This window comes from Cyprinodon tularosa, unplaced genomic scaffold, assembly GCF_016077235.1.
Source record: "Cyprinodon tularosa strain WSP-4 unplaced genomic scaffold, ASM1607723v1 ctg819, whole genome shotgun sequence".
Classification (NCBI taxonomy): Eukaryota; Metazoa; Chordata; class Actinopteri; order Cyprinodontiformes; family Cyprinodontidae; genus Cyprinodon; species Cyprinodon tularosa.
In genome coordinates, this window is record NW_024039584.1 from 303,177 (window position 1) to 375,265 (window position 72,089).

At 40.2% G+C, this 72,089-nt stretch overlaps 1 protein-coding gene across 1 annotated transcript; it reads right to left on the reverse strand.

Annotated features, from left to right (window-relative positions):
* Nucleotides 1–2,288: 2,288 nt before the first annotated feature.
* pif1 (PIF1 5'-to-3' DNA helicase homolog (S. cerevisiae)) lies at nucleotides 2,289–23,126 on the reverse strand. The gene is made up of 13 exons (XM_038272109.1): nucleotides 23,008–23,126; nucleotides 22,364–22,926; nucleotides 21,313–21,436; nucleotides 20,921–21,046; nucleotides 17,490–17,643; nucleotides 16,621–16,735; nucleotides 16,312–16,418; nucleotides 13,198–13,337; nucleotides 10,835–10,941; nucleotides 10,653–10,740; nucleotides 7,128–7,273; nucleotides 2,583–2,774; nucleotides 2,289–2,501 (listed from the first exon to the last, which is right to left on the reverse strand). The coding sequence occupies exons 2-13, from the start codon at nucleotides 22,913–22,915 to the stop codon at nucleotides 2,454–2,456; spliced, it is 1,899 nt and encodes a 632-aa protein (XP_038128037.1). The 5' UTR covers nucleotides 22,916–22,926; nucleotides 23,008–23,126; the 3' UTR covers nucleotides 2,289–2,453.
* Between the last annotated feature and the right edge of the window lie 48,963 nt (nucleotides 23,127–72,089).

The following is a 72,089-nucleotide window of genomic DNA, read 5'->3' on the forward strand; positions in this document are numbered from 1 at the left end:
GGGTGATAAAGTTCTTAATGCAGGGGTGGGATGGTCCCAATGGAGAGTGTTGGGATTTGTGTAAACGTGTGTGATGGGCTTTCCCCAGTCAGAGCTTTTCTCTAACGTCTAAGGACGTAAAATAAATTTGAATTTCCTCTAGCAAGAGTCTCAGTTTCTCCACAACTTCACAAGCTAAATAAGTCATTTAGAGCCACAAACATCACCCGACATTTAATTAAAACTTCATTCTGAAATCTGATACAGGAAACGTGTTGCCACTGAAAAAAAAAATGTTTGGAGGCTGGGTCCGAACCCAGGTCGCTCGCGTCGAGGACTAAGGCCTCCATCCATGGGTCCAGTGCAGTTTAAAGGCAAAGTGTGGATTTCTTTCTATAGAACATTATTTGTGGAAAAGGTGCCTTCAAAGCAAATAACATTACTGGTTCTTTTAAGGTGATTCAGTATAAAAATCGGGCTGTTAAACAAAAGTTAGCCTCTCATTTTTATATACACTACTTAAAAAAATGAAAGGAACACTTTGTAATCAGAGTATAGCATCAAGTTAATTAAACTTCTGGGATATTGATTTGGTCAGGTCAGTAGCAGAGGGGGTTGTTAATCAGTTTCAGCTGCTTTGGTGTTAATGAAATGAACAACAGGTGAACTAGAGGGGCAACAACCATCATAACAGGAATGGTTTTACAGGTGGAGGTCACTGTCACTACTGTTAGCATGAGGCGCTACCTGGACCCTACAGAGGTTGCACAGGCAGTCCAACTCCTCCAGGATGGCGCATCAATACGTGTCATTGCCAGAAGGTTTGCTGTGTCTCCCAGCACAATCTCAGGAGCATGGAGGAGATTCCAGGAGACAGGCAGTGACTCCAGGAGAGCTGGACAGGGCCGTAGAAGGTCTACAACCCATCAGCAGGACTGCTATCTGCTCCTTTGTGCAAGGAGGAGCACTGCCAGAGCCCTACAAAATGACCCCCAGCAGGCCACTGGTGTGAATGACTCTGACCAAACAATCAGAAACAGACTCCACGAGGGTGGCCTGAGGGCCCCACGTCCTCTAGTGGGTCCTGTGCTCACTACCCGGCACCGTGGAGCTCCATTGGCATTTGCCACAGAACACCGGAATTGGCAAGTCGGCCACTGGCGCCCTGTGCTTTTCACAGATGAGAGCAGGTTGACCCTGAACACATGTGACAGACGTGAAAGGGTCTGGAGAAGCCGTGGAGAACGTTATGCTGCCTGTAACATCGTTCAGCATGACCAGTTTGGTGGTGGGTCAGTGATGGTTTGGGGAGGCATATCCATGGAGGGACGCACAGACCTATACAGGCTAGACAACGGCACACTGCCATTAGGTATCGGGATGAAATCCTTGCACCCATTGTCAGCCCCTATGCTGGTGCAGTGGGTCCTGGGTTCCTCCTGGTGCACGATAATGCCCGGCCTCATGTGGCGAGAGTATGCAGGCAGTTCCTGGAGGATGAAGGAATTGATGCCATTGATTGGCCCCCCAACGCTCGCCTGACCTAAATCCAATAGAACACCTCTGGGTCATTATGTTTCCATCCATCCGACGCCGCCAGGTTGCACATAAGATTGTCCAGGATGCCATCCGTCGTCTCATTAGGAGCATGCCCCAACGTTGTCCGGCATGCATACACGCACGAGGCGGCCATAAAAATTACCAAATTTGAGTTGCTGCAATGAAATTTCAGCAGAATGGACGAGCCTGCTGCATCTTTTCACTGTAATTTTAGGGGTGTCTTTGTATTCAGGCCTCTGTAGATTGATCATTTTCATCAAATGATGTGGCATCCTTTTGTTCCAAACACATCACCCAGTCCATATCAGTAGAAATAAACAGCATGATCCCCCCCCCCCCCATTGAAATCTGATGTGTTTTCAAAGTGTTCCTTTAATTCTTTTGAGTACACACTTCAAGAGGCCTGGGAGTTTGAGGGTTCTGCGCAGTATCTTTGCTATTCCTAGAACTGCACTCTTCTGGACCGAAGTTTGTGTTTTCACAAAATAATTAAAAGATAAATAAATGATGTAAAAAGTCTCACTTGTTGGGTTGGAGCTACTCCGGTTAAAATGTTTAGCATTCCAGTGAACAAACTGGTCCAAGAGTCTCCATTAAACTAAAGCAGCTGAAATAAGCAATATTTATTGATACTTTACAGATGATTATTTTTAAATTCACTGATGGAGTAGATTTTAATTTTACCATAAATATATAAAAGACTTTGATAGAGCTGGAGCTTTTATTTCAGTATAAAAAAAAACAAAAACAATAAATTACACATGGTTTCCTAGTTAAAAACATAAAAAGTCTTAAGTTCAAAGAAAAAGTGAAGTTGCTGAAATGACCAGCAGGTGGCAGTGCAGTCCAGCCAGTCCCATGGTAATTATTGTCTTGCACACAGTGCATACAGGTTCAGGGGAAGCCGATGTTCCTCATGGGAAATTTTCTTTGTCATTGGAGATAAAATGATCCATGGAGGCCTGAAGGGGAAGCAAACTCCATCAGTTTGGAGACATCAACCCAAAAGCAGCTCAATAACCAAGGATGAGCTCTGCACCCACCTGCATGAGCAACCTCTCCTTCCTCAGTTTCCTATAGAAGAGGAGAACGTCTGGGTCTGCCCGGACCACGTGTGGGTCAAAGTCCATGACCCTCAGACCCTCCAGGCTCCGGGCTCGGGACAGGGCCACGTACGCCTGGCCGCTCTCAAACACCCGAGCCAGAGAGATCTCCACACAGTCCAGAGTCATTCCCTGTAGAAGCAGAAGCCATTAAAGCTTTCCTGGTTTCCAACGTCTGCAGCAGAGCGAGAGCGGAGGACTTTACTGTCTCAGCTGGATTTTCAAATGCGAAGAAATTCATTTTGGTTGATTTGTGCTTTTCTTGTGAACGAGGGGCCAGATTTACTGGCAGCTCCCTGCTTAAAGACTGACAACAGAGTCCTGCTTTCTTACAGAAAAATCACCCGATTAAAGGAAGCAATAAAAAATCCAGACAGTTCATTAATTCATTACAGAAAACGGTTAATAACCTGATGAAACAAATTCATTTTCAATTACTAGAACTGAAGTATTTTGTATATTTACATACTTTGACGTCATTTTTTAACTAATAAGCCATGACTCTGTCCCTTTGGTAAATAAATATGAGACAAATGTTCATGTGTTTTCCCACAGGAGCTCCACCCATCCTACTAGAACACTGCAGGTAAAGGTCAGAGCAACACAATGTAGCCACCGGGGGCGCTTGACCTAAAAACCAAAAATCAATATAAGAAAAAGTGAAATTATAGATGGAGCAGGAAAAAATATATAATAAACAGCAAGTTACAATACTAATTTATTTGCATTAATAAACGCTAAAGTGTTTATTGAAAAATCTTCAGTCGTATTTCAGGGAAATTTCTGTTGAGCGTTTTCTGGTTTAATTAGCTACGCTTTTAATTTACGGAAGCAGAGGGTTGCCAACACACTGCAAACCGTACCGCAAGCAAAAAAAACGGCGACACTCACAAAATTAAAAAGGGACAAACAATGTAAAAAAATAAATAAATGCTGAATTCACAAAAAATAAAAAATATGGAGTGAAATTTGATTCAATTATCGTCGGAAGCAAAAAAAAAAAAACCCTTTGTAAGTTTGAAGAAAATGCAATTGGAAAAAATAAAAACAGCAGAGCTATTCTTAAAAAAAAAAAAAAAAAAAAAAAAAAGAGTTTTTAAAATTTATTCTTATTTCTGATTCAGATTGAGTTTTGTTTTTTTAAATCAAGATCATTCTTTTCAAATTACGTTTACGAGATCACATTTTCTTCACTTCAAGCTCAACAACAACACCATCTCTTGACCAATAAATATTTAGTTACCGAAGTCCAGTAGACAAACAGAAGTGCTTTTTTTCTCCTCAATCCCTAAAATAAAGAGAATGTCATCTGGAAAACACAATTTGAAAATAATGCAATTGTAAAAGAAAAGAAAATATGAATAAAAAGTTTAAAAATAAATAATTTTTTTAATCTAATTTGAATAAAATGCATTATGAAAAAGTAAAATAAAAAAAATGTGATTATCACATATCATTTGTATATTTAATTTTGTTTAACCATTAACAAAAAATTTTTTTTTCAACAATAATGGAACAAAATTAACTCCATATAAGCTCAGAGTTTGGATTCTGGCCATGAGGCTGCTGCCAGAAAAATGAGTTTATTGGAAAAGTTTACTACACCCGTTTAGCAGGGTCATCTAGGAACAAAGTGTCCGGGTCCAGATGTAGATCCACTTCTCCTCACTCCAAAGGTCTGGCTGTTTTATACGACGGAGTACTAGGGCCGGGCTAGAGATGATTTTTTTTCCTTCCATTTCAAGAATAAAGTTGTAATATTACGGCAATGAAGTAATTATACCGCAACCCGTTTCAGAAATAAAGCTTGGAGCTCCGCCCAGCAGATGACGGCCGACCAGCTCCACCAATCAGCAACCAGAGTCCACTTTGACATCCTGCCCAGTTTGATGCTGCTGCTAAAAGATTTCCTGATTTGTCAAACCGAAGCTAAAGTAGAACTTCACATGATGCTCCACATTCCTCATTTTAGGGAAGGAAGTGCTTCTTTTAAGAGTTGTCATAAAATACAAATTGTTTCTTGTAATTTTAGGACTTTATTCTCGAAATAAAATAAAATAAAAAACCTCTAGCCTGGCCCTGATACTCCGTCTTAGTTTTAGCCTCACTGCAGCTATTGTATCATTTCACTCTAATTTGCCTGACATAGCAGACCAGGACCTAAATGGCTCGTTGGGTCAAAAAGGGGTGAAATTCTGATAAAGAATGGTCTCATATTTGCCGTAGATCAGACCCTGCCCCCCCACCACACACACAATCAATGAAGCCAATTACCCAGAGGGCCGTCTTCCCCCTTCCTCAGCCAATTATTGAGTCTGGGGTCAGGATGTAGCAGCAGCGGCGGCGGTGGCTGCAGGGGTGAAGCTGCAGAGAGTCATTTCCTCTCCAAATAAGAGCTGTTGCCACTAATCTCCCCTTAGCCGACTCCTTCAGCTAGAAATACTTTCTAGAAAAGGTCCGCAGGAACACCGAAGGCTTCCATTTGCAAACTGAGGAGCAACAGGAAATCAAGGAGAGGAGAGCGGCTGTGCCGCCTTTAAAAATAAAAAAAGAAAATCCTCATTTTGGTCGGTGTAAATCAGAGCTGGGATCAAACCTATCTTCATCTTTAAAACTGGTTCAAATGGCTGAAAAATGTATGGAGTCAAATTAGTTCCATTATCGTTGGGGGAAATAATAAAACCGGTTTTGTAAATAAAGATTTGAGGGGGAAAAAAAGAGCAATGGAGAAATTTATTTTTTCAATCAATAAAGGCCTAAAAAAAAACAGATTTAGTGGCATCATTTACAGGAGATCTCTAAGAAAAAATAAATCTAATATACAGAGAATAACTATTTAGCTCCTATTAAGTTCCTCTTCCTCCTGTGCATCACCTTCTTTCTCTTTTACTCTAAAATCTCATCTTCATCACTAACTCGTAATATTTTCCTCATCCTCACTCATTTGTTCTAGCCTGATCTACGCCGTGGACACGGCTTATTAGTCTAGATCAGGGGTCACCAATTAAAAACCAGCAGGGTCCCAATAAATAAAAACCAGTAAAGGTCCGGAGACATTTTTAATTATAATCTGTTACTTTAAACAGAATTTAACACTGAAATAAAATGAGTTTTTTATGCTTCCATGTTGTACATTGAATTTTTAAATAAAAATAAAAAAAAATTCCATTTTAAAATCTAAAGTGTTTTTTGAAGTAGAGAACAAAAATCGTTCAGTTTGGTATTTAGACAATTTCCTGAGTGACATATTTTATAAAACACCTGAACTGACCGTTTGTTTTCCTTTTCCTGTGTGCTTTATATTCATTATCGCAGAACTTTTTCCACCAGCTACTTGTTTTTTCCCCCCATTCCTCCCTATATTTCTGCATCCTTTTTTTTTGTCGAAGGAGGAGCATCGCTATGCGAAGGTGCACCCCCCCCAAAAGCAGCGTCAGCATTTAAATTACTCCGTTCGTCCCTCATAAGGCTCTGTTGTCTCCCGCTATCTTCTCCGTGAGCAACACTTGGCTCGGCCAATGGGATGAGGGGATTCTGGATCGATACATATATGCTGTCACCTCATTGGTCACAGCCCAGGACAGGGCCCGGGAACAAGTTTACTGTAAGTTTTGTATCTAACGTGCCCTTGTTCTTTATTTTCCATCAGCTTTTTATTGACTTTTTTTTTTTTTTTACTCTCGCAGTAATACGGGACAAAGTGCGTTCATTTTCCACTAAATACAGGACAGGTACTTTTATTTCTAAATACGGAATGATTGAGTTTTTCCAGGGACGGTTGGCCACCCTAGTCCGGATTAGCCTGCGAATCCGTGACCTCTGCTCTAGATGGAAGCGGGTAGATTCTGATTTCTAAGGCCAGACTAACAGTCACCAGAAACAGGTTAGAACCAATCTGATAATTTTGGATGTTATGCACATCCATAATGAAAATTGCTAGTATATAATGAGCTCTTTGGGGTCACAAAGAACCTAAGAAAACCTGGTAATATTTCTACTTTTCAATTTCCTTTTCATTGTGATCTGCATTTTGTAAAAGCAGGAAGATCTGGAAAGTTTAGTCAACTTATTAAGAAAGACGTCAATAGAAATATAAAACCAGAAATACATTTAATGCAAGCAGTTCCATTTAGAAATATTGTTCTCATTGCAGCCACTTCTTTTTTATGTTACATGAGGATATATATTATGTTATGCATTATATATTTCAGTAACATAATGCTTAATCTAATTACAAGTATTTTAATGATATAAAGTAGGCGGAGGTAAAGAATGAGGACTCATTGAGGAAGGAAGAGAATGGATTAATAAAGGTATTTAATGGACAGATGCAGATAGGAGGGAAATTAGTGTCATTAATGAAGCATTGTTTTTATTTTTACATAACAAAAAATAAAGCTGCACACTGTACAGTAGGTGGCAGTATGCACCTATAAGTTGTTTGCAATCCACCAATCAAATGAAAGAAGAAGGTTGAGGACTCACCTGACTCTTGTGGATGGAGATGGCCCAGGCTAGTTTCAGGGGCAGCTGCTGTCGGCTTAGGTGGGTCCCTCCAGCAGATTTGAACACCCAGCGCTCCGGTCTCAGCACCTCGGTGGCCCCACACAGGAAGCGGACACATGGGAAACCTGGGGGCCACGAATGGGAGAGAAACAAAAAAACAGTGGAAAGGGTTCTTGATAGGAAACGACATCACAGGACAGCGACAGTAATTTGACTTGCGTAGAAACTGAGAAGCTATACGAAACCAACCATGGTTTTATAGAGGATAAAAAGTGCCAAAATTAAATAAATACAGCATTAAATAAATAATTAAATGTGTCAATAATTAATTAAATGTGGAATTAAATAAATAAATGTGTCATTCATTAATTAAAACCACGTCACTAATATAAAGTGCCACAATTAAATAAATAAATACAGTGATAAACAATTAATCAAATGTATAATTCATTAAATAAATAAGGAATTAAATATATAAACGTGTCATTAATTTAATAAAATACATCTTCATTTTATAAAAAAAATCTATATAATTATTTCAGTGTGCATTTAATTATTTCATGGTCCTGTGTCGCAGTGCATCGAAACCATTAAAAGAATCTGTCAAACTCACCCATCAAAGTTAGGGGGCGGGGTTAACGCGAATCAAGTCTCTGTAATCGATTTGCTTCGCCTTAATGTGCAGGGTGACCAATCAGGTGTTAGATAACCGCCCCCTAACTTTGATTGGTGAGTTTGACAGATTCTTTTAATGGTTTCGATGCACTGCGACACAGGACCATGAAATAATTAAATGCACACTGAAATAATTACAGGTGCTGGTCATAAAATTAGAATATCATGAAAAAGTAGATTGATTTCAGTAATTCCATTTAAAAAGTGAAACTTGTATATTATATTCATACATTACATACAAACTCATATATTTCAGATGTTTATTTTGTTTAATTTTGATGATTACAAATGACAACAAATGAAAATCTCAAATTCATCATATCAGAAAATTAGAATATTACTGAAGACCAATAAAAACAAAGGATTTATAGAAATGTTGGCCAACTGAAAAGTATGAACATGAAAAGTATGAGCATGTACAGCACTCAGTATTTAGTTGGGCCTCCTTTGGCCTGTATTACTGCAGCAATGCGGCGTGGCATGGAGTCGATCAGTCTGTGGCACTGCTCAGGTGTTATGATAGCCCAGGTTGCTCTAATAGTGGCTTTTAGCTCTTCTGAATTGTTGGGTCTGGTGTATTGCATCTTCTTCTTCACAATACCCCATAGATTTTCTATGGGGTTAAGGTCAGGAGAGTTTGCTGGCCAATTAAGAACAGGGATACCATGGTCCTTCAACCAGGTACTGGTAGCTTTGGCACTGTGTGCAGGTGCCAAGTCCTGTTGGAAAATGAAATCTGCATCTCCAAAAAGTTGGTCAGCTGCAGGAAGCATGAAGTGCTCTAAAACTTCCTGGTATGTGGCTGCGTTGACCCTGGACCTCAGAAAACACAATGGACCAACACCAGCAGATGACATGGCACCCCAAACCATCACTGACTGTGGAAACTTTACACTGGACTTCAAGCAACGTGGATGAAGTGCCTCTCTTCTTTTCCTCCAGACTCTGGGACCTTGATTTCCAAAGGAAATGCAAAATTTACTTTCATCAGAGAACATGACTTTGGACCACTCACCAGCAGTCCAGTCCTGTTTCTCTTTAGCCCAGGCAAGACGCTTCTGACGCTGTCTGTGGTTCAAGAGTGGCTTGACACAAGGAATGCGACAGCAGAAACCCATGTCTTTCATACGTCTGTGTGTGGTGGTTCTTGAAGCACTCACTCCAGCTGCAGTCCACTCTTTGTGAATCTCCACCACATTTTTGAAGGGGTTTTGTTTCACAATCCTCTCCAGGGTGCGGTTATCTCTCTTGCTTGTACACTTTTTTCGACCACATCTTTTCCTTCCCTTCGCCTCTCTATTAATGTGCTTGGACACTGAGCTCTGTGAACAGCCAGCCTCTTTAGCGATGACCTTTTGTGTCTTGCCCTCCTTGTGCAAGGTGTCGATGGTCGTCTTTTGGACAACTGTCAAGTCAGCAGTCTTCCCCATGATTGTGTAGCCTATAGAACTAGACTGAAAGACCATTTAAAGGCTTTTGCAGGTGGTTTGAGTTAATTAGCTGATTAGAGTGTGGCACCAGGGGCCATCAATTTTGAACCTTTTCACAATATTCTAATTTTCTGATATGATGAATTTGAGATTTTCATTTGTTGTAATTTGTAATCATCAAAATTAAACAAAATAAACATCTGAAATATATGAGTTTGTATGTAATGTATGAATATAATATACAAGTTTCACTTTTTAAATGGAATTACTGAAATCAATCTACTTTTTCATGATATTCTAATTTTATGACCAGCACCTGTATATATATATTTTTTTAATAAAATGAAGATTTATTTTATTAAATTAATGGCACCTTTATATATTTAATTCCTTATTTATTTAATGAATTGCACATTTAATTAATTGTTTATTGCTGTATTTATTTATTTAATTGTGGCACTTTATATTAGTGACGTGGTTTTAATTAATGAATGACACATTTATTTATTTAATTCCACATTTAATTAGTTATTTAATGCTGTATTTATTTATTTAATTGTGGCACTTTTTATCCTCCATATGGTTTAACCAATAGACTAATTATATATACATATACACCTGTGTAAATATGTCTATTTAGCAATAACAAAAATATAAAAATGTATGAGTGGCTGTGCTTTGCAGCAAGCATACATCCTAACAGAATATTACTCTTAACCCCACTAAGAATATTTAAATACACTGAAACATTTGTTTGTTTTCAGTGAAAAAAAATAATAATACAACAATGAAAATGAGTTAATATTCAGTAAATTAAAGGTGAATAAAATAGATTCTATGCCTGCTCAACACATTACTGTCGACCGCCTCAAGATGGCGCCAATGTGGGTTCTACTCTTATGTCTATGGTCCCTCCTCCGGGGGCTATATGTAGAGCTCCCCCTACAGGTTTGGTGGGAGACAGTTCAGTAGATAGCAGCAGCGTATGAATGGACGTTTTATAAAAAACACTTTGTGGGTGCAGCTTATTACGGAAGAGGATTAGGGCCACTGAAAAAAAAAATGTTAACTGTTTTTTTATTTTTTTATTTCAGTATAGTATGGGAAAAATCTCAGAATTCTGAGTTTTTTTCTCAGAATTCTGAGAAAAAAAAGTCAGAATTCTGAGGGGAAAAAAAGTCAGAATTCTGAGGAAAAAAGTCAGAATTCTGACTTTTTTTCCCCCACGTTAAACTGAAATAAAATTTAAAAATCAGTTAACTTTTTTTTTCCTTTTCTCTCCAGTGGCCCTAATCCTCTTCCGTAGCTTATAGTGATGTGTGCTCTGTAACCTGGAAAATGTGCTACTTTTGGCTTCTAGGTTCATGCTTTGCAGCAAAAGAAGAAAACTGATGCAAACCTTGTTTCCCCGAGTCAAAAGCGACCACTACTCCCCGAGCTCCGTTCACCAAACCTCGAGCAACATCCAGATTTTTGGTGAGCATGACCTTTGGAATATAAATAATAGAAAAATAAAAGTTTATATCCAAACAAAGGAGATCTTTTCACATAATAGCAGGAGAAACCTGGAGCTGAACCTACCTGAGCTCCAACTTTCAGCTGGATCAGCCTGCTGACTGGGCTGTGAGCATCGATGGTCTTCACCTGTTCTGGGTCGCTATCTAGAGCCTCAAAGGTCCTCAAAGTTCCTAAAAGACAAAAAAAAAAAAAAACACTCAGGCTTCCAGCTAAAGTGACATGTCTGTCTTTTATTCATTTAATTTTCCTTTTGGATAGTGGTATTTAGAGAAACAAATGAAAATTAAAAAAAATAAAAAAAATACAAAAAAAAGGTGCCGTTTGATTTTCCTTTAATACTAAAACTAGATATTTAATATAAAGCATAACTTTTTCTTTCTCACTTCAAAATAGATTCAAACTACTTTTTACCCACTGATCACAGCAAATTTTAACCTGACTCCGCCAGATGGATTTGCTCCGCATATCCATCTGGAAACCTTCCGTTGAAGTAATTTTGGGAAGGGGCGAAAATACTGGTTAGCTGATTGGCCTATGGTGGTGATAGACGGGCCAAATAAACCAATCAGATCAACAAGCATATGACGTACTAACAGACAGACGATGAAAACACAACCATGAGCCAGGCTACTCTTGCCGAAACCAGTCGGGAGAAGAGCAAAAACATCTTTTCCTCTGAGAAAAGCCTCCAGAGCAGTGTTTTGCTCTTCTTTCAGTGAAGAAATACTCTGTAATTCCGATAAAACTTGCTCGATAGCCACGCTAACGCTAGTTTCATCGACCGAAGCCGCAATGTTCTTTAGAATGAACTGTCGCGCTTCTGGTTGCGTCACACCTCAACCCGCCTCAAAGCCAACGCTGATTGGACGTTCGTTTGGTGAACGGCTCCAAATTTTCTTTAATGGAGAGTCTCCAGACTGATTAGCGAGTGAAACCTTGAAAGCTCGCGAGATCAGGATGGTCTCACGAGGCTACGCAAATATAGCTGCCATTGTTCCAGGCAGAGAAAGGATAGGGTAGCTCCGCCCACCACGCATCAGACCCACTTTTCCACTGTGCAGCTAGAGCAGAAAGATCCTTCAGCCGGGCGTCAGAACTAATTTTGTATAAACATAAAAAATTAAGCAGCACGCGCGTTTTTGCTGCTCCTGCTGCGTGCGATCTGAACGTAGCACAACGCTCCATTCAGACCAATATCGGTAGATTTCCCACAGCATCTCTCTGCAAACGGCGTGGGGGAGAGGCCAGTGGTGAATCCCATGCTGAGTTGTCAAACAGCGGCGCCGCATGGCGAGAGCGGAGCAGCGATCGATGCAGTTACAATCAGGGACACCGACTTAGGGAGACGAAGCTTTTATTCCCCCAAGTTAAAAAGGAAATAATAAAAAGGATGAAATAAGCAACACTCTGGAGGGGCATTTTTTTTTTTTTTTTTGCTTTTAAATACAAGATTTGTGTCTGGAATGATGGATTTACAATTTAGATATGTAATATTGTGCATAACTTCAGGTACTTGTAAATGTGTGTTCAAAAAAGAAATACAGTGAAATTATAAATAAAAAAATAAGACAAAAATGTGATAATTACAAAACTAAACCATTAAATTAATTCAAAAGAATCATAAGAAGCACACAGACTAAACGAAAGCTAAAGCTAGCTAAGCTAAGACACGCCCCCACGCAGAAATGCAGACAGAAATGTAAAAACAGGCAGAAATAAACAGCATGGAAGAACTAAATACGGTAAAAAAAATACAAAGGAAGAATAAAATAGACAAAAATATTATAACATGCACATAAATAATTCATACATAAAATTGAAGATAATGGACAATAAATAAGGTAATTATTACAAAGGCGAATAAAGAAGCTATTTAAGAGGGATTCATACATTTATGTCTCGCTGTATAATTTAATTTCTACCTACATTTATTTGTTTATTTTATTTTCGGGGGCATTTAATTGTACGCTTGTTTATTGAGCATTTATTTATTTCTGCATTTAATTTTAAACGTGGTAGAGCTGGTCCTCCATATCCAGAGAGCTACCAGATTACTGTCTGCATGGTGCGTTTAAATGCTGTCAGAAAGCTGGGTCATCTGAGCTTTGTTTTGAGTTTAGCTTTTTAGTTTTTTGTGTTTTTCCACTGAACTTATTTCACTTTATATGCTACTTGAGCAAAAAGTGGCAAAGACGTTTTTCTGAGGCAAACGGGAGAGTTGGTTATAGAGCTACTACACCGAACAGGAAGCATTTCTCAGAAGCTGAAAACTGCATCCTGTGGAGACGAAATAAACCAAAACACCTTCAGGTGGAAGCCGATTAATTGGTTTACTGTTCAGTTTAGGCTCAGGGAGCAGAACTCCAGCGGCGTCCGGTTGGTCCTGCATCAGTGTGAGGAAGGGAAATAAGGGAGGATATTCAGACCTGGCAGCTGCTGGAGTTTGTTCTGGTTGGTGAGCTCTACGTCATCCTTGTGCGTACACAGCCTGGTGGCCAGGATCCCGTCCCGCTCTATCTGATGGTAGGCGCTCTTCAGCAGCTTGGCTGTGACTTCCTCCGTCACCCTGAGTTATTGAGAGAGAGAGACATTTCCTTTAGAAAAAAAAAAAAAAAAAAAAAAACCTCACATTTTTAACACCAATATGGCGTACTGATGGAAGTACGCCTTCTGTAAACCAATAGACGTACATTTCTGAAGAACTTTTAACCCTGTAATGCCAAATGTATCGTATTTGATACATACGGTTTCTGAAATGTTTTGCGTCTGACACCTTTTGCATAATTTAATGGTAAAAACTTTGCTCAAAATCCTATTGTACACAATCAGATATACCTGATAACAGCCAGTAGAAGACGACACAAAAAATACTCTTGACTTATCGCATAGTAATAAATTATTAATATCAAAAATGTCTGTTTTTTCTTTTTACATATTTTGTTAAAAGGCCAAATAAGGAATTCAAACCAAAAAAAAAAAAAAAGTAATTTTCTGTTTTGATTTATTCCTGGATCGGGCTTTAAAGGGTTAACATTGCTTTGCTATCATACAAAATAAACTGAACCATCTTAGTGAAATAAAAGTATGCACCGAGGGAAAAACTAAACAAAAAGGAAAAATAAACCATATAACCAAAACAATGAATAAAACTGATTAGAAATCATGTAAAACCTTCAAAAAGTATTAAAAACTATTATCTATTAAGAACAATAGAGCTGAACCGATTAGTTTTACAAACAAATCTAAATCTCTTTGTGTTGCAGGAGCAGCTAAGATGGGATACTCAGGAGGATGCAGTAAATTAATATTTATGATGGAAAACAAAAAAAAAATATTTTTTGTTTTCCTCCATTTTAAAACCTGAATATGAGGTTTGTTTGTTTTTTTTCCCCACACTCGTATTTCCTCAGGCTGCTCAGCACTGGCGTGCACAGACATATTTAGGGGGCAGGTGCTCACAGGTTGGAAAAAGGGCACCTTATACGTCGCATGGAGGCGCCGTCTGATGCTGACGTTTAACGATCTTTCGCAGTCCATAGGAAGCAACGCTACATCGGTGTCTTGATTTGAGTGGGGTTAGGATGGTTATCATTGATGTTGTGAGTTTAGTACACCTTAATATTAGCTGCCTGTTGAGTGTCAGAACTGATGTTTTCCTCAGTAGTTTATCTGATGTGGCCAGTTCCTCTGTATACACAGTTATAATCTATATTCTGTAGGGAAGCGGCTGTTGCACTTGTTGCATTTCCGAATCCTCCCGAATGGTGCACGACTTTACATGAGTGAATAAAGTGAATGTGATTGGTCGTTTATCAAGGGGGCGGGATTGTTTTGGCAGGAGGTTCACAAGCAGGTTTGGTTGTGTCCGGTTTGTCGGAAGCATCGTTGCTAACCAGTAAGCAACTTAGTGCTAGTAGGTTCCCAATTGGAAATTCCATTGGGACCAAGTTCTTGAGATTGACAGCTTTCCCAGCATGCACTGCGGCAGCAGCAGCCTTCTATGGAGCGCTCACAGAGCTCAGAGTATTAAGTTAAAAGTTCCCTTTTCTGTTGTTCAATAAAAGTAAGTTTTAAGATCATTGGAGGCAAGAATATTATAAAGCCTTTAAAGCGTCACTATATGGTCCATTTACCAATTTAATGCGTAATACATTTTTTTTTTTTTTATTCAGAAGTTGAGAACCGTGGCAACCAGCGGAGCTCCGAGGCTAACGACATTCAGGGCTAACCGTAGCCCATCTGCAGCAGCCTTCTCTCTGCATAGCCGTGTGGGAAGGACCGCTGGCTCTGATGGAGGGTTTTTTTTGTTTGTGTTCATTATTATTCACCCACTAAATGAAAAAAAAGAAGAAAAATCATAATTTATTAATATCTAGAGACTATTAATAACAGGGGGTGAAATGCAGCTCCAGACGATACAAGTGTGTGGTGATGTCATCAATTCGCTTCTGTTCCAGTTGACCCATATTTATGCTCCGTGCTCCCGTTCTTCCCAAGTCCAGGCTTTCCTGGGTACTTCTGAAGAACAGACTTGGCGAGAACACGAGTCCGTACTCGCCTTCTAGTGAATTTAGAAACAGCTATAGACAGGTATTGGTAGCCTCGTGAGACCATCCTGATCTCGCGAGCTTTCAAGGTTTCACTCGCAGATCAGTCTGGAGACTCTCCGTTAAAGAAAATTTGGAGCCGTTCACCAAACGAACGTCCAATCAGCGTTGGCTTTGAGGCGGGTTGAGGTGTGACGCAACGAGAAGCGCGACAGTTCAGTCTAAAGAACATGGCGGCTTCAGCCGATGAAACTAGCGTTAGCGTGGCTATCGAGCAAGTTTTATCGGAATTACAGAGTATTTCTTCACTGAAAGAAGAGCAAAACACTGCTCTGGAGGCTTTTCTCAGAGGAAAAGATGTTTTTGCTCTTCTCCCGACTGGTTTTGCCAAGAGTAGCCTGGCTTGTGGTTGTGTTTTCGTCGTCGCTCTGTTAGTACGTCATATGCTTCGTTGATCTGATTGGTTTATTTGGCCCGTCTATCACCAACATAGGCCAATCAGCTAACCAGTATTTTCGCCCCTTCCCAAAATTACTTCAAGGGAAGGTTTCCAGATGGATATGTGGAGCAAATCCATCTGACAGAGTCAGGTTAAGGTATTGGTATTTCAGGCTAACAAAGAAACAAAACGACCCCCATTCCAAAGGGGTGGACCCGGTCATCAGGTTCTATTTGCATGTTTTCTAAACAAAAACAAGGCTTTGTTTTTGGTCCACTCTATAAAGCCTGGAACTCAACACTATTCCTGACATATTGAATTGAAAAAGCTTCCTGGATGGGAAGAGAAACATCTTCAAACTTGGAAACAAAGTCCAGTGGATTGTTTTTTTTTTTTTTTTTTTATGAACTGGATGAATGAAAATCTTATCAGAATATTGTAGAACAGACCTTTTTTTACCCCTTCACCCAGTAGAACACAATATTTACTTCTCGTCAACAGTCTATTGTTTAAAGGAAAGAAGAGAATGAAGCGAACGCTTCCCGTTTTTTTACCTGCCCACCCTCACTGCCTGCAGGACGGAGATGAAGCTCTGGTCCGTTTGCCTCCTTACTTCTGTCAACTCCATGTTGACCTGGATGACCTTCCGCCAACTCCTGGCCTGAAAATTAGAAAAGTTTCCCTTCAAGCCCAGAATGTCCGCAGAAGACGAGCAAAGACTGTAGGAGAGGCTGCTGCTGCAAACTTTTCATATAATGAAGAAATCAGGAAAAAACAATGTTTGAAAACCACTTAATGAGCAGTTTAGTTTTAAACCCAATTAAACATTTATTGGTTTGAAGAGAAACTACAGACACGCGAACCTGGAAGCAGAAGCTGGCCTTTTCCTTCCCTTTAGAAACTGGAGGAAGCTGAAGGAAGTCCCCACAGACGATCAGCTGGATGCCTCCGAACGGCTCCGTGGACCTCCTCACCGACCTGTTCCAGAAAGAGAAAGGACTCGTTCATCACAGACATCATTAGCGAATTTGAATTATAGATCTGATTGTTCCTTATGTTCCTAACAGAGCACTTCGCTCTCAATCTGCAGGTTTACTAGTGGTTCCTAGAATTTCAAAAAGTAGAATGGGAGGCAGATCTTTTAGTTATCAGGCTCCTCTCCTGTGGAACCAACTACCAGTTTTAGTCTGTGAGGCAGACACCATGTCTACTTTTAAGGCTAGGCTTAAAACTTTCCTTTTTGATAAAGCTTCTAGTTAGAGTGGCTCAGGTTATCCTGAGCTATCTCTATAGTTCTGCTGCTATAGGCTTAGACTGCTGGAGGACATAGGGACCCCTTTTTCATCATTCTATCTCTATTCTCCCACTCTGCAGAATCTGTTAGTTCAATCTCTAACGTTCTGCTCTCTCTGCTTTTTCTCATAGTAGCTTCATCTGGTCTGTTCCTGTTTGGCTGTGACTCCATCCTGGAGAGAAATATCAGCTGTGCTGCTGCCATCAACACCTTTGTTTAGAGAGTACTTGGTGTTCAAGGTTTTTTTTTTTTTTTTTTTTATAGAAATTTTCTAACTTTTGGGACAATATGATCTAATAAAAAGTACATTTATATACATGTTTAAGCCAGAATTATTTGAAATTTAAATATGATTTTACTATTTAATTTTTAGAAGCTTTGCTGGTTTAATTCCCATTTCAAACTACGCTGATGTTCATATTTAGGCTTTAATCCAACCTGGCAACGGACTCAAGTTTGTCAAAGAACTGGGCCTCCACCATGGAGACCTCATCGATGATGAGGTGTCGACAGCTGGTCCAGTGCTGCAGCACACCGGGCCTCTGAGCCAGCTCGATGCACTGCTCAAGGGGGGCGGAGCCTGAGCCAATACCTGGAATAAAGAGTGGAAATGGAACAAAATGTTAATGGAACATCTAACACCCCTTTCTGAAGTGTTAATTATAAGAAATACTGAGTCATGCAGCACAAATCGTTCAAAGACTGATTCAGCCTCAAAACTGTCAGAAAGAAAGAGGTTCAAGCTTTACTGGTTCAGGTTCAATGTCAGCCTGGACAACAAAAAATAATAAAAAAAAAAAAAAAAAAAAAAAAAGGAAGAGGGTGTATATTGATTTTATTAAAACCAAAAATAAAATCAATTTGAAATTATTTATGATCCTTTGCATTTCAAAATCTGAACATTGGACAATGATTTCAGCTTCTATCAACATAGATGAAGCTAAGATGAACTCTTCTCATCCCATTTCTACGGTGGCCCTGAAGTGCAAACTGCAACTACAAATCTAAAAGCGCAACTACATTAAGGAAAACAAAATTACATGAACCTACCGGAAAAGGTAGGTACCAGTGGGAAACATGAGACATCGCTGATTGGACGACGGCGCCGTTTGACCCTTGAACCGGAAGTTGCGTCGTCTGAACAGTCCAGCTTCTTTTAAGTGTGTCTTCAGTGTACGCAAACTAACTGAAATTTGGTGATTAGTCTTGAGCATATCCAGTATCACCTCGTACGTATGTCCTGATTCAAAATATTCCCGGATAATGGCAGCTATGTTTGGGGTGCCGACAATATCCATGTTTTCAAAAGCCGCAGCAGGCAGAATGACTTCCGGTTCAAGGGTCAAACGGCGCCGTCGTCCAATCAGCGATGTCTCATGTTTCCCACTGGTACCTACCTTTTCCTGTAGGTTAATGTAATTGTGTTTTCCTTAATGTAGTTGTGCTTTTAGATTTGTAGTTTGCAGTTTGGACTTCAGGGCCACCGTACATTTCTCAACCATAAGCTTATTTAAAATGAAAAAAGTCATGTGAGGTTCCCTGTGGAGTTTTGTCCCATTATTATAAAAAAAAAGAAAACGTGTTTCATAAACAGAAATTCCAAGAAAGAAAATGCAAATAAAAACTTCTTGGTCAAAAAAAAAAAAAAAAAAAAAATTTGTAGAACTTTCCTGCTATGTACATCCAATATTCCCTGAGGGACTCAGTACGGGGACATACACTTGAATAAATGTATTAATGAAAGCAGCGGCTGGTGGAGTTTTCTCCAGGGGGCGCTATAAATTCAAAATAGATGTATACCAAAAACCAATCAAACATATACCAAGTTATCACACCAGCATATTTATATGAATTCCAACACAGAAATCATTATAAAAACTCTTCATAAAAGCAAACAAACTATGTAAAGGTTTACTTTTTGTACATAACTGTTGCCCTTCTGAGGCTGTGAAGGTAAATCTGTGTATCTGTGTTCTGCATGGTCCAATATGGCGTCACTGACCTAAAAAAAAAAATCTACCAGTTTAATAATTAAGAAGCTTTATATTTGTTTAGTATATAAAAAGTATGTTCTGATAATGTTTATTTAAGAGCAACTATACAAATTAAGAAACGTCTAGAAAAAGTAACTATATTCTATTATTTTCCATGTGAATCCCAGATTGGTCATTTTCTTTGCCTTTTCTAAAAAAAAAAGTGATTTAAATCAGTCATAGCTGTCTTTATCCATGCTGGATCAGATCCTGATGATTGAAAAAGCAGGCAGGGAAAGCAGGATAAAGCTTTAGCCTGACTGCATGCAGTTAGCCTAGCCTTGGAGCTAAAGCAGGTCCTGGAAAAGAACGTTTCTTGCACCATTTCTCTCTCGCCAATGTGTCTCCATTCCAGAGACTCGACCTGTCAGTCACCCGCAAAAGGTCTGCATTGTTGCGGGAGGTGCTGAGCAAAAACACTTCCTATCACCTCAGGGCACAGCTCTCCTGCGTCCAGAGCTATGCTATGCATGTTTATTGCAGAGGAGCTACTGCGCATCTACAACCTTTAGAGTCGTAGAGAAACGGCCGTTCCAACCATTGCATTTCCCAACGGTTCCATTGGGACCAAGTAGCACTAAATTGGTGACTTAGAAACGACGCTGTCAAGGAACGCTATGGACAGTGGAAACATGCAAGAGGAGGAGAGTTTAGTGTCGGAGGTCGTGGATGAGTCTCCTCCGTCATCCATTTTTTATTTAGAGGAGGAAAGCGGGGACGAAGATGTTGTGGAAGAGGACGCCAGGGCGGCAGAAGCTTGGTTTGGTGTAGAAGGCTTCCAGCCGTACATGTTTGAGCCCTTGCCTCGCAACGCTGCCAGTTCTGTTAGCTCTACGCCTGCCGAAGACACAGACGTCCATCCCCGTGAACACTGGGACGCAACTCAATGGGAAAGGAAAGGATTCTGGTTTCAACCGTTGCGTATATTAGCTGCGACATATGAATCAAGATGCTATGACCGAAAACATTTGATTTGACAGATGACCGTTGATATATGATTGGCCGAATTTAGGTGTTCAGGCTGACGTAGAACTAACTGGCCTGCAGAAGATAACGGAAAAAAAAACAACACAGATTTTAAGACAGGATATATTTTTTTCTTAAATAGAAATTTAAATAAAATATATTTAAATATGATTTCCCTACAACTTTAATGTGCACAAATAAGTGATAGCTGTGTTAACCATACATGTAAACAGTTTTATGGGGGCTCACCAAACCAGCCTCTCATCCATACGAAGCCGGCGTTTCGGGGGTCTGTAAACGATCTTTTTTATATTCAGCCTTCAGAGTGGGAAGATTTTGAAACACTGTTTTCGTGTTTCCATCTTTAAGCTCTAACCGCTTTTTTTTTTTCTTACACGCATGCGTCATAGCGTCGCCTCTAAACACGCATGCGCGACACGGTATCACAACAACAATGGCGCTGTACTGTGTTGAATGGTTGCTGCTCATGCTACTCACCCTGCTGTCGGGCTTACAACAGAATCTTCTTCTTCTGGAATATCTCCAGGAAGAACAGAGCAATATCGACCACATAGTTCAGCACCTGAATTTGACTGAACCACCAAAATGGACCCGCAGGGCAACCATGTATAAATATTAGTGCGCATGCCCAACATTTCGTCGCCTATTTTTGCTTTGGCACCACAGCGCCACTTACAGGCCTGGCATACATTTTGCAGCGTTTTCATGTATTCGTGTGGTCGATAACATTTATTTTACGTCTCCGTCTTTACGACAAATGTTCTGGAAAATATTAGCGTTTCGTGTTCGTTTTGACTTCGTGTGGACGGGGCCTAATATTAACCCCCCCCCCCTGGCTGGATGACAGACCTGCGAAGCTGTGCAGTGTGGTTCCTCCAATGTGACAGGCTGCTACTCCTGTACTGGCTGTTGCAAAGGTGCTCTTTGGGGGGAGAGATCCGATGATTCTCTTCAGCAGGAAGGATTTTCCTGTACCTGGAATCAATAATTTAAGGCAGTGATTTGTATTAAAAACAAATAAAAAAGGTTAGAACTGTAAATGTACAGTCATATATTGATATAACAGTTATTTTTTATATATTTATTAATGCTTTTCAAGGCTGCACTTGCACCGTCTTGAGACGTTTTAAACTAAATTTCTTTTTGTTTACATTTGTGTATAAAAAAAAATGACAAAACAAATTTGTCAAAGTCTAATAGATCATAAAATGTCGAGGTGGATTTTTAATTCAACGTTTTACCTGCACTTCCAGTGAAGAAGACGTTCTTGCCACTCAGCACGGCACTGAGAACAGCCGTCTGCTCTCTGCTGAGCCTCCGAACAGGAAGAGATAACAAGGCTCTCTTACTGGGGTTGCCCTTCACCTGAAACAGCCACCAAAAACCTCAGTGCATTTCAGGAACACAGGCTGGTTAAAGTTGGAGGCAGATTTAGAAAGCAGAGTAAATAGACAGGGGGGGGGGGGGGGGGGGTTAGGGCCCTAACCTAGTGATAAAAAAAACCAACAACAAATCAGATGTGATCACAGTTGCTGAGTTCTTCCCCCCCATTCTATGGTGTGCATTATTCATGCTTCCAGTGTCCACCATATTAGATCAGTCAATTTGCTGCACATGTTCAGAAAGGTCCAATCAGACAGCAGCAAACCATTTGAAAACAAACCAAGCAAAGAGCAGTGTTGCCAACTTAGCGCTTTAGTCGCTATATTTAGCCACTTTTCAGACCCCTCTAGCACTTTGATTTCTAAAAAGCCCCTAGCGCCAAATCTAGAGACTTTTTTCTGCTACTGGAGACTTTGGAGACAACATCTAAAAGCAGCGAACTCTGCTCTCCAGAGCGAGTAGATTGGTAACCCCGCCTCCTGCTCTCCTCTATCTTGTCTGCTGTCATGATTCATGCAGCTATTATTTCATCCAAATGAAAAATGGAGAACAGATAAGCAGATCATGGCTTGTCTACAGTGAAAAGAAGGACTGGGTTATTTACTTTGGCCTTTTTGGAAACACAGGAAGGAGCAATCAGCTAAGTGAGCTTAGTGCTTGGAAAAAATCTTTCATTCCTTTAGAGACAGCATGAAAAGTCAGCTGAGTACAAAACATAGAGAGGAAAACAAGAAGAAAAGTGACAAGAAGAGAGGGACACAACCTAGAACAGATAATGGATGTCTATTCTAGTAACATTTCTCTATCTGTAGAATGAGTCTGTTTTATGTCTTCTTCTCAATTCCCCCTGCCTGTTTTTGCCTAGGGCCCCACATTTCCTAAATCCGGCCCTGTTGCGCAGGGACTCACCGGGCTGCAGCCAGCGTCGCTCCGGGGCCGTTTGCCCTGCTGGCCTGGCCCCGCAGCGGGGCCCCTGTTGCTGCGGTCAGTCAGCCCCGCAGCAGGCATCCTGCTCCGCACCTCATTCGCCTTCTGGAGGTCCTTCTGCTGCAGCGGGCTGATGGCCTCGAAGCTGCGGGGCAGGCCGGCTTTCAGCTTCTCTCGGGCGGTCAGAGGCTTGCTGCTCTGCCAGGCCTGGTGCTTGATGCTGAGGGTTTGCAGGAACAGCTTCAGGCCGTCAGGAGGACAGTTGGAGATCAGCAGCTGGAGGTTTTCAGGCAGCAGCTTCACGGTGCACTTCCCGTCCCTGGCGAACTTGGTGAAGAGCTTGAAGTCTTTCAGCGGGTAGCTGTGAGCCGTTTTCCCGTCGTGCACTCGGAGGAGGATCTCCTGGAACTCGTTGCGCCCCAGAATAACGGAGGCTTTGCGGATGATCTGTCTGCGGGTGGCCTGGCCGCAGCTGTTCAGCTGCTCCACCGTCACACAGCACTGCAGCTGGCCTCCGTCCTCTGCGGCCAACATCCTTCTGCCGGCTGTTCTCACAAAGCGACGCTTTCATTACTAATAAACCTCATTTATCGATGCAGATAAAGCTTTTTTTATTGGGTTCTTACCTTTAATCTGAAAGCAGATCTTCCAGGTTGCGTGTTTCTGTCACGGTGGAGCAGCTGTTCAGACTCACAATCAGCTTTCCATTTTTAAATTTCCACCAACTGAAATCAGCCAATCAGACGCCGAAGCATTGGGCCAATCAACGAGAGGATATTTAAATCCACAACCAATGTAAAAACGAGATGAGACGCCCATTCCCACTGACCAATCAGCAGCTCTATGCGTGCTGACGTGATACAAAATAAATTTGAACCGGAAATAACGGCAACAACAAAGAGCTTTGTTTCCTCCGCTTTCTTTTTTCTTTAATTATACATATTTATGTGTATTTAGAGATAAAAAAACAAAACATATGCGGACTTTTATGGGGCTCCGTTTGTAAAGTTAAGCAGTCAAAAATTAGGAGCATTATTTATGGTTCTTTAGCGTGTTTTAAGAGAAAAATAAGAGGGGTTCTTTTTTTTCCAACTCATTTTTTCTTTATGTCATTCCTTAATTAATAAAAAAAATCTTACTTTATTAAATAAACATTTAGTTTGGAGCTAAATATTTAGTTTGCAGATTAAATATTATTTCTGATAAATAAAGACTTACTTTGAAAATAAAATATTAAGTCTGTTAAAAAAAACATGCAGCTCCAAACTAAATATTTAGTTTGGCGGGGATGTATAAACGAGACTTGGACAGTTTCTTCCCTCCAGCAGAGAATTAAAGCAGTCGTTGCTATGGCAACACAGTGACGCCCCATGGGCTGTAGCTCTGTGGCGCAGGTTAACAGAACATTAAACATTTGCTCATTTTTTAAAACAAACATATATGGTCAAATAATAGTATTTCAAAGAGGACCTTCCATTTTGGAATTAATTACGTTTTTTTTTCTTCATAAACTCAACGATTTTCTGTCAGTGTGACGAAGATGACGTAGGAGTTGTAGAGAGATTCCCAGGCTTTTACTTTGGTAGTTCACTTCCGCTTTTTGGCAAGGGAATTTCCATATTCGCTAAATATTTAGCTAGCGTGGTGCTAGAATCATGTTTAATTGTTAAACTTTTACTTGGAGCTAGATGTTTATTTAACAAACTAAATATTTAGTTTGGAGCTAAATATGTATCTGATAAACTAAATATCTAGTTTCAAGCTAAATATGTATGTAATAAACTAAATATTTAGTTTGAAGCTAAATATGTATGTAATAAACTAAATATTTAGTTTGGAGCTAAATATGTATCTAATAAACTAAATATTTAGTTTGAAGCTAAATATGTATGTAATAAACTAAATATTTAGTTTGAAGCTAAATATGTATGTAATAAACTAAATATTTAGTTTGGAGCTAAATATGTATCTAATAAACTAAATATTTAGTTTGAAGCTAAATATGTATGTAATAAACTAAATATTTAGTTTGAAGCTAAATATGTATGTAATAAACTAAATATTTAGTTTGGAGCTAAATATGTATCTAATAAACTAAATATTTAGTTTGGAGCTAAATATGTATCTAATAAACTAAATATTTAGTTTGAAGCTAAATATGTATTTAATAAACTAAATATTTAGTTTGGAGCTAAATATGTATCTAATAAACTAAATATTTAGTTTGAAGCTAAATATGTATTTAATAAACTAAATATTTAGTTTGGAGCTAAATATGTATCGAATAAACTAAATATTTAGTTTGAAGCTAAATATGTATCTAATAAACTAAATATTTAGTTTGGAGCTAAATATGTATCGAATAAACTAAATATTTAGTTTGGAGCTAAATATGTATCGAATAAACTAAATATTTAGTTTGCAGCTAAATATGTATCTAATAAACTAAATATTTAGTTTGGAGCTACATATTCATTTAACAAACTTAATTATTTTGGAGCTAAATATTTATTTAACAAAGTAATCTCTTTTTTAAGGTATAAATGTGTGTATTGAGGTTGCCTCAGTCAGAGATATCTCTCTCCGTCTGAGGACATTAAATAAAGTTGAACCTTTTTTCTTGCAAGAAATACCTGTGTCTCAGCTTCCTAACTCCACAATATTTTCATTTGTTGCAGGCAGCTTCAGCTCAAACTGTACGATGAAACCACAGGGTTTAAAAGTTCACAGCTGACCATGTATGTTCTTAGACTGTACGACCTGATGTTCTGATGCGATCTACCTGCTAACACTACGTCTAAAAACTAAACATCAGACTCGGCACCGAGAAATGCCGGTGGTCGGACTCATCAATCAGGAAGAAAAAGAACTCCCTTATTTGCACATGTGCAGTGCTCCAGGTTCTAGTGAATCGGCTCATAGCTCTGCTTCAACTGTAGGATTTGTCCACGACCACCTTACGACGACCGACTGAATTTCAAACATGTTTAATTTCTTAAGAACTTACGATTCCTGATCGGCAGGTGGTAACGAGAAGCTGGTCGCCCATCGTTTCCCCCTGAGGTGTCAAAAGTATGAATGTTTATTACTGCAGTAGAAGTATAAATCCTGCCGTTTAAAAACGTTTAGGATTTTTGCTCAAGTACAAGTGTAAAAGAACAACTTTTAAAACTACTTAAAACATAAAAGTAATGCAGAATTGGACAGAAACTTTACGGAACTCCCAAAATAAAAGAACATTTTTCTACAATTCTGGATGATTCCTCTGATGAACTTCCTTAGCCTTCATGTTATTATTTTTTTCATTAATGGTAAAATTGTCACATTTAACTTTGCATCATCTTAAAAAAAACTATTCAGTTTGAAATGTGATGAACAACAAGTTGGGGCAGCACCGAGTCCAACCACAAAGAAATTAATAAAACGGTTATTTTGATATTTTTTGTTGTGGTTTTTTTTAAATACCAAAAGGCCATAATGAAAATGAGCTTAAATGAAACAAAACTAACGAGTCTATTTTTAAAATGTGAAAGTTTAAAAGTGAAAAATAATTACTCAGAAAGACCTTTCCGACCCAAGAAATTCTGTCTGAAGTGGTTTGTTATGAATATAAATGTAGCTGTTATGACCTTTTCCTTCAGGCAAAAATGTTAATCAGTGGTTTTATATTATAAGCCTCAACTTTAAAATTTCAAGTGGAATCCGGATGTGCAGACTTGAACAAAATTACCCTTTGGTGCATTGAGTTGTCCATTAATCTTTTAAATTATTAATAAAGATAGCTGTGAAATTGAACCCTTTCCACATGAGCGCACGTTGTTAACCTATAACGATGTAATCTAAGGTGATCCTGTGCGGGACATACAGGCTTTCTTGAGCTGGATGTACTGACGGTACATTTATAGTAAACACTGGCCTCTGATCTAGCCTCAGACACTTGTGTGTTGTGCTCATATTAACACACATAACACTCCTCTCTGGGTTTTAATGCTTTGTTTTTCTGTTAAACCGAGAACAAGCTGCAACACCAATGCTTTTTAGAGCAGCAGATGAAAATGCATTTAATACTCATAAAATATGCTCATTTTAAGAGCTTTAAGTAAAAAGTTCACAGTGTTCTTTTTTCGGGTGCATTTGGAGCTAACAGGACTACTCTTATTCATCAGCGCATGCATTATGAGCACATTTTCATTAAAGCTGATAGCGGGGGTACGGCCAGTTTTCATGTTTGCTATCTTAGCTTGCCCTTAAACATCCACCGAATGCTGAATGATGCATCTCATCAATTTCTGTAACACAGATTTATGGAAAACATTTTGATATAACATTAGGAGCCAAATAAAAGTGCCTCACAAGATAAATCTGTCCCCTCATACTGCGTATCGTAAGAGCAGATATTGTTTTGCAGAGATAACTTCCCCCCATGGCAAGAACTGACAGCGCCATGGAATCATGTCTGTTGTTTTCCCTTTGTGTTTTTTTTATTTTTGCAGGATTATGCAAAACACACATAGTGATTACTTATAAAAACCTGTTGGAGCGCATGAAATGGCCCGAGGGGGAGACCATGAAAATCTGGTGTTTATAAAGAACACAGCTTTCAAACCACCTGACAAAACGCTGGCATTGGGTCAGGATGTGCTCTCCCCATGGCCGGCTAGATTTCAAATTTGTTTCATGCAAAGCAAGATTAATTTTGTATGGTGATTGGTAATTCTGTGGGGTAATCTAAAATGAAGCAATTTATGTCTTGTGTCTAAAAACAAAAGGAAACTGCTATAATTCAATTCAGTTTATCTATAATGAGCCCGTATGGTTGCCACAAAAGTCACGCTTTTATATACTGTAGGATCTTTAGTTTGTTTAGTTTAGTATGTTTAGTGTGACGCAACTCAATGGGAAAGGAAAGGATTCTGATTTCAACCGTTGCGTTTATTAGCTGCGACATATGAATCAAGATGCTATGACCGAAAACATTTGATTGACAGATGACCGGCCTGCAGAAGATAATGAAAAAAGACACAGATTTTAAGACAAGATTTTTTTTTTTTATCGAAATTTTCTAATATTTCGGAAAACATGGTCTGATAAAGATTTCATTTATATACATGTTTAAGCCAGAATGATTTGACATTTAAATATGAATTCCCTACGACCTTAAGCACAGAGGCTTTACCTCACTACCCTATTAAAGGAATATTTTTCTACAATTCTAGATGATAACTTCCTTAGACTTCATTTTCTTTGTTTTATAACTAATGGTAACAGTGTCAAATTTAACTTTGCATCATCTTGAAAAACTATCTATTTTGGTATGTGAGCAACAAGTTCGGGCAGCACCGAGTCCAACCACACAGAAATTAATTGTCTGGATGAAACTCATTATTTTGATGGTTTTTATTGTTTTTAAATACCAACAGGCCTTAATGAAATTTAGCTTCAATGAAACAAAACTAGCAACTCGGTTTTTAAAATGTAAGGAGTAGAAATAAAAAGTTGTCTAAAAATAATTACTCCAGCAAAGTATAGATAGCAAACATTTCTACTTAAGTAAGGTAACAACGTATTTGTGCTTTGTTACTTGACACCTCTGCTAGAAATACTTCCCCATAAAGTTGCAAGATTATCGTCACTGCCGTAGCACTATGGTCAAAAGGTTTGAACTTTAAAAAAAATAAAAACAAAGCAGCACAAACAAAAATGTTCACTGCACAAATGTAGCACAAACATTTGACATTTACTTTATTTGATTTGGATGGCTCTCAGGAGCTATTCAACATATTCTCATTATCAGTTCGTATGAAATCGTACGAAAAGTTATGCACAGTATTTGGTACATTTTTGACGTTTTTCCTCGAAAAAACACATCAATTCGCATGCACAACCAGACAGACGAAAAAAGCAGATCAGCGGACGGACGTAAAACTGGGAAAAACAGTGAAATGATTACTTCTTCATGTCTGTAACTACGTTGCTTGCTGTTTTGTATCTTAGAGTCAGGGTTAGGGTTAATTGTATGTTAAATTCTATGTTATTCAATGGTGCATAAGATGCGCATGCGCAAGGATATCGTCTCGAGGCAAGATGTAAAAATACGACGAAATACCACGAAAAAAAGGTCTAAAACGTACGAAATTACGGTGCATAACTTTTCGCGCGAGTTCATACGAACTGATGCTGAGAATACGCTGAGCTATTAGAATCCAACATACAGACGGACACTGTTCAGTTTTCTGGTGGCTTTAAGGGACACTAAACCTAAAGGGTTCAACTGTACAAAAGAAAAGATAATTAATTATCTGTAAATGTTACCTTTTACTTTCGTAAATATTTTTAAAACTATGAATTGCTTTCCTTTTACTTCACAACATTGTCTTTGTGCACCATTGGCCAAAATTATAGGATTTAAAAGACATAGAAGCCTTTTTCTAATTAAGGGCAAAATGATTATATTGCTAATTGCTTCATTATTTTATTCTGCAAATTAATATAAAAATATGCAGAATTCTATTAACAGGAAGAAGAAAATAATGAAGAACTCCTCAGCTTTAAGTGTGACTAACGGCAAACTCCTCCTACCCAGATGCACTACAGAGCGCCACAGGAAATCATTCCTACCTGTGGTCATCAACCTCTATAACGCCTCCCTCAAGTGATTTGGTTCGCCCCCCCCCCCGCCCTTAAATGACATTTATGCACTACTTTTGCACGCCACGTATCACTTTACTTGGATTTATCACTGTGCTTGGATTTTCACTTTATTTGGTATTTAGTTTTATACCTACAGATATATATATAGAAGGGCTATATGCGTATATATTTTATCTCTTTTATTCTAATTTTTTTTTTATCTTTATTATATTGTATAGTTGGATGTGTGTATATATTGTATAAAACTGTAACTGGAGCGTGTAACAAAAGCAATTTCCCTCTGGGATTATTAAAGTATTTCTGATTCTGAAGAGTCTCAGATATTTGATTAAATAAAAAAAATAGGTGCACATTTTGTAATTTTAGGGCCACCCACAATTACTCCATGGGGCCATTTGTGGCCCCTAGAGCACTCTTTGGACACACCTGACTGAGGATGGATGTATACCTAGTATGGTATGCTTAATATACAGAAAATGAACAGGCTGATTCTTTTTAAATTTGTTTCAAAATAACTTGAGCTTCCGGCTATAACCCCGACTGAACTTTTACATTGAAAAAGTGACTCATTATTTGAGAATAGGAGCAGGGTGACTCATAAGTCAACTTTTTAATAACAAAATACGCAAATCCACACTGTGACACCAAGCCTTGTTCATAATAAAGCCATTCCTTAGTTATACCGAGGAATATCGGCAGCAATTAGATCCTTTGAGGAAAGGAAAGGCATGGGGAGGAAGAAAGGTGGTTAAATTAGGATGGATGGAGGTAAACAGGATGAAAAGCCCACAGAGAATAGCAGTGGCTCCCAGCTGCTTCATTACAAATCATGCTTAACTCTGCCTTTGGTTTGGCCACTTTGCTTTTTGAAGAACTGATGGAATTAAATCTCATTGCGGCAATTTCTATAGCGAATTCAGACACAGACCAACGAAGTCAAGCACTCTATGTTACATGTTTGTACCACAAAGGTCGCATTGGCGTGAATTTTTTTATCAGTATTAAGCATAGCCCTCTGGTCTGTTTGACTTTTAAAAAAATACATAGTTACATTAGATCCATTTTATTTATATACTACCAATTCACAACACATGTAATCTCAAGACATTTTACCGAAGAGTTAATGATGAGCATATGGCAACAGTAGATAATCACTTGCACTTGTGTTGTTGACTCTACAGCAATCCCTCACACTAATCATGCTTGTAGTGACAGTGGAGAGGAAAAACTCCCTTTTAACAGGAAGAAACCTCCAGCAGAACCAGGCTCAGTGTGAGCGGCCATCTGCTGAGGCCCACTGGGGTTCAAGGAGACAGAAGCAGACATAGAAAAAGAAGCATAGATACAAAAGGCAGCTGTCAACCAGCTCCACAGGCGGCCCCGTCCAGGAAACACACAGCCAGGCAGACGAGCTCCGAGCCAGCTCCCATGTCAGAGGATGAAGAGAGCACATCCAGTTAGTCACAGTCAGAGAAACAGGACTACACTGGAAAACAGGCCAAGCTCCAACATCTAGAAACAAAGGTGTTGATGGCAGCAGCACAGCTGATTTTTCTCTCCAGGATGGAGTCACAGCCAAACAGGAACAGACCAGATGAAGCTACTATGAGAAAAAACAGATTATCACAAATGGTAATGTTTAAATCATTAGCAAAATGACAACATATTTAGGCTACGTTCACACTGCAGGCCTTAATGCTCAATTCCAATTTTTTTGTGAAATCGGATTTTTTTGCGTGTCCGTTCACACTTCCAAGTATATGCGACTTGTATGTGATCTACTGTGTGAACTGAATGCGTTCAACCGAAGTGTCCCGCATGCGCACTCGAGGACGCGATGACGTCACACGTAGCAAGCGTCCTCAGTGTTTGCGTAAGTAAACATGACTCGTAATACCGCAGCGTATATTGCGTTCTTTAAGTTCTTCTCCAACAGGAGCAGGCACATTACGAACGAAATCTTTTTAAGAAGATCAAAAAGAAAGACCCTCCCCCGGTTCCGGTAAGACCCTTTGAGTTTGGTCTGAATCGAGCTATCTTTCCAAATATGAATTAAGTCAGCAACCTCACTTTCTCTCCATTGACTGCTCTCTGTGTTATCTTCCGCCATGGTTGTTAGTTTTTCCCGCCTCCGCTTAGTAGGACGCAGATTAGTAACGTTTAGTAACATTTGTCAAGTATCAATGACGTGTAGGTCGGATGAATGCGACCTGGCCGTACAGACACAGGTCGCATTTGAAAAGATCAGATTCGTATCGGATTCAGGACCACATATCCAAGTGGCCTGGGTCGCATTTGAAAAAATCCGATCTGTGTCGTTCAGACTGTCATAAAAAGATCAGATACAGGTCACATATGGGCAAAAAAATTGGAATTGGGTCACTTCAGGCTGCAGTGTGAACGTAGCCTTTGACCAACACTTTGGGTCGACTTTGAATTCACATAAGGTTCAGTTCTATCCACATTACTATGTATGAAAGCAATGGAAAGTAGGAGGTCATCTTTGAGCATTAGGGAGAATCCGTCTCATCAAACAGTGTTAAACCTGAAAATTAGTATTCACCTTAAGCTCTGTTCACCCATCACATTTTGACTGCAGGCAACGAGACTTATTTAAATACCCTTTAAATGGTGTAAAAAAAAGCCTCAAGTACATTCTTCTTCACTTTTTTCCTTAAAGGACAATCTCATTTGGGGCTACCAACATATGTAACACAGTATGGTGTCAGTCATTATAATTAGGATAATATTTCTGCCCTGTTCTTTAAGACTCTAATTTTCTTTGCTGTGTGCAGAAGAGAAAAATTCTCCTGGGTTATATTTTAATTCAATTTCTTCCTCCTATAGTCTGGCAGCAGCGCCATTCTCAGCTCCTGCAAATTCCCTGCAGTTTGAACGGCCTTTATATGGAAATTTTTAAAGTGATAGACAGACAAACAAGAGACCTACCTCAACAATGCAGACTTCCCCATGGTGGAGGGGTTCTTTAGAAGTTAGACCAATGAAAAAATATGGACAGAATCAAGTAAAACAAAGAACAAGCTGAAAAAAGTGAGGTTTTAGAATAACTCCTATCTCACCCCAGTAATAACACAAAGGAATGGAATGCAATAGAATTATAAGAAATGTTATTTCATGAGTAAGAAATGAAATTGATGAATTGTTGAGAGAAAGTCTGTCATGGATAGTGAACAAAAAGTTAAACCAAAATGAAAAGCTTTCCTTATCCCGTTCATTTCAAACTCCAAAATTAAGAAGCATGGCCTAAAGAGCAGCATATTTAGATGTTCTTCAAGAGCAATTGTGTTGAAGGTGTATAAGTCTGACCCAGAGCTACCTTCCTGCAGCTTTTAGATGCATCTTTTCTCCAATATTAATGGCTGAACTTTCTGAACATGTCATTCAACTCAGCAAAGGACTGGTTAAAAACCAGCACATTTGATTCAGGTGTGTTGGGGAATAGCCTCGTGAGACCATCCTGATCTCGCGAGCTTTCAAGGTTTCACTCGCAGATCAGTCTGGAGACTCTCCGTTAAAGAAAATCTGGAGCCGTTCACCAAACGAACGTCCAATCAGTGTTGGCTTTGAGGCGGGTTGAGGTGTGACGCAACGAGAAGCGCGACAGTTCAGTCTAAAGAACATGGCGGCTTCAGCCGATGAAACTAGCGTTAGCGTGGCTATCGAGCAAGTTTTATGGGAATTACAAAGCATTTCTTCACTGAAAGAAGAGCAAAACACTGCTCTGGAGGCTTTTCTCAGAGGAAAAGATGGTTTTGCTCTTCTCCCGACTGGTTTCGGCAAGAGTTTGATCTATCAATTGGCTCCTCTTCGTCGTCGCTCTGTTAGTACGTCATATGCTTCGTTGATCTGATTGGTTTATTTGGCCCGTCTATCACCAACATAGGCCAATCAGCTAACCAGTAGTTTCGCCCCTTCCCAAAATTAGTTCAACGGAAGGTTTCCAGATGGATATGCGGAGCAAATCCATCTGGCGGAGTCAGGTTAGTTGGGGAAGGGGACACAGGAGAATCCAGCAAATAAAAACTTGTTGATTATAGACAAAGTGAATACAGAGAGCACTGGATGTTCTTTTTCTTTAATGCTGCGTTCAGACTGGCCGTGCTCCTGGGAGTCTGGTTTACATGCAAAGTCTATGGGTGCAGCGTTGAGGGGTCCAAAGACAGGTTTCAGTGTCGGGAGCTGTGTGTTTCGTATGTTTTGGCGTCCGAGCTTTAAGGTGCCAGAGTGTCCAAGCATTCGAAGATGGAGTTTAGTAAATTTACCTTTCGCCGCTGGACGCCGGAGCGTCAACCTATCAGAAAAGCTGATCCAGGAGTTTTTTGGGGGAGACAGACTCTACCTGCAAGCTGTCATCGCTTCTGCAAACATTCTGTATATAAAAATGAATAAATATAAAGGGGGTTAAACTCCAAAGGTAAAAAAAAAAGCCGGAAGAATGGATTGTTATGTAGAAGGAACAGAGAGTGGATCTGATCATTATTACGGCCATATATTCTACTTTATATTAACAGTAATGGCAATAATATTGCCCTTTCAACATTTAGTGGGCTGTGTGTTGGGATCTGGAGGTCTGTCCACTTTCTCCACCAGAGGGCGTACTAGATCTCCTGGAGCCGGAGCTGATTGCACCAGCTGTCGCTCATCTGCTCATCAGGAGATCAGTATATAAGGAGGCAGAGGACGTCTCTCCAGGGCCAGAGTGTTTGCCAGTTATGGTTAGCAAGCCTGAGCCAACCTGCCTGTCTGAATCTCTGACTACCTGAAAACCTGAACCTGATCTGTTTTTCTCCTCTCTGCTTCCTAGATTGAACCTGCCTGAAACCAGGCAGGTTTCCAGAAGAGTTTCTCTGTCGGTAACCTGCCTGTCTGTTCTCTGAAGAAACTGGAAGGGAAACTCAAATCAGAACCTGCCAACACTCAAACCAAGCTCTGCCTCCGCCAAGCCCTCTGCCTGCCAACAGCCTCTGGACCCTCCTGGTTCCCCCCCTCTGCCGCTCTGCTCAAACTCCAGAACAGGTACAGACCTGCACACTTTCATCCTGCAAATTACCTGGACATCCACTTACTCCTCTGTCCCCCTCTGCAGTGAACCCACTCGTGACCAGTCCTGGATCTGTTAACCCCTGGATCTGTTTATTGATTGTGCTCTTACTTCAATAAATCTTTGAACTTTTTCCCAGTCTCTGAGTGTTTCTGCATGTGGGTTAGGCACTTGAAGCCCAACATGACACTGTGGGCTTATGAGTAGCCTGAGCAAATTAGACAAAATCAAAAAAGTGCCCTACCATGACAATAAAGCTAATCCCAGTGGGAAATGAATAGCTTGGTTTATCTGTAGGGGCAGTGATAGCCATGCCAGTCCAGGGACTGACTGTAGTTCTTGGTCAATGACCGGCGTACCTGACATGAAACAACCAGACCATGCATAGTGCTTTAGGTTAATTGACTATATTAATTAGGCAATGTATTCTTCCAAAAAAAAAAAAAAAAAAAAAAATCCACCATCTGCTATTCCAAATTCAGCTCTTTTGGGGTATGTCTCTAGAAGCTGTGCAACTACAAAGATTCAAGGTCCAATATCAGGCTTCTTTAAGTATTTTGAGGTCAACTATAGATATATCCAAGATAAAAAGGAATTGCCTTTGACAGTACAGAGTATTCGTTTGTTATGAAATATTTGTTTTTGGTTTTTTTTCCAATGTAGAGGAATGGGAAGATTCCTTCCCTGCTATGTCACCCCTCACAGTGTGGGTGACGTCGATTTCATTAGTCACCCTAGAAGCACTGCAGTAGTGATGGGTCCAGCAACACCGATGCGTGGAGCTCATGGAGTAAAACACTGTATCGATGCGTGTGTCGTTTCCAGAAAGTCATGTGACCGGTACAGGAGATGTTTCTAACTGACTGACACACTAAGCCATGTTTAAAAACGTATCTGTCAACATGATGGATCTGCTAAAAAAATGTCTCATCTTTTGCGGTTTGTCATTGTCAGGTTTCTGTTATAGTATTCAGTCTTGCTTTACTCGTTGTTTTCTAGTGTTAGTGGTTTTATTTTTATTTTGCTGTGTTCTTTGGTTTTTCCAGCTACTGTCCTAGTCTGGGTTCTGTTATGTTTTCTTTTGAGTGTTTAGTTTTCTTTTCTCCATGTTTTATAGTCCTAGTAATTTAACATTGTGTTATTTCCAGTCTTCCAGGTTTCTATTTGTTGCTCTCTGCTGCCCTCCTATGTTCTCCTTCTTCCCTAGCTCTTTCCCTCTTGTTCTGTGCACCTGCTCCTAGTTTCCTCATTAGCACCCTCTTTGTCTCAGTCTCCTTTAGAAGCCCTCTCTCTTCAGTTCCCCTTTGCTGGGTCCTCGTCAAACACAGTCAAACATGCTCCAACTCCTTCTCTCTGAGCCTTCTTCCTTATGATTGTGATTCCCCTGATGTCTCCATGGTTTCTGGTACGTTTAGACTAGTTTTGATGTTTTGATTTTTGTTTTTTTTTGGACTCCTGGTTTCTTGTTTGTTTGGACTTTGTTTTCTTTTTGGATTTTTGGATAACCTGCCTCTGTTTTCTGCTAACTCATTATTAAATCCACAAGAGATTCACCTCTGCCTCCCTGCCTCTGCTTCTGGGTTAACTAACCTAAGCCAAATCGTGACAGTCATTAATATAATCAAGAATTTTGGAGCCTAAAAAGCAATAGGAGCATTTCAGCCGTTGTGGTTTTATTTAAATTTTCTTGTTGTATAATACCTTTCCTTTCAGTTATCGCTCAGCTTTTCTGAATTAAAGTTAATTTAACAATGACTCTTAGTTTATTTACGGTTTTTACTGCACATATTGTTTTGAAAATATGATTTAAAATCCTAGTCAACAAGCATCCTCATTCACATTTTCCCCTAAATTTTCACAGGTTAAAGATATTTTCAATTTAAACATAGATATGAATTAATGCAATATAACCTACAATAATTTATACTCGGTTATAAAATCAGTTCAATTGAGTCTTTCAAATAAGCTGCCTGTAGTGTCTTTAAATATCCAGCAGGTGTCAGTATTCCGTGAGACAGAATCAACACAGTATGGCAGTGTGTCAAAGGCTTCAAGATGCTTCATTAATCCATCACTACACTGCAGCACGGTGTCACGTCATCTCTGTTGATTGTGTCAACAAGGGGGGTGAGGTTTCTTGAGGACCCAAAAGCAGAGAAGAGTTCTTGTACATTTAATGCAAACTGAGTCAAACATCCAAAACACATAAATACTGAGAACCAAAAAAATCAACAAACATCAGGGAAAACTCACGAAGAAAACCAGAGACGAGGAAGCAACTAACAATCATCAAAGAACCAGCAGAAGAACTGCACAGAGAGAGTGTATATATGGGAGACTGAACAAAGACAGGGGTAATCAGATAATATAGAGCAGGTGTGGATGGAAGTGACTAGAAGGGAGATAGGGGAAAAGGATACAGGTACAAGGGGGCAACAGAGTCTAAGTAATGACTGGCTTAAATATAACACAAAAGGGAAAAAATAAACCAAAGATAAATAGAACAGAATTACTTAGATAGTGAAATCTAAAGACTCAAAGTCCCAAAAGGGGTGAACCATGAGAGACTAGTGTTGGGATAATTATCATTGATGATGTGTGAGTTTATTATACCTTAATATTAGCTGCCTGTTGCGTGTCAGAACTGATGTTTTCCCCAATAGTTGATCTAATTAAGACAGTTCCTTTGTCCGGATATACAGTTATAATCTTCATTCTGTATGTGGAAAATATTTTCGAATGGAATGAGTGAGGATAAGGCTGGGGCCATGATGGATGTTACTAAACAAACAGCAGAAGACAAACATATAGACACAAACAACAACCAACATTTCCATCAGTAGTGTAGACTGGGCTGATCAAACAAAATTAACAATAGTTTAATGTCTATTCTAACATTAGGCTATTCTTGAAGAAGGCTGACTAGAGTGAGATACATCTTGCTCCCTAAAAACATTTTTATGACTTAAAACTCAAATAAAGGAAACAGCAGTTCCAGTCAGTGTGTAAATTATTTGTTAAAAGGTTGCTTTTTCTATGAGCATAAATTATTGCTGTAAATTGAAAATTAACATATGCACCAGAATAAATTCAGTTAACAAAGCCGATTTGTGGAAACAATCATATTAACTGGCTGTAAGAAACCCACCCCATCTCCTACCTGCTAGACTTAGCCAGTATTGCCCCAGCCAATCTCTGATGGGATTCATGAACCTTCACACTGGCAAGAAATGGTCGCAAGTAGAAGCTGCATGTTTTCCACAAAGATCTGTCTGCGTTGTTACAAATTTCTTAGGTGTGCCATGCGAAAAATATGCCCACGTCAGACCACACCGACACATTAAGCATAAATTAGACTTAAGCCTCTGGGCTTCCCCACCCTTTCTTTTCCTGGGAGCAAGTTACTTAATACTCTTAACTCAAACTGGTTAAAACCATATTAAAAAAAAACTATAAAAACAGGAGTAAAAAAGTAACAGAGTTTATTCCAGATCAGGTCGTTACAGGACAGAGAAAATGCTTGGAGCTTGCACAGCTGTGGGCTCAAAAAATCCCGTGCGCGAGCGTCCGGCAAAGATTGACCCCGAACAAGGTCATCTTCTCCTTCTTATAGCTCATGACTCTATGTGTTGCATCAGGTGGATGCTTAGCTGTCCGTATCAGAAACTGACACGCCATCCAGATAGCTCTCCTCTATCAGTCCGGCTCCAAGATGTTCCCATATCCTGTGTATCTTTAAAAGACAAGAAAGCTGTCCTATTTAGATGACCCACTTACACACAGTGACATCCAATGTGAAGGAAGGCTTTCTACTCTCTCTATCTGGCTAACAAAGTAGCAATGCACATGATGTATAAAAGAATAAACCTAACAAAATCCTGACAGAATATTTTAGTGCAAATATTGCTTAAAAAGGAATTGTAGGGGTACAGCCAAGGACCAGCCAGGAACAAGCCAGGAACCAGCCAGGAACAAGCCAGGGACCAGCCAAGGGCCAGCCAAGGGCCAGCCAGGGACCAGCCAGGAACAAGCCAGGGACCAGCCAGCTACCAGCCAAGGGCCAGCCAGGGACCAGCCAAGGGCCAGCCAGGGACCAGCAAGGGACCAGCCAGGGACCAGCCAAGGGCCAGCTAGGGACCAGCTAGGGACGAGCCAAGGGCCGGCCAGGGACCAGCCACAGACAAGCTAAGGACCAGCCAAGGACCAGCCAAGGGCCAGCCAAGGACCAGCCAAGGACCAGCCAAGGGCCAGCCAAGGACCAGCCAAGGACCAGCCAAGGACCAGCCAAGGGCCATCCACAGAGCAGCCAAGGACCAGCCAAGGACCAGCAAGGGACCAGCCAGGGACCAACCAAGGACAAGCCAGGGACCAGCTAGGGACTAGCCAAGGGCCAGTCAGGGACCAGCCAAGGGCCAGCCACAGAGCAGCCAAGGACCAGCCAAGGACCAGCCCAGGACCAGCCAAGGACCAGCAAGGGACCAACCAAGGACCAGCCAAGGACCAGCCAAAGACCAGCCAGGGACCAGCCAGGGAAAGTGAGGACATTTTGAATGGCTACTGCTGTACCACCCTCAGAAGCTGGCAGTTCGTTATCTTTTCAAAGCAATAGTGAAGTTTTTTTCAACATGCTGAAGCTAAACTTTTTTTTGTTTTTGTTTTTTACTTGTTTCAGTCTTTGGCTTAAACTAACATTTGCCATATTTTATGTTTGTCAGGCATATACCGTCTAAATCGTCAAGGTGTGACAGGAGCAGCAGTGCTGAACGGTAATATTTCCCTTTGCACTGTCACGAGTCACAAATCTCAAAAGAGTGACTTCATATTTTTTTTAACTGCTTTATTATCATGTATTTTTCTCCTCTCCATTTGGCTGAGTTTGTGTCACTGAGCTGGCTGTAATAAACCTACAGGATGTAGAGTCTCTGCCAACAGAGCAGTACAACAAAGAATATGGAGAGCGAGTGTCATATTTATTAGACGTTGGAGAGCCTTGAAGAAAGGGAGCGGCAGAAACATATTCAGGGAAGAATGTAATGTCATCTGTCGACGGTTCGTCTCTTTAACACTTTCCACAGTGATGAATATTTAATTAGAGAATATGAAACGTCTATGTGGCACATTTAGGTTGGAGACGATGATCCCTTGTGGGGGTGGAGACAAATAGAGGTTTTTTTCCCCTATCAGTTAATTAGTTTGTTTATGGCACAACCCCTGCTTGTGAGTCTAAAACCACTGGCTCGTTCTGTTCATCAACTTTTAATTGCAGAAGGTTCAGCTTTATACTGGTCTTTCTGATGCAGACAAAGTAAACCCTTTTCTTCATATATCATACAATTTGTTCTTTCAACAGGGAACTGATTTAGTTAAATCTTCTACTTCGGGTATGTTGAGTTTGACATTGTTAGCTAGTGGTAAATTACACGTGAATGTGAATCGTAAGAAAGAGGCTTTTGGTGAAAAGTACCCAACACAACAAGTTGCGTATACAGCTACATAAATGCTCAGTCATCCAGGTCATAGTCATTCCAAAAAAAGTCTTTATATAGTAGCCAAACAAAGTCTTTTTTTTTGTTTAGAAAACATGCAAATTCGGAACAGAAGTTAAAAAAAATTTTTTTTTAAAACAATGCACTGGACTTGTTCCCATCCAGGAAGCTTTTTCAATTCAAAATGTCAGAAATAGCGTTGAGTTCCAGGTTTTATACAGTAGCCCAACAAAGCCTTGTTTTTGTTTAGAAAACAGCTACATAAAACCCCCCAAAAAATAAAAGATGAATCCTATTTGTTTCTAATAAAAAAAAAACTACTCAATTCAGTTGTATGTTAATTATTGATAATTTTGAATATTAAACTTTTTATTTTATCAGATAAGTCCATTAAGAAGGTCTTTGCCAGTAAAGGGACACGATCTGTAGGACGTATAACATTACTTTTGGACAATGTCTTCCACACACGTATATAAAGAAGCTGTTGCTGAGTTGGAGAGCTCATTCATCTTAAGTTAGAGGTCTGCAACCTGCAGCTCCGGAGCCTTAAGGAAGTGGCTCTTTGTAGGAAGTGACCCCCTACAATGACATAATAGTTACTGAAGCAATAGGGCTTGGTCGTCATGACGTAAGCACTTTGCGTCGCCGCCATCTTGATGGATTTGCTCCTCATATCCATCTGGAAACCTTCCGTTGAAGTAATTTTGGGAAGGGGCGAAAATACTGGTTAGCTGATTGGCCTATGTTGGTGATAGACGGGCCAAATAAACCAATCAGATCAACGAAGCGTATGACGTACTAACAGAGCGACGACGAAAACACAACCACAAGCCAGTCGGGAGAAGAGCAAAAACATCTTTTCCTCTGAGAAAAGCCTCCAGAGCAGTGTTTTGCTCTCCTTTCAGTTAAAAAATACTCTGTAATTCCGATAAAACATGCTCGATAGCCACGCTAACGCTAGTTTCATGGGCTGAAGTAGCCATGTCTCGTTGCGTCACACCTCAACCCGCCTCAAAGCCAACGCTGATTGGACGTTCGTTTGGTGAACGGCTCTAAATTTTCTTTAATGGAGAGTCTCCAGACTGATTAGCAAGTGAAACCTTGAAAGCTCGCAGGATCAGGATGGTCTCACGAGGCTAGTGAGCTGGTAGATCGTATCAACAACTTTTCGTTACATGCAGCTTTCCAACAGTAAATGAGCATCAGCTTAGTAGTGAAGATGAACATTTCCATATATAAAGTGCAGCAGTGATCAAGATGTAAACAGTGTAGGAGAGACATGGTGCAAAAGGCATTGATGTGGACGGTTCAGAGCAGTGCAAAAAATAAATAAATAGAAATAGTGCAAAATGCAGTAGAAACACTGAGTTGAGTTCTATTTTGGAGATTCACCGTGTATTGAAAATAAGATGTTATCAGTGTGATGCCAAGTCTTGATTTTTGAGTTGATTTAGAGTTTTCAACAGTTCAGCAGTCTTATGGCAGTGGGGGAAAAGCAGTTACAGAACCTGCTGGGCTACATCGAATGCTGCAAAGCCTCTTCCCAGAGTGGAGCAGGGAAAACAGTCCATGGTGGTGGTGTGAGCGTTTCATTTCCCTAAGTTCAGTCCCTGTTTTATTCCCTTTTCTCTACAAGAAACCATCTCTGTCTCTGCATTTTCCTCCACAAACTTCCACTCATCCTGACATCCAACTCCTGTCCTACCTGCCTGCCTGCGAAACAAAACAAAAAGGAAAGAAGACAAAAAAGGAATATATCCAAAGGAAAGAGGAAGAGAAGAAGCAACAATGGAAGAAACTTATAAGTGATTTGTTTCCCTAGAACAAAGGTCTGCAACCTTTATAATCCAAAGAGCTATTTTTCCCTGAGTCTAGCTGAGCAAAAGTCATTTAGAGCTGCATATATTGTGTGACCTTTTCATAAAACACTTGTTTTTGTGTGTGTGTGTGTGTGTGTGTGTGTACTTGTCTAGCCCTCAGGGTGAGGACCATTTTTCCAATTTCACTGTCAGATTGAGGACCAGTTGTTGCAAAGAGAGGACATTTTGCTGGTCCTCACAAGCTATCTTGCTAATGGTTAGGTTTAGGGCTAGTGTGTCAATTGGATTAGGGTTGGGGTGAGGTATGCATTTGTAATGGTTAGATTTAGCGTTATATTTCGGGTTTGGGAAAGAGTTGAAAATGACTGAAAATCAATGGAGGTCAACACATGGTCCTCACCTCTCTTCCTTCGGCAGTTACGTTCCGCTGTTGTGTTGTTTAGATCCGTCCGTAGCACTCCGCAGCTTTTTAAACAGTCAAAAATGTCAGTATTTAAAACATTTTGTGACCGTAACTCCAGCAGGCGTTGGCGATCATAGATGCGTGTTTGAAGTCTAGTTTGTATCGTTTTAAGCGGCATATTCTGTGAAATTGTCAAGAGGAGGTTACCAGCTCACACTGTACGTCTAAAAACCGCGTCAGACTGAGCGCAGAGAGATGGCGCTACTCGGAATCGTCTATCCGGAAGCCAAATGAGTAGAAGAGGAATCTGAAGCTCACTAGAGTGAAACGTGCTGCCTTGGCAATTTGTGAAATTTTGTGTTGAAAGCCCTAAAAAGAAAAGGAGACGATGTATTTGGACAAAGACATGGCTGAGCAAACATGGCTACTACGGTCTGTCAATTTTGCAGAAAGAACTCCATTTCACTCATTGCACCCCCGCCATGCTGCTGGGTTTGAGAGGAAGAGGAAGAAGAAGACCTGGACGCCTCCCTGGTGAGGTGTTCCGGGCACGTCCCAACAGGGGGAGGCCCCGGGGAAGACCCAGGACACGCTGGAGAGACTGTTTCTCGGCTGGCCGGGGAACGCCTTGGGGTTCCTCTTGAAGAGCTGGAAGAAGTGGCTGGGGAGAGGGAAGTCTGGGCCACCCTTCTTAAGCTGCTGCCCCCGCGATCCCACCCCGGATAAGCGGAGGAAGATGGATGGATGGATGGATGGATGGAGGAAGAAGAAGAATCCTTGCGGACTGAGCCCACGACCACCTTATGATGGCCGACTGAATTTCAAACATGATTTTCTCCCAACCTTACGATTCCTGATGGGGAGGCGGTCGTGAGAGGCTAAACCCCCCTCGTTACCCCCTCTCTACTACATGAAGCATGATCAGGCTGAAAGTCGGCCCGATCAAAAACTTTTGAATGACTGGAGAATGGGCGCAAAACAGGGTAAAAGATAGTAAAGTGTATTCCGGCTTAAGTGAAATGAATGACTCAAAAAACATAGAATGACATAAATCTAAGTGTGGCTGTGTGTTTCCTGGACGGGGCCGCCTTTTTCAGCTGCTTTTTGTGTCTCTGCTTCTGTCTCCTTGAACCCCAGTGGGCCTCAGCAGATGGCCGCTCACACTGAGCCTGGTTCTGCTGGAGGTTTCTTCCTGTTCAAAGGGAGTTTTTCCTCTCCACTGTTGCTACAAGCATGCTTAGTGTGAGGGATTGCTGAAGAGTCAATGAGTCGATGCAATCAGCTGGTTTTCCTTAGATAGAAAACTTTGAATCAATCTGACTGGATGATCTGGTTGAACTGGAAAGTGCCTTAAGATGACATGATGTGAACTTGGCGCTATAGAAATAAACTGATTTGAATTGAAAATTAAGTGTAACTGAAAACCCAAAATAAAAACTTGAAAACATCCATAGATGCAGGTTAGGAGATCATGACAGACTGGGGTTTGTTCTGGAAACAGTGTAACTCAACTTTTCTGAGGCACGATGTAGATTCACCACTATTAGTGTGTTAATGAGGGTGAATTTGTGAATGAGGGAACCTTGGACTTTATAAAGCGCTATAAAGAATATAGGCCATTTATTTCAATATTTTATGTTGCATTGATACATTTTAACGGTATCTTTTTATTTCCCATCAATTCCTTTAACATTGTCTGATTTCAAATTTACTTTTCCTCTTTATTCCACAGTTTCCTCTTTAGGCTCCTTTAGTGGGCTCATAAGCGAGGGATTTGATTTATTTTCTCTGGGCTTGCTCTCGCTCACTTGGCTGCTGTGTTGCATCTCTGCCACATCTGACGCATCAGAAAGAGAACGAGGGAGACTGTTTTTCATAAAGAACACGAGTCACAAGTGCACCTCAGCCTCTGCACCAGCAGTGTTGGGAAAGTTCTCTTTCTACGTGAACTAGTTCAAAGTTCAGTTCACACATTTTAAAATGAACTAGTTCAGTTCATAGTTCACAATTCCAAAAAACGAACTAGTTCATAGTTCTTTTTTTTTTTTTTTTTTTCATATATTGCTCAATTACACCATAGCCTACTGTAGAACCACAGACAGCAATTATTTTATCAGTTGTAACCCTGAAACTGTGCGTCAGATTTCCTCTTCATATCCAGTTTTGAATCCTTATCCAACCAGGGTTTACATTAGCATTGAGGGGACAGCATTTCCCCATTGTTGCTTTAACGCTTTGTTGCTGTCCATTCACTTCACACTAGTAGCAGCTGCAGCTTTCACCCCTACAGTATATTCTCAAAAACATCAGGAAAAATGTGCTGCTTGAATGGTCTTTTTTATGAGTAATTATTAAAAGAAAGATAGGAAAGTAGTCTTTAAGGTGCAAATGTTTTTTTTTTTTTTTTTTTTTTATAATTTTTTCCATTTCAATACATACTAAAAAGGAATACTGGAATCCTGGAAAATTATACCAGGCAGGTTTAACAAACAAGTTACATGGATAGTAAAACCATCAAGAACAGGGGTCTTCTATGTTTTCCAGACCAAGGACCCCCAAACTGATGGCGAGATGGAGCGGGGACCCCCTAACTATATATATTGTATGAAATTGTGTCCTATAGTCACTCTATTACAGATGGAGTAATGTAAAGAAATTAATTTCTCCCTGGGATTATTAAAGTTTTTCTGATTCTGATTCCTGGTTGTTGTGAAGGAAACGGTGCCCAGCTTGAAAGAGCTCCTGTGTGTCGCTGAATGTGAGCATTGATGACTGAAAGACATCTTTTGTCTCCATTTATCTGTTTACTACAGTGTGTTGATTTCATGTTAATGAGTATTTAAAGACATTTCAATTAGTGGGGAAAAAAATGCAGGGGGAATATAAAAATATCAACTAACCATGCAGACCCTCATGCAGTACCTCCGTATACCCCCTAGGGGTCGCGGATCCCCTGTTGAAGACCTCCGCTCAAGAACATTTTACTAACACAACCTGAGGGACCAGGCTGAGGTAGGAATTTAAGGTTACTGAAGTGCGGATTTTTTTACTGAAAGCCGGCGGGCAAACTTGTTGCCATCATCTTCACCGACCACCTGGTCATAAACCTGTTTTAAGTCGCCTCCACGCTGCTGTTGCTTCCACGCTGCATTTTGTTTTGAAGACGCACGCGGCTGTAGGCTACGACGCTGGTAGCTGCTGTTGCCAGATTGGGTGTTTTTCCCGCTACATATTAAGGCCTGTTTACGGTGTGATTTAGCCGGGGTTTCGCCTGGAGGGCTTTATAGAAATCTGGCAACCTATTGAACGGAGTTGAACTGAGAGAGCGTGCCGTTCACAGACACCAGAATGAACGAGTTCACAATAACGTTCATCAGGCAATAATGCAGTACGTTCAGTTCACGTTCGGCCAAAATATGAACGAGTTCATGAACTTTCGTTCAATGAACGCGTTCAGGCACAACACTGTGCACCAGAGTACGAAGAATGTAACGAAAAGGCCCAAACTAGAGTCTGAGTCGTGGTGGAATAAGTTAGGAGTAAATATTGTTTTTTGACAAATGGAGGGAACTCAGGTCTCCCCTGACAATAGCCCGCTTTTTGCTAAAACCTAAGATGCTCAGTTCCATAACTTCTATATTTATAGCTTTCTTACCTCAGATGACATTATGCTTCTACACAAGAGGTCACGGAACCTAATTTAAAACATTTAGAAATTACCGAATTGTTAGGAATCCAGTTTGTGTGTTTTTCTCCCTCCACCACCAGGTGGTGCCCTGTCCTCGTTGGCCCTCCCTGCACACCTGCGGCTTGTTGGATTATTACTGGAGGAGTATTTGAGCAGTGGGCTGTCACTAACCCGATGCCAGAGTGTTTGCCAATTTTGGGTACTCTAGCCAAGCTGAGATTAGCTGAGTCTAACCTAAGTCTTCTCTTGTTTTTTGTCCTTGTTCTTCGGCAGGAAGCCTTCCTGCGTAACTGGATACCTGGACCTTCTCCCCCTGGAAGGATTTACTGAGCACACACTGAGCAGGGGAAAACCTCCACATGATCCGTTCAAGTCCTCATCGGAAATCCAAGTGACAGCCCGCTCCATTGCTCCTCTGAGTCCTACGCATGTCTATCTGTCCGCCCTCCAACGAGTTCCCTCTTCTCTGGATTAACCTCCATAAGCTGGATTCAAGGATTAACAAGATCCCCCTCAAATGTGAGTCCCTCACCAGCAATATTCTAGCCTTAATTTTCCTACGGCCTAACCTCACTTGCGCCTCTTCTCCTGGTAATACGGTAAAGCCCTGGGGAGCGTCCGGCTCCAGGCTGCACGTGATCCAAATGAGCCAATGAGCTGTCAGTCTGGGTTGCTGCTGCTGCTACTTTTAGACACAGCAGGCAAACCTGTGGCAAGCCGGGCGATGGGAAAGAAGGAGAAGACCATGAGAAAAAGAGAGCAGAGAAAGTGTGGACTGCTGGAAGAACTGCGGTGAACTGGTGAAAGAAAAGTGAAATGGCGTGCTCAAAGATGACCCTGCACATTTAGAGGATGTTTGGCTCAACCTGCTGCTGTGAAGCAGGATTCTCCACCATGAACAGAATCGACAATAAATCTGGATTCAGGCTCAAAATGAGCACCTTGATATGTGCTTTAGAATGGCTTAGTCTCCGGTTAAACCCAGGTTTAAAGCCTTGCAGGGCAGCCTAAAGCCCACTGCCAACATTAAGACAGAAAAAAGAAAAACACGGTCAGTTAAGGTGTTTTATAGAATATGGGAATCGGGAAATTGTCCATATACCAAACTGAATGATTGTGGTTCTCTACTTCAAAAAACACTTGGGATTTTAAAATAAATATTCTTTATTTCAAAAGTCAATGTATAACATGGATGCATAAACACCTGCATTTAATTTTAGCGTAAAATTCTGTTTAAAGTAACAGATTATAATTAAAAATGTCCCCGGACCTTTACTGGTTGATGATTTTCTTTATTTGGACCCCGCTGATTTTTAATCGGTTACCCCCGATCTAAACGAATCACCTGCTCAGTTGCAACAGCAGACGAAAGGGCAGTTCGCACACAACACTGGTGTCATTTCAACGTGTCGCCTGGAGAGCAAACTAGAGCACAAAGTCTGGATATGGCACTATGCTCCTTTAATAAAAATATATCCAAACCAACCCCGGCTTGTGTAAAAAAAAAAAGAAGCTAATTACTCCCTTCTGTTACTCTTGGTAGCAACAGCTGCCATGCAGTGTGTGTCACCAACTCTGAGTTCTATTTTTTTCTTCTGTTTTTATGTTTAGCCACATGTATGTTTAAAGTCATGCATGACAACAAAGCCGTAAGAGCACTTCACCCTAAGAGGTGAATGTGATCCAGGGCGAACTAACCTTTAACAACACAAGACAGCTGTAATGGGAGTGATAGAAGCTCACGGCATTACCTGAGCCATTTGGCAAGGCATTGCTGCCTTAACAGCAAACATTTAAGCAAAGACAACAGGGAAAAAAAAAAAAACTCTACCAGGTCGTACATTGTCTCATTGAGGTTGTTTCAAGGTAACTAAGTCTGCTGTAGCCAGAGGAAGAATGATGAGGGGGACAGCTGGGATTGGAAAAACTGTTTTGCACAGATTATGTTCTACAACCTACTAAATGATTTAAACTGGTTGCAGTTTTTTCCTTTTCTATATATTTTCTGCTGCTCATGAGGTTGGCTAAGAGTGCTTTTTGATTTTGGGGGAATTAATCAAAATGCATTCCAACCTCTCAACCATGGGTGAGCAACTCCAGTCCTCTACAGCCGGTATCCTGCAACATTTAGATCCATCCTCGGTTCACCAAACCAGATTCAAATTTCTTCCATTTGAATACCTCCCCAAGTTCCTGGGGCCCCATAAAACTCTGTTTACATGTATGGTTAATAGAATAGAATAGAATAGAATAGAATAGATAGAATAGATTTACTTTATTTATCCCAAGCTGGGAAATTGTAGTGTAGCAGCAGCTTTACACATAGTGACAGTCACAACACAATAAGATTTAAAAAAAGTAAAAAAAATCACATAACATCCACACGTATTTACATTATAAAAGTACAGTGAACAGTCCTAAGGTGCAGTGAACAAATTATAAATAATGTATTAAAAACATTAATACAGCTATTCCTTATTTGTGCGCATTAATTATGTTTTTGATAAGAATAAATGGCTAAAATTCCATTAGAACGCTTATAATATTAAGTGTGTCTCAGCCGCCCCTTCAGTGTCCACCATATTGGATCAGTCCATTTGCTGCACATGTTCAGAACCAGACAGACAGCAGCAAACATGTGAAAACAGCAGTGCGAAGAGCAGTGTTGCCAACTTAGTGTCGCTACATTTAGCGACTTTTCAGACCCCTCTAGCACTTTGATTTCAAAAAAGTGGCTAACGCAAAATCTAGCGACTTTTTTCTGCTACTGGAGACTTTGGAGACAACATCTAAAAGCAGCGAACTCTGCTCTCCAGAGCGAGTAGATTGGTAACCCCGCCTCCTGCTCTCCTCTATCTTGTCTGCTGTCATGATTCATGCAGCTATTATTTCATCCAAATGAAAAATGGAGAACAGATAAGCAGATCATGGCTTGTCTGCAGTGAAAAGAAGGACTGGGTTATTTACTTTGGCCTTTTTGGAAACACAGGAAGGAGCAATCAGCTAAGTGAGCTTAGTGCTTGGAAAAAATCTTTCATTCCTTTAGAGACAGCATGAAAAGTCAGCTGAGTACAAAACATAGAGAGGAAAACAAGAAGAAAAGGGACAAGAAGAGAGGGACACAACCTAGAACAGCCCCCCCTGCCTGTATTTGCCTAGGGCCCCACATTTCCTAAATCCGCCCCTGGCTGTTGGTATGACTTTCAGCTTCTGAAATCATGTTTTAGTATCATAGTGATCATCAAGGTGTTTTCGTAAACCTGAACGAGCGACAATTGTGGCTCAAAGTTGAGACAAATCGCCCCCCAAACACCAGACGTTGGTTTTTAGGTTAAATCTGATTGGTCTGCTGGAGGTTTCTTCCTGTTAAAAGGGAGTTTTTCCTCTCCACTGTCGCTACAAGCATGCTTAGTGTGAGGGATTGTATTTGAGTCAATGAGTCGATGCAATCAACTGGTTTTCCTTAGATAGAAAACTTTGTATCAATTTGACTGGATGATCTGGTTGAACTGTAAAGTGCCTTGAGATGACATGTGTTGTGAATTTGGCGCTGTATAAATAAACTGAATTGAATTGGTCCATCATAGTATTAATGAAAATTGGGCTTTGTGTGGTTGGTCGGATTTTTTTCCACTTTAGTCCAATAATAGACGTTGAAAAAAGACTTTAAAACCCAGTTTTAAACGTCTTCTCAACAATCTGAAAATTACTGCTTTTCACCTTTGACTTCACGTCATTCGATGGGTTGAATCTCTAAGCAGTTATTCTGCACATGGCAGCACCATCTCTTTTATAGCTAATGCCTAAACAATGAAAATCTGTTTTCTGACCTCAGGAGCTCTCAGGGATTTCGTTCAGCCTTTAGAAGTGGTATGATATGCGAGGCGAGGAGAGGCAGCTTCACTTCGAAGGTAAGTGTTTCTCTTCAGGCATAGAGGAAAAATATATATATATTTCATAACAAACTAATACCCACATATAGCTAAAGGCTTTATTCAATCATACTTTTACCTATAGGTGACATTTAAAGGCTCACAAAAGCATGAAATCTGACCTTCACCTGCAGACACTGAGGCCTGCAGAGTTTCAAAAGTTTTTCTCTGACCTCCTGGATGAGTTTTCACGAGGAGTTCACCACTGGTTTGTCTGTCAGCCCTTATCTATTCATTTTAGGATCAATAAGTGAAAGAAGGGGGTTTCCCATCATTTGTACTGTTAATGTTTGAATAAAGCTTTTGCAAAAGACTCCAAGACAAGTCAAGCCACAGATTGAAGGTCACTCCTACGCTCTACAAGACAGAGCTGCCAGCAGTGGTGCTCCTCTACAGGCAAACAGTGATAGCAGCCATATTTATTACATCTCCAGAGGGTAAAAAAAGGGCAATGAAACCAGCAACCCTCTTCACACACCAAATATTAGCCTAACAGAGATTTGCTTCTGCTACAAAGTCGACATCTTAACCTGCAGCCATGTTTTCTGTAAGCTCCAATGTCAACGTCCCACACACTACCCACTCTGTTCAATTTGTGAAAAAAAAAACAGCTAAAAAAATGCTGATGAAGGTTCTCAGTCATCCAGGTCATAGTCATTCCGAAAAAATTCAAAAAATATCCACTGGACTTGGTTTTCAAGATTTGAAGACGTTTCTCCACCTCTCCAGGAAGCTTTCTCAATTCAAATGTCTGGATCTGCAGTGAGTTTGAGTCTTATATAGACAACGCCTTGTATCGCTGGAAACATGCAATAGAAACCGATGAATGGGTCGTTAGTTCCATCGTTAGCCTGTAATATCTGAAACTGTCTATGATTCTAGGGGTCGGTCGTTAAAGGGGGGATTGTCATTAAGGGGGGGATTGTCTCCTGTAATACCTGAAACCTGTCTATGATTGTTAAGGGTTGGTCGTTAAGGAGGTAATGTTCACCGGCTGGAGCGGGTAGGTCCCTCGTTCCTCTGTGATGGGGTGGGGGGTTTGGTGATATCTGGAAGGGATCATGTCTATGATTGAATTGTATGTTTTTGGAAGCTGGAATCTCAGTCCACCACCTCTGTTTAAAGTTGGTTTTTCTCTCTTAACTAGGGATGGGAATCGAAAACCGGTTCCTGTTAAGAACCGGTTCCGTATTTTCCGATTCCATGGCATCGTTTGGCAGCTCACTGAACGATTCTTTTTTCGATTCCCGCAGCACCAGAGCCTAGAGCGCCGGCTCTGGGGAGCACGACTTACGTCGCGTTTTTTACGTAAGTTACGTAAGTTACGCAAGTTACGCAAGTTGGAAGAACTATTCGAGGAGGAAGACAACGAGCTGCGGTCACTTTGTGAATCAAAGCCCCGTCTTTCCTTAGCCCAGAGGGTAGATCAGGAAATCCAGCTCTATAAAAGCTTGCCCTCCATCCCCTGCAGGGATAGCGACACACTGTGGTGGAAGAAGCAAGATACGCTGCCCTTGCTATCTGGACTGGCTGAAAACTACCTCTGTGTGCAGGCTTCCTCCACCCCATCTGAGAGGGTGTTCTCCACGGCTGGAGACACCATAAGCCCTGAAAGATCCTGTATCCTTCCAGAAAAAGCAGATATGCTCATCTTTCTGCAAAATAACTGTTAATTTTCCCTACTACTCTTTTATAATTAGTATTTTTTGTTATTTAAAATAGGTTATTATCCCATCATTTGTTATTAGACATTGTTGGTTATTAAGTTTGTTCTTGTATATTTATTTTTCATTTAAACACAGATGTTACTCCAGTTTCACATTTCCTGTGGACATCTTGATCTTGTTGAGTTTGTAAGATTGTGCAATAGTTAAGTAAACAAAGTTGATGCTGATAATCAAACTGTTTGTTCTCCTTTTTCCCCCAAATTGGAATCGAAAAAAGAATCGATAAAGAATCGAATCATTTCATAGAATCGAAAAGGGAATCGGAATCGTGAAAATCTTTTCAATTCCCAACCCTACTCTTAACATAGATGGCTTCCTTCACGCCCCTCTCAAACCACCTATTTTCTTTATCCAGAATATGGACATTCTGGTCCTCAAAAGAATGTCCTTTGTCCACAAGGTGTAGGTGTACTGCGGAGTCTTGTCCAGAGGTGGCCGCTCTTCTGTGTTGGGCCATGCGTCTGTGGAGAGGTTGTTTGGTTTCTCCAATATAAAGATCAGAGCATTCCTCACTGCACTGAACAGCATATACCACTCCGCTCATATTTGGTCTGGGGGTTTTATCTTTCGGATGCACTAGCCTCTGTTTAAGGGTTTGGTTTGGCTGGAAATGTACTGGGATCTTGTGTTTGGAGAAAATCCTCTTGAGCTTTTCAGACACTCCAGCAACATAAGGGATTGTGATGTTTTTGCGTTTAATTTTCCCATCGCTGTCTTCTGTTGCGTGTCTTTTGGATTTCCTTGCTGATTTGATAAAAGACAGTTTCAGATATTACAGGCTAACGATGGAACTAACGACCCATTCATCGGTTTCTATTGCATGTTTCCAAGCGATACAAGGCGTTGTCTATATAAGACTCAAACTCACTGCGGATCCAGACATTTGAATTGAGAAAGCTTCCTGGAGAGGTGGAGAAACGTCTTCAAATCTTGAAAACCAAGTCCAGTGGATATTTTTTGAATTTTTACGGAAAGCTAAAAAAATGTGTGCACCATCTCTGGGTACGTGTAAATACGCTATTTTATAACCATAATATCTCTTCCACTCCACGGTATCAATGGTGATGGATTCGTTTTATGATAGCGATATGAAACGCAACACTATTCCGTAATGAGGTTGGTTTTATTAGGCTTCCTTCTGAAACCTGTCAAATATTTGTGTCTAACCACATTACTTCCCATCACTTACCCATTAGTTTAGAGATGGCGAAAGTGATACTTAAAAACACAATAATATATTATAATTATAATTTATATGCGTTTAATGTGCCAGTCCTGCTGGATGTGGAGGTTTTATTGAGATTCTTTGTTTCCACTGGAGAGACAGACATTAATCTACCTGTTGGTTATAATAGGTGTTTTGTTTTAACAACAGGTCTCAGGAACACTTTATTCTAATATTCTAGTATGGTGGTGGATTCTCAGTCATCCAGGTCATTCCAAAAAACTCAGCCAGGCCAACAATTCCCTCTACGACCCCCCTTTCAGAGACATAGACAGGTATGGGGCATTGCGGGCTAACAAAGAAGCCAAACGACCCCCATTCCAAAGGGGGGGACCCATTCATCCGTTTCTATTTGCATGTTTTCTAAACTTAAACCAGGCTTTGTTGGGCTGCTAGATAAAGCCTGGAACTCAACCCCATATTTCTGACATTTTGAATTGAAAAGGCTTCCTGGATGGAAGAGAAACGTCTTCAAACTTGGAAACAAAGTCCAGTGGATTGATTCTTTTTTTTACTTTTTTGGAGCTTTATTATAGTGATGGGAAAACAGGCTACTGCGGGAACTATTTAATGAAGATGCCAGTTGGGGACCTGTGAGGCGTCTGTTTCTTAAACTAGAGACTCTAATGTACTTATCTTCTTGCTCAGTTGTGCAACGCGGCCTCCCACTTCTTTTTGTACTCTGGTCAGAGCCTGTTTGTGCTGTCCTCTGAAGATTTCCTACAACGGTGTGTACTACTTCCCTCAATTTCTTAGCAATTTCTCGTATGGAATAGCCTTCATTTCTAAGAACAAGAATAGACTGTCGAGTTTCAGATGAAAGTTCTCTTTTTCTGGCCATTTTCAGCGTTTAATTGACCCCACAAATGTGATGCTCCAGAAACTCAATCTGCTCAAAGGAAGGTCAGTTTTGTAGCTTCTGTAACGAGCTAAACTGTATTTAGATGTGTGAACATGATTGCACAAGGGTTTCCTAATCATCAATTAGCCTTCTGAGCCAATGAGCAAACACATTGTACCATTAGAACACCGGAGTGATAGTTGCTGGAAATGGGCCTCTATACACCTTTGTAGATATTGCACCAAAAACCAGACATTTGCAGCTAGAATAGTCATTTACCACATTAGCAATGTATAGAGTGTATTTCTTTAAAGTTAGGACTAGTTTAAAGTTATCTTCATTGAAAAGTACAGTGCTTTTCCTTGAAAAATAAGGACATTTCAATGTGATCCCAAACTTTTGAACAGTAGTGCATCTGTACTTTTTATTCATAAATCTTCATTTAAAATTTTTTTTCTTTGCTTTCAATAATAATGGAACAAAATTCTCTCTATACTTAGCTCAACTCAAAATGAACATCCCAACCTTTAGCTGGTGGAATAGGGACGATATGTTAGGTCCCTGTCACACTTCGACAATTTATCCAGCACATGCCCGACGTCCCACACTCTCCTAAAAAGCTAGCATACGCTGAACTTTCTATATTTTTTCAATTTTGTGCGTATGCATAGAGTAATTTTAACAAGTCCAGAGTGTATTTCCAATGACAGCCTAACTTCTGCTTAACGCACGGCAGCATAATGCCCATGAAATGATGAATAAGCCAGTGTCCTGAGGGGGGCAGCGATGCGCCCGGCCTGCATAAAAAGATGTCTTTGATCGCAGTATTAACCTGCCAATACGCCATTATACAGTAGCTGGAAGCTAGAAACACGTTCAGCGCTCGTCTGGAACACGTCAGATATGATGATATGCGTTGGAGAACGCAGAAGTTATTCACAAGTTACTCAGAGGTTTTGGATGAGCTGGACGCCACAACTTATGAGTAACTTGTCAGGATTTGTTTGAGGACCCAAAAGCAGAGGCAGGCAGGCAGAGGTAAATTTATGTTTGGTTTAATGAAGGGGAAACTGAAAAAGCAAAGTTCAAACAAAAAGGCAACCAAGAATCCAAAATGATCCAAAAAAAGTCCAAAAAAACAAACATGAAACCTAGAGTCCAAAAATCAAAGAAATTCAAAATACGAAAAAATAAGAAGAAAACAAACCAGAAAACCATGGAGACATCAGGGAATCGAACTCAACGAGGAAGGCTCAGAGAGACGACGTGGAGGAAGCCTGAAGCACTGAAGAACTGAACAGGGAGAGTATTTAAAGGAGACTTAAACAAAGAGAGGACTAACGACCCAATCTGGTTATTTTCAGAACCTAGAAACTGAAAATAACCAGAAAAACAAATCAAAATAAGAATAAAACCAATAAGACTATAAAACATTTAGCAAAGTAAAACTGAATACTCAAAAGAAAAACAATACAGAACCAAGACTGAAACAGGAACTAAGAATTAATCAGAGAACACAACAAAATAAAAATTTAACCACTAAATACTAGAAAACAAGGAGTAAAGCAAAACTGAAAACACAAAGAAAACATAACAGAACCAAGACTAGGACAGTAACTGAGAAAAAAAACCAGAGAACACAATAAACTAAGAATTACCCACTAAAACTAGACAACTAGGAGCAAAGCAAAACTGGATACTCAAAAGAAAAAACATAACAGAAACAGAAACCTGACATAACTGACACTGAACGTATGTCAACCATCAGATAACTGACCTGTGCACTGGAGGAAATCGAAATCTAGATAAGTCATTTTTTTCTTAAAATAAGTGCATTTGTTCTTGGATTGAGGAGGTAAAAAAGACATTTTGACAATGCAACAAGAAAATTTACATTTTAAAATAAGTAAACACAATTGCATTGTCTTATTTTAAGTGCAAATTTTTTAATTATCTTATTTTGAGAGTAAAAATACTCATTCCATTGGCAAACTATTTCATTTACCTACTCAAATGAAGGGTAAATACACTTAATTTAAGATTTTTTTTCTTATCTCTAGATCGTTTTTCCAGTGTAACTTATGGCCAATGTATGAGCCCACCTACTCGTCGTATGTCGACGTGTTTCAGCGTGCTCATAACCTATACAAAACTTACCCATAACTTATCCAACCTATGCCAGCATTTTTGCGATTTTTCATAAATCAGGCATACGCTGGTCTAAATCGTCAAGGTGTGACCGGGGCTTAAGTTTAAGAAGCTCTGCATGAACTGCTTTGTACGGAGCCCCTCTGATGACATGGTCAAAAAAAATTTTTAATTGTGGCCACGAAGTATTATTTCGTGCGCACGAAATACTACTTCGTGGCCACGCAATAAGTTTAACGTGCGCACAAAATACTTAATATTAATATCATTCCTGGACAACTGGGTAAGCAAATCGAACGCGCCTTCTCTAAGGTCTAAGGCGCGCTCGATTTGCTTACCCAGTCGGTCTCCACCAGTCACGTGACATTTGTTGCTAAGACGCCATTTTAGGTGGAAAAGGCGTAGTGTAAACAACCCCAGCCTAGCTAAACGAAGGACTAAAGGCCCGTTTACATAGCAGCCTGTCCAAGATAAGTCATTACAGTTAACATAAGCCTGAAAACAGGGGCGGATTTATTGATATTATTAATATGTATTTCGTGCGCACGTTAAACTTATTGCGTGGCCGCGAAATACTACTTCGTGGCCACGCAATAAGTTTAACGTGCGCACGAAATACTACTTTGTGCGCACGAAATACTACTTCGTGGCCACAATTAAACATTTTTTTTGACCATGTCATCAGAGGGGCTCCGTAGCTTTGCTTTAAGTGGAAGTTAAAAAATGTAAAACAAATACCCAAAAACAAAAGAAGAAAACAAAGAACTAAAAACAACAGCGACAACCGGCAGTAACTTATCTGGTGGTGGTGGGGGGGGGGGGGGGGGGGGGGGGGTTGTTTTCTGTTATCTAATTTAGCTGCTGCACTTTACAGTGGGTCAGAAGGACAGAAAACAATCCAGCACTCAATTTCACCATGTCTCACAGCTGTTCATCAAGATATTATTAGATTTCACCAGAGCTGCCTTCACCTAAAATGAGAAGAGCCTGCAATGATACACACTACTACTCATCATTTTTAATAAAAAACAACGAAAACAAATAAAATCTGTTTCCAGACAAACGGCATCACTAGATGACATCAAGATACTAAATTCCATCCTTTTGCATATAAAGAATGATGTTAGCTCTCTCTGCTGCAAACACACCTGTTCCCTGAAACTAAGTGCAGCGTTCTGACATTTCGCACGCTTCCTCTGTGCTCCAAAACCCGAAATGTACTCACTAATTCGAAGGTGCCGGGGCACAAACATTTAAAACATTACGCGTGTTATTCAGAAACTTGGCACCCGCCTGTTGATTATCAACAGGCTCATCTGTGCAGCTGGAAACAGCAGCAGCTTGCATGATGAAAATGTGCAATATCCGACCACCAGCTGACGCATTATGTGAAAACACAGTATGGAGGACCATTAACGCTGATGGTCACACTCTGAGTAGGATGAACCATTTATAAGAAGAACATAAAGAAGGAGGGGGGGCAGTGAGATAACGAACTTTCTACTGAATTCAGTGAGCACTCTTAACTAAAACCACCGCAGCTTAATGCAGTTTAATCTTCTTTTTCTACTCTTGGTGTCTAAAATGTAGAAAGGAGAAAAAAGTGGCACTATCTCTAAAACACTTTAGCCCCCTAATAGGGCATCTCTTTCACATACGGCTGTTTTTGCATTCTTTATATTCATGTATTCAGATATTCTCACCGAACATGTTAATGAATACATTTATACCAAAGAGCTCTGTTCTAGATGGTTCTTAAAAATACTGCTCTTTTTTCGCATGACAATTACTCTTAATTAAAAACACTTATCTTTTATTGAACAGTATGTAATAATTTCCTATTTAAAGTACTTTTAGAAGTTGAAAAATGGTGTTATCCTGTAAATATACCTAAAGTATCAAAATAAAAACAGTAATATAGATAAATAAATTATGTAATTAGTAAATATTGGAATAAATAGAAAAACTTGAAATATAAAAAAACGAAAAGAAAATTATTTAGTTTTATTTCATTCCTGACTTGAATAAAGGCGCTATATAAGTACATGCTATTTACCATTTTCAGTGGAACATTTATTGAAAATTTATTAATAGCAGTATTTATTTATACATTTAATTTTGAATGAAACAGCTGTATATATTTTACTTATATTTGCAATAAATAAATAAAATTTTTAGATCTCACGGCAATATTTATTTTATTTAATTAATTTTAACAAAATTCACTTAAAAAAAAATGAAATGCAAATATTGGCGGTATCTGCAAAGCTTTAAAATTCAGCTGCAAAATGAGTATTTTTTCATTTATTTTTATTTTATTATTTGAACTAGGACAATGCACATTCAACATGTCAGCATAAAGCATCAATATAAATATGCCAGAATTAGCACAACAGCTAATTTGCATCTGCTGTCCTAAGGCAGGTAAAAACAGTGAACATTAAACAAGACGCTACAGGAGAGAACACAAACAGATAAGATGCCAATAACATAAGATCACAATAAAATTAAATTAACAATAAAATGAGGTTAACAGGCCCATGGAAACAGATCAATTTACCTGTGAACACATGTCTGGTTAGTTTTCAACCAATGTTTCAAGGAGAATTTAAAACGTATGTAGGTTACACAGCCCCTAACATGAGCTGGCCGTGTGTTCCATAACTGTGAGCCTCTGATGGATGCAACCATTTGGCCAAATTTGGTCCCACGCCGCTGAACAGAGAAGGAGGAGCAAGTCCATTTAAAACTTTAGTACATTTAAAACTTTATGATAGAATTTGGCCTTCTATCATCACTTAAAGGAATAGTACACCAAAAACATGATTAGCCTTCATTTTCTACTCACCCCCATGCTGAACAACACTCTGGAGTACTTTTTTGATATCTCAAATGCATCTGGAGATCTGGGAGGCTTCTTGCTGTCGGCTGACATTAAAATAATGGAGGTCTATGGCGCCCGAGGAAGAAAGGGAAATCCTGTACACTACTGTTTATGCTCTAAAAACATTCTAAATGACTTTGTTTCGAGTAAATTATGGACGCTACCCACTCAGGACACTTGGAATACATTGGACGAGCGGTATGGAGGAATATTGACACGTTTTTTATGGACCTTTCTGCCTCGGTCACCATAGACCTCCATTATTTGAATGTCAGCAGACAGCAAGAAGCCTCCCAGATCTCCAGATGCATTTGAGATATCAAAAAAGTACTCCAGAGTGTTGTTCAGCATGGGGGTGAGTAGAAAATGAAGGCTAATCATGTTTTGGGTGTACTATTCCTTTAAGCCATCCAGTCAAACGGCTTTTAGCCGATCAAATATGCAGACATATCAGCACTTCAGGCAGAGAAGGGTTACTATGATAGAGAATAAAAGAAAGAAAAATACTTTGACATCCTGTCAATCTGTAAGCGCTCTTCTTTGTCTAGTATAGATATGTTCTCCTGACTTCTAAACCGGAAGCAAATCCCGCCTCCAATGAAGCAAACGGGTCTCCTTAGGAACCATTAAACCTTCCAAGGTTCCCATACGTAGGAGGAAAATCAACAACTTTGGTAAGTCTGCCTGAAAGGTATTCATGTTCCTTTGTTTCTCTTGACATGCAAGGTAAATCTGAGCGGTGACTAATCCCGAGCTCCAAAAACAGCAATGATGCAAAGCGTAGGCATTGTGTTTCTGAGTGGTTCTGGATTATTAAAAACCAAACATTATATAAAATAAATGATGAAAATAACTTGTTTCTGGTATTCATTCAAAAATATTTGACTAATTGTAGTAGAAGGAACATCTAAAGACATACGGTAATTTTAGTAATGTGAGGTGAACATCAACATTACAACACAAAGATGGGACCAAAAGGTTGTAAAATAATCATGTGCTGATCAATATCCAGCCTGCATTCTGAATCCTCTCCGGACAGAAGATCGATGGAGGTGATTAAACGGCATGGTTCCCTCCAATAAGCAGTGAAACTTCTCTGCAGCTATTAGACCTTATTGTTCGTTCAGAAGCCAGCAGCCATTCACACAGACCAAGAAATTCCAAGTCAGTCAGTTTTTCCAAACATTAAGCAACATTCCTCCAAGGCTCTTCAATAAGACACCATCGCTTTTAATAAAAAACATTGTATCACAAAAAGGAACAGGAAAAAACAGGAAAAACACAGAAAAGGAGAGGAAAATAAAAATAATAATTACGTAGGTCTAATCTGTCAGAAAACAGCATCACTGTAAAGAGCATAGCACATATCTTATCTAGGTCTGTATTCTAGAAGGGGATTTTTTTTAGATTTAGAAAAAGCAATAATAATTAAAATAGTAGTAATAATTATACAATGGTTATGGTTCGTATAAGAGTCCTAAGCAAGACATTCAGTAACTGGGGTCCATCATCTCATAAATATATGTAATTTTAGCTGTAATTGGGCAGTCACATATTCCATCATTTAAACATGTTTTACTTTCTGTATCCACTGAGAGATCGTAGGAGGGTCGGTGTTCATCCAATTAGTATTTATATTTTTTCTTGCAATCATCAACAGAATATGTAATATACAACATTGTTCTGTGGTAAGCAGGTGGTCAGTGAACACATCCAATAAAAATAACAGAGGGTTCAGAGGAAGGTCCACTGCCAACATTTTTTCCATTCCTATCAGTCAATTTAAGGACGTTATCTTTCTCAATTCCGAGAGCAAATACAATAAAAAAGAACTTTTACATACGTTTTATTATGTTTTAATGCTATTTAATTAAAATCCTGTGATCCTGGTTTTAAAGACTGCTCTCTGGCTGGAAAGCTTTGCCAGATTATTGAAAGCCATCATGTGAGCTAATATCCAGTGTTATTTCCTTACTCCCTGCAATATCTCAATCACGTTTTCTCCTACAAGATTTTCCTGTTATGCCTTGCCTGTGTTGGACATCGACTTTGCTTCTGCTTCCCAATTACCTCCTGCCTATCCCCCGGATTTGTCAGCCTCAACCTGCCTCCTTGTGCTCGACATCCCTGGCTATGGCTTGACAGAGGATTTCTTTTTACCTATTTTTTTTCACTAGAATAATTATTCCTAAGTGCTTTGCTTCTAGATAAAAGTCCTCCGCTCAACGAAGAAGTCTCTCTCACAACCTGTCAAACTATGACGTCATCACGCTGTGATCAGCGTGCTGCTCTAAGACGCCGAAATACAGTTTTGCTGCTCTTCTGTAGATTCTGAGAAGGTTAGTGGCTTTATAATTGTACTTGTCCTCAACTTTAAGATTTTGCTTAAAAGGATGGAGAAGTCGTACGATGGTGACATGCAAAGAATAGCGATGGATGTGGAACAGCTGTCATTAACATAACAGACAAGTTATGTTGTCTGTTGTGTTGCAGCTTTTTTATTAGTGTTGACACCTCTGGGCCACCGTAGTACGGTAAGTAGTACGGACATGAAAAAAAAAAACACAAAAAGATATAACAACATCAAAGCTCAAATTAATTAATCAGTTAAAAGGATACACAAGCAGATATGCAGGCTTTACAGTGTTGCTATAATATTTGGTTGAATTCACAACTCAAGTATGGTGCCCTCCAGGAATCTCAATTCAATTCATTTTATTTCTGTAGCGCCAATTCAAAACACACGTCATCTCAATGAACTTTACAGTTCACCAGATCATCCAGTCAAATTTATTCAGTTTTCTATCTGAGGAAAACCAGCTCAATGTATTAACTCATTGACTCTTCAGCAATCCCTCACCCTAAGCATGCTTGTAGCGACAGTGGAGAGGAAAAACTCCCTTTGAACAGGAAGAAACCTCCAGCAGAACCAGGCTCAGTGTGAGCGGCCATCTGCTGAGGCCCACTGGGGTTCAAGGAGACAGAAGCAGACATAGAAAAAGAAGCATAGATACAAAAGGCAACTGAAAAAGGCGGCCCCGTCCAGGAAACACACAGCCAGGCAGACGAGCTCCGAGCCAGCTCCCATGTCAGAGGATGAAGAGAGCACATCCAGTTAGTCACAGTCAGAGAAACAGGACTACACTGGAAAACAGGCCAAGCTCCAACATCTAGAAACAAAGGTGTTGATAGCAGCAGCACAGCTGATATTTCTCTCCAGGATGGAGTCACAGCCAAACAGTTGCCTTTTGTATCTATGCTTCTTTTTCTATGTCTTTTTCTGTCTCCTTGAACCCCAGTGGGCCTCAGCAGATGGCCGCTCACACTGATCCTGGTTCTGCTGGAGGTTTCTTCCTGGTAAAAGGGAGTTTTTCCTCTCCACTGTCGCTACAAGCATGCTTAGTGTGAGGGATTGTATTTGAATCAATGAGTCGATGCAATCAGCTGGTTTTCCTTAGATAGAAAACTTTGAATCAATCTGACCGGATGATTTGGTTGAACTGGAAAGTGCCTTGAGATGACATGTGTTGTGAAATGGCAAAATAGAAATAAACTGAATTGAATTGACTTGAATTTCAAGAGTAAAAATCCTCATTCCATTGGAAAACTCTTTTACCTACTCAAATTCTGTGTAAATACACTTAATTTAAGACATTTTTACCTTTTTCTAGATTGTTTTTCCAGTGTAGTCCATGCATTCTCTATACTGATGTAATCTAAGAATGGATCCTACGTTTTGTAAAATAACAGATGTCATTAAGCCAGTAGGTCATTGCTTCCAAGGGAATTAGTTCCTTCACACTCTGCAACCACTGTGAAAGCGTAGGAGGTTTGTCAGAGATCCACTGAAGATGAACGCACTGTCGGCACCAAACAGAAGAACATCTAGCAGCCTCCGCATGTAAGAATTTAAGTTCAGTGCAAGATGTAAACCAAGGATACATCATTCTGCATCTTAAAAGCTGGTTTTCCCTTATCAATTATACACACATTAATACAGAATCTCAGTCTCTATATGTTATACGTCTTTTGTTTTAAATATGTTGACTTCTATGTTTTCTTCATGCATTTTTAATCTAGTGAGAACCATTAGAACATCCATTTATTTCATATAACCAGCATTTTACATTTATTTCTTGTTGAAATTAGGATTCTATAGTCTTTATACTATGCAACATAAAAGATTACATACATTTAATTGGGACACCCCGATGTATAATACGTACGCAAACAGGAGCTTTAATAAAGCTGTAGCAGCTAGAAGGGCATCCCCAGCAAAAGCTGTTTCTCTCTTCTTCTCTTTTTTTTTATTAAATGGTCCATCTGAGCCTCTGACGTCTGAAATCTTTGGGTTATTACAGACTCAAAGCCACAATCACATTCTCCCAGAAGGCATCGGTCCAACCGAGGAGGAAAAGAATCCACTTACACAGACAGAGACAGACCGCCACAGCCTGCTGTTAAACTTCTTCCCTGCTGTGTATGATGTATTCTTTCATTTCCACTGATCAGATTAGTCCACTGCTGCCGTGAGTCTGCCTGAGTGGGCCTCAGTTTGAAGGTAAGGATTGGTGTCTATGTTATACTTTTACTGAGCCGTGAATCAAAGGAAACGTCCGGTCAGCGAGGAATAATCAATGGATCCTTATTTATACCTAAAACTAATACGTTCGTGCTAATTTGACAAATTTAGCATTAATTAGTAAAAAAACAATTTTTTTTAGTGATCACTGAGTCTGGGAGCGGCCATTTTTGCCCAAATATAGTAACCCCTCCCTCCTGCCATCTTCCAGCAGTGACGTCACGGTGCAGTAAGCCTAGCGCCATTTCCCCCGCTTTTCAAGCTAAATCAATGGGAACTACTAGACACATCTGCACTCAACAACAATTATTGAAGATTTCCAGAGGACTTCACCATTGAAATTCACCAGAGCTATAGTGGAACTGGCAACGCCTGGCCAGAGAAAAAACAGGTAATATGTAGCCATCATTTGGAAGAAGAATGGCTTGCGAAACTTTCGCCACAACAATCCCGCCCCCTTGATAATGGACCAATCACATTCACTTTATTCACTGGTGTAAAGTCGTGCACCACTCGGGATAATTTAGAAATGCAACGGTTGGAACAGCCGCTTCATTGCGACTTTTGGCTGATCCCATTTCCAAAATCTAAATTCAAATTTGGATCAGTATAGATCAAGTTTCAAAATATGATAAACCCAAAATTAGCTTTAGATTTAAAGAGATTCACCTTTAATTTAACATGTTAACCTAAATATGTTGTAATTTTCCAAATAACTTAAAGGAAAAGTCCGGTCAGCAAGGAATAATCGATGGATTGTTATTTATACTTCAAAAACGAATTTGTTCGCAGTGATTTAATGAATTTAGCGTCATCAGTAAAAAAATAAAAGCAATAATTTTCATGGCAATCACTGAGTCTGGGAGCTGCCATTTTTGCCCAAATATAGTAGCCCCTCCCTCCTGCCATCTTCCAGCAGTGACGTCACGGTGCGGTAAGCCTAGCGCCATTCTCCCCGCTTTCCAAGCTAAATCAATGGGAACTACTAGACACATCTGCAATCAACAACAATTATTGAAGATTTCCAGAGGACTTCACCATTGAAATTCACCAGAGCTATAGTGAAACTGACAATGCCCACGTGCATGGCAACTGGATGCTGGAATACATCGGGGAAAAGTGAAAAAAAAGAGTTATTCCCCCTTTCTGATTCCTGATCCTCCATGGACGGGTTCTCTGTCATGATGGAGGGGATTTTTCTGACCCAAAAGCAGGATTTAAAGGATGGGTATCTTTATTAAACAGAAAACAGAATCCAAGCAGGGTTCAGACAGATCAGCTGCTTCTGAAAAACGGAGAGGAGGTGTCATTGGGGGTTCGGGAAGGGAATCAGTCCAAGTGGAGAAAAGAATGTGAGAACGCTTACTGTTCCAGATGAGGAGCCGATCCCGGAGGGGGCTTGTGGATTGGAAAGGTGGGCTGGAGACCAAACGGTGGAGAGCGGGCAGGCAGGCGGAGTAACAGCGGAGCCTGAAGGAAAAAGACAGCTGGATGAGCTGGAGCACAGGTGAGTCAGCAACAACCTGACAGTTCAGATTCAAATTCACTCAGGGAGAGAGGCTTGATATCACCAACTGAGTCGGACAATCAGGCGGTGAATGGTAGTCCAGCTGCTCCTTATAAGTGCTGCACCAGATGAGAAACAGGTGAGTCACCTGTCGGGTTGGCACGCCCTCCAATTGGAGATCTGTTGGGAAACCTGACGTCTCAGCCACACACAGACACCATGACATCGTCGTTGGATTGCCAACTTGAAGAGGGAGGATTTGCCATCGAACTTCTGGCCAGAGAAAAAACCCGTAATATGTAGCCAACATTTGGAAGAAGAATGTTTTCAAGATGACTTGGATAATAGCGCGTTGTGACAAACACCAGATACAGCACTGGGACTTGATCAACAGCAGATACCGCACCGTGTCGTCACTAACCAGTAGGTGGCAGTAGTGTTCTTTGACAAACATGGATGCCCTCCAGTAAAGCACATCCTCATGAAAATTACTTGAAAACAATGATCATTTATTGAACCGTATTTAATAACTTCATATTTAAAGTGTTTTCAGAAGTTTGTATTCTGAATAGTTTGTTTTATTTTCCTTTAAATTTCCCATTTGTGAACATAAAGCCGATGTGACTTGGTAAAAGTTCTCCCAGCATCTTTATAGCTTGATTACATGAGAGATTTTGAATAGAAACTGAATGTAAATACAATAAATAAATGAATAAGCAACAAGCTGTGATCTTTGTTAAGTAAAAATTCCAGAATAAATATGAATAAAATGGAAGTGTTCTCCTTCATTCTAGCAAAAACTCAGCACAACCTTTTTTTTGTCAGAAGTCACCTAATTAGCCAATAAAATCCATCTGTCTATATTTTGACGTCAGTTAAAATGTGATTCTTGTTTTAAAGACCTGACATTGAGAGCGTTTCTAAAAAAAAAAAAAAAGAGGCTCATTACAGACGTTCACAGCTCAGGTGGGGGACCTGTTGTCAGGAGGACTCTGCTTCAGACATCTGCATGATGGACGCAACAACACAGCTGCTGCCAAACGCTAGTCTTTAGAGGCTGTGTTCAGTTCAATGGAGTTTATTTATAAAACATTGTGTCATCTCAAGGCTCTTTATAGACAATTCAACCAGATTGTGCAGTCAGATTTTAGCATCAAAGCTTTCCATCTAAGGAAAACAGCTGATTGCATCCAGTCATTAACTGTGTTGGATTCTCTTTGTAGGATTTTGTTGTTGACTCTTAAGCAATCCCTCTTACTGATAATGCCCACAGTGATAGAGAGAGGAAAAACCTCCTTTTTAACAAAGGAAACCTCCAACAGAACCAGGCTCAGTGTGTGCAGCCTTTTGCTGAGGCTAATTGGGTTTAAAGCCGGGCATACATCGTACGATCTTTTGCCCTTTCCGAGCCAGTTCTCCAGTGCGAGAATTTTTCAATGGGGTAAATGTGTGTTCAGAGTAAACATTACATGTCTGGTACCTTGTTTGGTGCCTTGACCCATTTATTTCTACTGTGTAGTTCTGCTCACTGTAGTACAGCTCAGTTCACAGATCTCTGATGGGACGTTTTTCTTTCTATAGTTTCTTCTCGGTCAAATGCTGCAAAGCTGCTTCTCTGAGAGTCAATCTCACACATCTGCGACTCAACACCTGTGTCTTACTTTAATACCTTTCCTGTGATAATGCCCCTCTAGAAGTAGTGTTATCATTCAGACTTTTGAAGGCGTTGTGCTCGTATCATCCGTTAAAATGCATTTTATCTCTATAGACTCTATGTAATGCTCCTTTTTATCAAACGCCCCCAGAAGAAAGTCCTTTATACATTTCCTTAAAAGAAAAGCAGAATAAATGCTTTTAAAACCCTAGAATGGATTTTCACAGCAGTCAAAGCCAACATGTACATCAGCCATGGAAGTAATTACATCCTGAATAACAGAGATGCTGGCAGGGTTGTTCTGCCAATACAGTTTGATTGAATCTCCTCTTATTGTCAGTGGGTTACTGAGGTGACATAAAGCTTCACAGCGCTGTCAGCTTTGGTAGATGGTGCTGAAGTCACAGGGTCGGAAAATAAAAATATGGTAGGAAATAAAACCAACAACTAAAATAAAGGGGAAGTTGCTCCACAGCAGTGGCGGTTCTAGACCAAATGTACCAGGGGGGGCAAGAGGGGGCCAGCGTGTTTCCATGGGGGCACAGAAAAGCATGAAATAAAAAAACAGGACAAGGGATTCAAATAAATTAAAATAGCTGCATGAAGGGAAATTTCTATTCAATTAGGTTTTATTAAAATTCTAAATGTCTTAATAGGTCAATATACACTCACCGGCCATTTTATTAGGTACATCTGTCCAACTGCTCGTTAACACTTAATTTCTAAGCAGCCAATCCCATGGCGGCAACTCAGTGCATTTATGCATGTAGACATGGTCAAGACAATCTCCTGCAGTTCAAAGCGAGCATCAGTATGGGGAAGAAAGGTGATTTGAGTGACTTTGAACGTGGCATGATTGTTGGTGCCAGAAGGGCTGGTCTGAGTATTTCAGAAACTGCTGATCTACTGGGATTTTCACGCACAACCATCTCTAGGGTTTACAGAGAATGGTCCGAAAAAGAAAAAACATCCAGTGAGCGGCAGTTCTGTGGGCGGAAATGCCTTGTTGATGCCAGAGGTCAGAGGAGAATGGCCAGACTGGTTGGAGCTGATAGAAGGGCAACAGTGACTCAAATAACCACCCGTTACAACCAAGGTGGGCAGAAGAGCATCTCTGAACGCACAGTACGTGGAACTTTGAGGCAGATGGGCTACAGCAGCAGAAGACCACACCGGGTGCCACTCCTTTCAGCTAAGAACAGGAAACTGAGGCTACAATTTGCACAAGCTCATGGAAATTGGACAATAGAAGATTGGAAAAACGTTGCCTGGTCTGATGAGTCTCGATTTCTGCTGCGACATTCGGATGGTAGGGTCAGAATTTGGCGTCTACAACATGAAAGCATGGATCCATCCTGCCTTGTATCAACGGTTCAGGCTGGTGGTGGTGGTGTCATGGTGTGGGGAATATTTTCTTGGCACTCTTTGGGCCCCTTGGTACCAATTGAGCATCGTTGCAACGCCACAGCCTACCTGAGTATTGTTGCTGACCATGTCCATCCCTTTATGACCACAATGTACCCAACTTCTGATGGCTACTTTCAGCAGGATAATGCGCTATGTCATAAAGCTGGAATCATCTCAGACTGGTTTCTTGAACATGACAATGAGTTCACTGTACTCAAATGGCCTCCACAGTCACCAGATCTCAATCCAATGGAGCATCTTTGGGATGTGGTGGAACGGGAGATTCGCATCATGGATGTGCAGCCGACAAATCTGCGGCAACTGTGTGATGCCATCATGTCAATATGGACCAAACTCCCTGAGGAATGCTTCCAGCACCTTGTTGAATCTATGCCACCAAGAATTGAGGCAGTTCTGAAGGCAAAAGGGGGTCCAACCCGTTACTAGCATGGGGTACCTAATAAAGTGGCCGGTGAGTGTATATTCAGAATTTAGGAATTTTATTTTTTTTTTTTTTACTTAATTTATGTTGAAATTTCAGTTTTCTATAAAATCTGAATTGGAATTTAAGAAAAACTGAAAAAAATTAGCTGTAAAAAGTAGAGTATTTTTTTTTTTTTTTTTTTTTGGAAAAAAAAAAAAACATTTAGCAGATGAAAACTGGGATCCTATCTCAATACCACTTATGCTATGTTTTTAAACGGTTAATAAAACAGAATTTGTAAATAAAAAAATAAAATAGATCCAAAGGATCTATCGGTAACCATGTCTGTTTCAGCGCAGATCATCATTAGAATTTCTTTGAGTATTATGTCTTCAGTACAGGGGCCAGGAGTTGATCTACAGGGGCCTTGGCCCCCGTTGGCCCCTGTCTAGAGCCCCCCATGCTCCACAGGTACATGACTGGAGTCATTTTGAAACAACTAAAACTGATTTCATTGGGTGAAATCCATTCAGTCATTGATTGATTCCTTAAAGGCACCTTAATTAACTATTAGCCTTCATCCTTTGTTTATCTGGGTGGGCCGCATATGAAGTACAACTGTGAGGAGTGAAGACATCTCTATTGGTCTGCTGGACGTTGGCTACTACTTTGTTTTTGGGCTTGAAGTGGGGTGAATGTAATCTGTAAAGTGCAATTTTAAAAGAATGCAAGTCATAAAATTCAATCTGTAAAAGAAAAATTTGAAAAAACTAAATGTTAATTTATTTTGTGAAAAGAAATCTACTGCAACAGTTAAATTTCTCTTGTTTATTCTTTAACTGAATACACGTTTGAATCATGGTTAAATGATTTTGTAAATTACTTATATTTTCAATGTAGCTGGGTCTGTGTTCACAGAACATCATAAGATAGTCGGAAAATTTATTTATTGAATAAAGTTACAGAAACTTTTAACTGCACAGTCTCCCACAGTGTTTACATTTGATCACCGCTGCACTTTATGGAATGGAAATGTTCATTTACTGTGTGAAAAATGTATGTAGCACTATTTAAATTGTAAAAGGACTAGATGGAAGAAAATCAGAAGACTAGAATTCGTCTACTGGAGCCGTTGTCAGTAATCAATAAAACACAAAATAACTGCTTTCAATACCATGTATTAGACAAATTTAAAGTAAACAATACAAGACAAACATACATAGAACCCAAAATAAATATAAAAAAATATGTATACACAGTACTGTGGCAATCCTTTTGTTTGTGCACAACTGGTCTTAAATTCCCCGCTGATCAGTCCAGAGTCTGACCGACACACATTCAGAAATCCATGGTTGGATTATCCAGATACTATATTGCCAAAAGTATTTGCTCACCCATCCAAATTATTGGAATCAGGTGTTCCAATCACTTCCATGGCCACAGGTGTATAAATTCAAGCACCTAGGCATGCAGACTGTTTTTACAAACATTTGTGAAAGAATGGGTCGCTCTCAGGAGCTCAGTGAATTCCAGCGTGGAACTGTGATAGGATGCCACCTGTGCAACAAATCCAGTCGTGAAATTTCCTCGCTCCTAAATATTCCACAGTCAACTGTCAGCTGTATTATAAGAAAATGGAAGTGTTTGGGAACGACAGCAACTCAGCCACGAAGAGGTAGGCCACGTAAACTGACGGAGCGGGGTCAGCGGATGCTGACGCGCATAGTGCGAAGAGGTCGCCAACTTTCTGCAGAGTCAATCACTACAGACCTCCAAACTTCATGTGGCCTTCAGATTAGCTCAAGAACAGTGCGCAGAGAGCTTCATGGAATGGGTTTCCATGGTCGAGCAGCTGCATCCAAGCCATACATCACCAAGTGCAATGCAAAGCGTCGGATGCGGTGGTGTAAAGCACGCCGCCACTGGACTCTAGAGCAGTGGAGACGCGTTCTCTGGAGTGACGAATCGCGCTTCTCCATCTGGCAATCTGATGGACGGGTCTGGGTTTGGCGGTTGCCAGGAGAACGGTACTTGTCTGACTGCATTGTGCCAAGTGTAAAGTTTGGTGGAGGGGGGATTATGGTGTGAGGTTGTTTTTCAGGAGCTGGGCTTGGCCCCTTAGTTCCAGTGAAAGGAACTCTGAATGCTTCAGCATACCAAGACATTTTGGACAATTCCATGCTCCCAACTTTGTGGGAACAGTTTGGAGCTGGCCCCTTCCTCTTCCAACATGACTGTGCACCAGTGCACAAAGCAAGGTCCATAAAGACATGGATGACAGAGTCTGGTGTGGATGAACTTGACTGGCCTGCACAGAGTCCTGACCTCAACCCGATAGAACACCTTTGGGATGAATTAGAGCGGAGACTGAGAGCCAGGCCTTCTCGTCCAACATCAGTGTGCGACCTCACAAATGCGCTTCTGGAAGAATGGTCAAAAATTCCCATAAACACACTCCTAAACCTTGTGGACAGCCTTCCCAGAAGAGTTGAAGCTGTTCTAGCTGCAAAGGGTGGACCGACGTCATATTGAACCCTATGGATTAGGAACGGGATGTCACTTAAGCTCATATGTGAGTCAAGGCAGGTGAGCAAATACTTTTGGCAATATAGTGTATTTAAAGGAATAGTACACCCAAAACATGATTAGCCTTCATTTTCTACTCACCCCCATGCTGTACAACACTCTGGAGTACTTTTTTGATATCTCAAATGCATCTGGAGATCTGGGAGGCTTCTTACTGTCTGCTGACATTCAAATAATGGAGGTCTATGGTGCTCGAGACAGAAAGGTCCATAAAAGTCCACAAAAAACGTGTCAATTTTCCTCCTTACTGCTCGTCCAATGTATTCCAAGTGTCCTGAGTGGGTAGCATCCAGAATTTACTCGAAACAAAGTCATTTAGAATGTTTTTAGAGCATAAACAGTAGTGTATAGGATTTCCTAAAAGCACGTTCACGAGTCTATGGAAACCGCGGCAGACCAAACCAGATGAAAGTGCGCATTCAGCGTCTGCTCTGCCAATAATGCAAGCGTAGAAGAAGAAATGTGCTGTTTACCTGTGCAAAGAAAGAAACAACGAAATAAAAATGTTGAGGAAGAGCATGAGTTCTTTGCCGAGCTGAATGAGCACTTTCGTCTGGTTTGGTCTGCCGCGGTTTCCGTAGACTCGTGAACGTGCTTTTAGGAAATCCTATACACTACTGTTTATGCTCTAAAAACATTCTAAATGACTTTGTTTCGAGTAAATTCTGGACGCTACCCACTCAGGACACTTGGAATACATTGGACGAGCAGTATGGAGGAATATTGACACGTTTTTTGTGGACTTTTATGGACCTTTCTGCCTCGGGCGCCATAGACCTCCATTATTTGAATGTCAGCAGACAGCAAGAAGCCTCCCAGATCTCCAGATGCATTTGAGATATCAAAAAAGTACTCCAGAGTGTTGTTCAGCCTGGGGGTGAGTAGAAAATGAAGGCTAATCATGTTTTGGGTGTACTATTCCTTTAAGGCTCTCCTGGCTCCAGCCAGTTTTCAGAAGCTCGCCATCTTTTTCCCTAAAAAGGGATCACCTGGCCTGTATTAAAATAAACAGGACCAGTAAATTTCGAGCCGGCTAGTTAACTAGACTTTTCCAGTTTCACACAGAAATAAATGCAATATCTAACCTATCAGACCAAATAAAGAACATTTATCTCATTATCTTAAAGTTAGATTACAACAGTTGATGATCACACTTAGCATTTGCTGCCACCAACATGCTAAACATTGTGTTCTCTACTCACCAATTCCAATAATAGATGAGAGTATGGCAGCTCCAAGGCTCCAAACTCACTGGATTTCTCGGATATACAGGTGCTGGTCATAAAATTAGAATATCATGAAAAAGTAGATTGATTTCAGTAATTCCATTTAAAAAGTGAAACTTGTATATTATATTCATACATTACATACAAACTCATATATTTCAGATGTTTATTTTGTTAAATTTTGATGATTACAAATAACAAATGAAAATCTCAAATTCATCATATCAGAAAATTAGAATATTACTGAAGACCAATAAAAACAAAGGATTTATAGAAATGTTGGCCAACTGAAAAGTATGAACATGAAAAGTATGAGCATGTACAGCACTCAGTATTTAGTTGGGCCTCCTTTGGCCTGTATTACTGCAGCAATGCGGCGTGGCATGGAGTCGATCAGTCTGTGGCACTGCTCAGGTGTTATGATAGCCCAGGTTGCTCTAATAGTGGCTTTTAGC

Coding starts and splice junctions, on each gene's coding strand:
- pif1 (XM_038272109.1), bottom strand. CDS start 22,915: ATGTTGGCCGCAGAGGACGGAGGCCAGCTGCAGTGCTGTGTGACGGTG. Junction 7,274..10,652: donor TTTTGACTCGGGGAAACAAG/GTTTGCATCAGT, acceptor CGTGGCCCCCAG/GTTTCCCATGTGTCCGCTTC. Junction 2,775..7,127: donor TCTCCATCCACAAGAGTCAG/GTGAGTCCTCAA, acceptor CTGCTTCTACAG/GGAATGACTCTGGACTGTGT.